The sequence below is a fragment of the Jatropha curcas genome, chromosome 8, assembly GCF_041381405.1.
Source record: "Jatropha curcas cultivar XTBG-Jc1 chromosome 8, XTBG_Jcur_1.0, whole genome shotgun sequence".
Classification (NCBI taxonomy): domain Eukaryota; kingdom Viridiplantae; phylum Streptophyta; class Magnoliopsida; order Malpighiales; family Euphorbiaceae; genus Jatropha; species Jatropha curcas.
The window spans coordinates 8,355,510-8,427,442 of record NC_143158.1 but is presented as its reverse complement, the minus strand read 5'-3'; the positions used below and the strand labels follow the sequence as shown (position 1 = coordinate 8,427,442).

The window sequence follows — 71,933 nt, the reverse complement described above, 5'->3', positions numbered from 1 at the left end:
CATCATCATATTAGACTAACCATTGGTAAGTGTAAACTCCTCTTGATCTGCATTTTGGAAGTTCTAAATATAGCAGGTTAATGGAACTTATTTGTATATGTTTTTCTCTTTTTATCTTATTGCCTACATTCTTTTATCAACTTAAAAAAAAAATTAAAAAAAAAAAAAAACAAAAGCAGAAGTAAATGCTCGTTAAATTATAGTAATACAATATGCAAAAACACAGAGTCCCCCATTCTCCAAAACAGACCCATTATTTCATACATAATGCTATGGAACATATTGAGTTATTGACAAACCGCTTAAACTATCTACTGAAACAGAAAGTTCTAAACCCCACTAAGTAAATTCACATTCTCTAGTTTTTATTTTCTTCCCACATGTTCATTGCAATCCTTATAAGTGACTCTCAAGTCAGTACTTAAGTACGTCTTCGTGTTGAAATTAAAGACAAAGGCTCAGTGTAAAAATAGCAAAATACCAGACAAAAACAGAATAGGGGATGAAAAATGGGAGACAAAGATTGTTAAGCATCAATTTCCAACTCTAACACCCAACTTGTTTGAACATGAGTTAAGCACGTCGTCTTGGGGCTATCACAAATTACAAAGGGAACTATATATATATACACACACACACACACATATATATATTGGTCAGGTTTTTCAAGTTAAATAAATCTAAATGCAGCATCTTTTCAATTAAATTGATCTCAAGAGAAGTGTTTCGGGAAATACCTGAAAATTAAGGCTAAAGGCGTTCTTAAACCCTCGTTTTGGCAAGCGGCGGCGCATTGGCGTTTGCCCACCTTCGAACCCAAACTTCATAGTCCCACGAGCCTTCTGGCCTTTGTGACCTCTGCCAGCAGTCTTTCCCTTTCCAGACCCAATCCCACGCCCTTTCCTTGTCTTCAACTTCCTAGGCACCTTATCCCTCAAATCATTTAGACTCAAAAGACTATAACCCCTGACACCTGCAAGCCAAAAAGTCGCCCCATCAAAGCTGCAATTGATGGGTTTTGGGCAGTGTAGAGACTGAAATTGTGGAATTGGAGTGGACGAGATGGATTTTGTGGTGGTTTTGGGGTTGAGAATCGAGGTCGAAGAAAGCAGCGAAGAGAGTAACCTTCTCCTGATCATTTTTTTTTTTTTTAACGATTTGGGGTTTGCCAAAGTTTTCCCTTTTTTGGTAATGGTTTCTCTAAGGGTTTAGTTAACACACATATTTATAAGGTTGCAACAAGTGTAACAATTGGTTTAGTACTGGAACGGACCAAAATCAAAATGAAAATAGTGAGTTTGTGGTTGGGTTTCGATTCTTTCTTTCTTTCTTTAGAGCTCAAGTTGACTCAGTTCCAATTTTTTTATTTAGAACTGAAATCGACTGTAACTGATAGGTTAAGAGTTTTGAATTTTAAATTTTTTTATTTGATGGCTAGAAATTGGATTCCACGGAGTTTAAACCGACGGTACAAAGTGATTTTAAAAATTATATATATATATATATATATAGCTACAAACCCAAATTAACCCTCCTTACAATTATAAAAGACTACAAAATAACTAATTTCATGAATATTGTTTATAACTTTCTTTTATTATCTATCACTTTTCTATTGAATAAACATGTCTAAATCTTTTTATGGCTTTAGATCATAATACTCGATTTTGACTAAGTAATCTTTTTTGGGAAGCAGCCATTGTCATACTTCAAGTAGGAAAGAAGTTCATTTTGAAAAACATTCTCCTTCTATTTATTAGTTTATTGTTTATTACTTAATTACAGAATGTGTAGTTGAAATTAGTTGTTCCTCCTTTTGTTCATCTCCCTAGTGTTAATTTTCTCTTTTATTTATATCGATCTATTATAAATGCAATCATTCAATCAAAAAAAACTTTCTTTTTTTGTGTTGCAAAGGAAATGTTTGGTTTCCAATTGTCATTTTGAATCCAAAAGCACAAATTTTTTATGCTATTTTTTACATTATGTGTTCACTGCTTCTTATTAATTAATTTTCTTTCTAATTCTCAATCTTTTTCCTTTTTGGTTCCTGATAGGGGTTATTTTTATAGTATTTTTAATATAGTTTTTATTAAAGTTTTTAATATTTTTTAATTATTTTAATTAATTTTTATTTAGTTTTATTTATGTTTTTGTATAAAGTTTCCTTGAATCATATTTCACTTGATCTTGAGGAATTTTTTACAGGATTTTTATAAGAAACCAGCTTATTTCCTATCTAGACGCTGGGAGAGTCATAATTGAGAAGAAATACAAAGCCTAAACAGTTTCATATCTCCAAAAGATTCCTTACTCAATAAAGATTCACTCTCCTAAACGAACGCGAAGATATTTCACAAAGTCTATATAAAGAGAAAGACTATCCATTCGAAGGGATTCCATTCATTGTATATTCCATCTCTTGTTCTATTATTTTCTACATATTTTTCTCTCTTCAAGATTTCAAGCATTCAAGTTGGTGTCAAGATTCAAGGAAGTTGTCCAAGCGTATCGTTGATTAGTTTTTATTTCTAAACTCTCTTTTTGTTTATTATTCTTTATGGGATTATTTACAAGTTTAATTGAGTTTTATTTAATTATTATATCGAACTAAACTCTCATACTAGGGATTTGATGTAGCTTAATTTCGATTTCAATTTATAATATCATATTTGCTTTTCTTTGTTAAAAGTATAATTTATTATTGAACTTAATGCTTCTAAGCAGAGTTTCTCCCCTAGATTGATTTATTTCATTAATCACTATCGGGAGAAGGGTTTTTGATACCAAAAAGGTAATAAATTACATGAGAATAATAACTTGATGCGGAAGCTATATGTTTTGACTCATGGAGGTTTTCATAAGTTAACGACCTTAGGTTATGAATTCATAAACAAACCATAAAACTTAATGATTTAATTCATGTTTGATTGCACTATTGGAAGATAGGTAATTAGAACGGATTAAAATAGCTACCAATACATCGGGAGAGCTTGTTAGTGATTTTAGGGTTGTTTCCCCTACTTGACCAATTATAATTGATTATCAAATTAATAGAATAAATTGGATATAATTAAATGAAATCAAAATCCCTAGAAATTTTTAATCATTGATTTCCTTTTCATCAAATTATCTTGCTTGATTTCTTTTTATTCTCTTTTATTTCTTTTAATTTAATATCTTAAAATAATTTTCCTTATTATCGTTTAAATAATAGTAGATTAACACAATTTTGGTACTTGGTATACAATCTTCGTGGGAATGATACTCTACTCACTCTTTATTACTTGTCGCAATTTCGTGCACTTGCGAAAAATCACTGTCAGTACCCACTGTAGAAAAGTTGTTTTCTTATTCCTAATAAAGAAAAAAAAAGAAGCAACTAATTAAACATAAAATGGAAACCGTTCTGGATCTCGTCATATGCAAAGTTACAAAACTAGTGGTTGATTGGCGTCAAATTAGGTATATATGGAACTACAATGATAACATTCAAAGTCTAGGAACTCAAGTAGAGAAGTTAATGAAAGTATATGAGAAATAAACATTGTATTATTTATTTTACCAGTGCAGCTTAGTCAATAGTATAGTTTGGCTCTAGTACAATTTATAGGTGCCAAGTCAACTTCTTTATATATAAGACGTGTATATGGAAAAGGAGACTCAGTTAGTTGCTTTTGTAATCATTCTTCTTTAATAAATAATTTCCTCTCATTATTCTCAAAGAGTTTTTTCCTCAAACATAGCTTTGTTCATGGTATCAGAGCATTGATCCAATCTTTGTCATTTGGTTGATTGCTCTTGTTGATTTCAAAGTTTTTTTACATGATCGAGTGAATACGATTGATTGATTCACTTTATTCTTCTTGGATTTTCTTAGATTGAGAAGATTGTTGATAATCATGTTTCCTTGCAAAACCCTAAATCTGGGTAATTTGTTCAGTTTACGGGAATTTTTCCAATAGTTGTTATGTAATTCCTCTCCTGAAAGTCTTAATCATGTTGGAAGTAGATGAAGTCAATCTTGGTGAAGGATTACACGGAAAGATACCTAATGCGAGAAACTTCAATCGTGTAGGAAATGCAACTAGGGATTCGATAGTTCTTCAAAACTAGATAATCCAGGTATGATACTTGTTCCATCTCTTCTTACTGGGGCCAATTATCGAACGTAGAGTAGAGCTTTGAAGATAGCGCTAGGTGCCAAACACAAGCTAGGGTTTGTTGATGGATGACTTAAGGTTCCTGATGAGAATTCCATTGAATTTGAGCAATGGTAGAGGTGTGATTTTATGGTCACATCATGGATCTTGAATTCCATATCTAAAGACCTAGTTAACGCGTTCGAGTACACTAGGAGTTCTAGGGACTTATGGACTGAATTAGCTAAGAGGTTTGGGGAAAGTAATGGGCCAATGATTTACCAACTTCAGCGTTCAATTGCTTCCATTTCACAGGCAAATGCACATATTTCAGTCTGTTATATAAAATTAAAGAAACTCTGGGATGAATTGTCTAGTATTGACCATATACAATCTTGTACTTGTGGAACTGCTTTGCATTTTGCAACATTGATTAATAGAGACAGATTAATGCAGTTTTTGATGGGTCTTGATGATAGTTATGAACAAGTTAGGAATCAATTGCTAATGATAAGGCCACTGCCTGGGGGTAAATAAAGCTTATTCTATGCTTTTAAGGGTGGAGTCACAAAGGAATGTTAGTTCCAACCTAGAACATTCAATTGAGAATGTGGCTCTAGTAGTTAAACCTCAGTTTAATCCTCATTATGATAGTAGGAGGTATAAAGGGAATTTTACAAGGTGACCTAGACATTATGACTACTGTAATAAAGATGGTCATACAAGGGATAAATGTTTCAAACTTCAATTTCTCATCCACACCAAGAGTAGCTGCTTTTGCTATATTTGGTGAAGGCACACTATCTACCCCTTTAGATATTGTTACACCAATTGGTTCTCAAATCAATAATTGGAGTTCTACTCTAGACACTATACTAGCCACCTCTTTACATAATGAGATGATGAAGTTGATGAAAGGGAAATCCATAGCTACTGAACCTACTTCTGCAGCAAACTTGGCTGCTAATTTTGTGGGTATTGACAATAACCTCACTAAATATTGTCTTACTTCCATTCTTTCCAAAGATACTTGAATTATTGACTCATATGATACAAATCACCTTTCTCCAAATTCTGATCTTATCCAATCCTTAGTTGCTTTACCTTATCTTATTCCTATATGCTTACCTGATGAAACTATTTGCCAAGTTACTAAATCTGGTTCTGTTCATCTTGATACTGCTCTTAAAATTTCAATGTTCTTTACATTCCTGCTTTTAAATTTAATTTGCTTTCTATTAGCAAATTATTGTTTGAGCATAACCTTCTTGTTATCTTTTACCGTAGGACCTCTTGACTGACACAATCATAGCAGTGGGCAAGTTAGATGGTGGGCTTTATAAATTGGACAGCTCAAGCTTCTCTTCTTCCTGTATTGTTTCTTATCTTGATAAACTTTCATCTTTAGTCTTTGTAAATACCATGTTCTCTAACATTCATTTGAATAAAGAGAACCATTCCATTTTTCATACCTTCTCACGTGATTCTTTTCCTATTTGGCATGCTAGATTGGGTCATATATCACATGATAAAATTTCTCATATTGATTCTTTGAAACTTGTTACTGATATAAATCATATTTGTCCCTTTTGTCCTCTTGCTAAGCAAACCAGGTTACCTTTTCCTCTTAGTTCCATACATGCTAAGATAACTTTTGCTTTGGTTTCTATAGACATTTGGGGACCATATCCTGTTTCTTCTATCACTAATGCAAGATATTTTCTTACTTTAATAGATGATTACACTAGGACAACTTGGACATACGCGATGCATCATAAAAGCCAAACCACTTCTCTATTGTGTATTTTTTTGAATCAAGTAGAAACTCAATTTAACAGTAAAGTTCAGGTTATTAGGACAGAAAATGGTGTTGAGTTTCTTAGTTCTTCTTATCAATCTTTACTTCACTCTAAGGTATTATTCACCATGGGTCTTGTGTTCATACTCCTCAACAGAATGGAGTTGTTAAGAGAAAGCATAGACATTTATTAGAAGTTGCTAGAGCCTTACAACATCAATCTAATCTACCAAAGTCTTTTTGATCTGAATGTATCCTCATTGCCATATACCTCATCAATAGACTACCCTTATCCACTCTAGATTGGGATACACCCTACCATAGGCTTCTAGGCAAACCACCTGATTACCTTCATTTATGAGTTTTTGGTTGTCTCTATTTTATAATAAATACATCAACTCACAGGGACAAGTTTGCTTCTAAAGCAATTAAGTCAGTTTTTGTTGGTTACTCTCCTGGTCAGAAAGGTTATAAACTCTATGATTTACAATTCAAAAGGATTTTCATTAGTAGAAATGTCAACATTTTTTAGCATTATTTTCCTTTTCACCATTATGTTCCTTCTGATTTTCCTGTTTTACCATTACCAGTTTCTTCCACATTTGATTTTTCTCCTACTGCTTCTACTCCTCCATTACTCGATATACCTCTTACTGTTCCATCTGTATCTCCTCATTCAGATTTTTCTCCTTCATCTGATTCTTCTGCTTTTCTTAATTCATCTTCTCTTGTCCCCTCTTCTATGCCTTTAAGAAGAACTTCTAGAACTATTGTTAAACCAGCTTGGCTCCAGGATTTTGTATGCCATGCAGCTTCTCCATCTAACTATACTGCTACTGTTGCTTCAGTTCAAATAGGTACTTCTTATACCTTTTTCCCTCAACATTTAGCTTTTATGTCTACCATTTTTAAGATACTTGAACCTACCACTTATGCTCAAGCTTCTAAAGATCCTAGTTGGGTCAAAGCTATGGTTGATGAATTAAAGGCTCTAGAAATAAATAGTAGATGGCAATTAACATCTTTACATAAGGGCAAAAAGGTTATTGGGTCTAAATGGGTTTTATAAAGTTAAGTATAAACCTCATGGGGTGGTTGATAGATACAAGGCTAGGTTAGTAGCCAAGGGGTATAATCAAATTGACGGCATTGATTTTAAAGAAAGATTTTCTCCTGTAGCTAATGACAAGGTTTTTCGCAAGTATACGAAATTGCAAACAAGTAATAAAGAGTGAGTAGAATATTATCCAATGAAGATTGTTTACCAGATATCAAAATTATGTTAACCTATTATTATTTAAATGACAATAAGGGGAATAATTCTAAAAATAAAAAGAATAAATTAAAGCAATGAATAAGAAATCAAGTAAGTAATTGTTGAAAAGAAATCAAGGTTTAAAGGTTATTATGGATTTGACTTCACTGAATTCTATCGAGTGTATCCTATTAGTTTGATAATCAATTTTAATTATTCAAGAATGAGAAATACCCCTAAATTCGCTAATAAGCTCTTTCGATGTTTTATTAGTTATTTTAACCCACTTCAATTACCCATCTTTCAATCGCACAACCAAATATAGATTAAATCATTAAGTTCTTGTGATTATTCAAGAATTCACAAATTAAGACCTTTAATTTTATGAAAACCCTCCCACGAGTTAAACCATCTAGCTCTCGCACCAACTTGTTATTCCCTTGAAATTTATTACCCTATTCATATCAAAAACCCTTCTCTCAGCAGTGATTAATGAAACAAATCAATACAAGGGAGAAACTCTGCTAGGAAGCATTAGGATCAATTATAAATTTTACTTGAACAAAGAAAATCAAATCTAATATTATAAATTGGAGTTAAATTTAAGCTACATCCCTAGTAAGAAGATTTAGTTCGCCATAGTAAATAAACCAAAATTAAATTTGTAAACAATCCCATAAAGAATAAGTTTAAGAATAAAAACTAGTCAACAATTGGCTTGAATGACTTCCTTGAATCTTGATCTTAAAATTGGGTACTTAAAGTCTTAAAAAGAGAGAAAAACTAAATAGACCAAAGAACAATCGAACAAGAGATGAAATATACAATGAATCCCTCTAGATTATGGCTAGTCTCTCTCTTTATATAGACTTTCTGGAATATCTTCGAATTTGTCTAGGAAAGTGAATCTCTATTGAGGAAGAAATCTTTTGGAGATAAGAAACTATATAGGTTTTGTATTTCTTCCCAATTAGGACTCTCCCAGCATCTAAATAGGACTCCAGCTTTAAGAATGCACGTCCTACAATATCTTCATGCAGATTCATATAAGCAGCATGAGCTTAATATGAAATCTCAGCCGAAGTTAAACTCTGCAGAGTAGCACAGTGGTGCTGGGTAGCACACCCTGGGTGTGCTACTTGATGGAAGTCTTTGACAATTAGTCCTCTTTTTTCATTTTTGGCTAGTTTCTTATAAAAATCCTACAAAATTTCTCAAGATCAAGTGAAATATGATTCAAGGAAGCTTTATTAAAAAACATAAATAGAACTAAATAAAAAATAATTAAAGTAATTAAAAATACTAAAAATCCTAATAAAAACTATATTAAAAATACTATAAAAATAACACCTCTCAACTAAAGTAGCAATAGTACAGATTGTGTTTGCATCAGCTATTGCTCATAAGTGGCCACTTTGTCAACTAGACATTAATAATGCCTTTTTGAATGGTTCTTTGGATGAAGAGGTTTAGATGACACCTCCTACTGGTCATGTTGTTGCTTCTCCTAGTCAAGTTTGCTAGCTTAAGAAATCACTATAAGGTCTTAAGCAAGCATCGAGACAATGGAATGTTGAATTTACCACTTTTATTCTTCAGCTGGGCTTTATTCAATCTAAACATGATCACTGTCTCTTCACTAGAAATAATGATCAAGGCTTTTTAGTTTTGTTGGTGTATGTGGATGATGTAATTCTTACGGGTACTAGTTTAGATGCTATAAATATTGTGAAGCAGGCTTTGGACTCTTAGTTCACTATTAAAGACCTAGGCTTTGCTAAATATTTTCTAGGTATTGAGATTGCAAGTTCTGAATCTAGTACTATTCTCTCTCAAAGGAAGTTTATTTGTGATTTGGTGAAAGAGGTTGGCTTTCAGGATGTTAAACCTTCCGCTGTTCCTTTGTCTAAAGGCTTGAAACTCTTTAGATGACGGAGATTTACTAGAGGAACCTAACCAATTTAGGAGATTAAAATTGGCAAATTGCTTTATATCGCTCTTACTAGACCTGATATAAGCTATTTTGGTCAACACCTTAGCAAATATATGGCTACTCCTAGAAAGCCTCATATGGCAGCAGCTCTTCAGTTAGTCAGATATCTTCATGGCTCCTCTTCTCAAGGTTTATTTTATTCTGCTTCTAATGATTTGGTTCTTCAAGGAAACTGTGATGCTGATTCGGCTTCTTACCCCTTTTCAAGGAAGTCTTTAACTGGATATTGCATTTTTCTTGGCCCTGCTTTAATATTATAATTCTAATGTGGAAAAATATTTCTCACTTTTTTTTTCATTAATAGGGACACACACATATTTATATATACACAAGATACTATAAACCTATTAGGAATCTAACTCTTAATAGAACTCTATTTATAACTAATTCTTAAAACTCCCCCTCAACTTGGAGCATAGATGTTAATCATGCCTAACTTGTTATAAAGATAGTTAACCCGATGTCCATTTAGAGCTTTTGTAAAGATATCTCCTAACTGTTCACTTGTATCTTTTCACGAATGAAATGACAATCAATCTCGATATGTTTTGTTCATCCATGGAATACTGGATTTGATGCAATGTGAAGAGCAGCTTGATTGTCACACCACAACTTTGTAGGCAAGGATGACTTGAAGCCAATTTCCTCTAACAACTGACGAATCCAAATTAATTCACAAGCAGATTGTGCCATAGCTCGATATTCTGATTCAGCACTCGATCATGAGACTACATTTTGTTTCTTGCTCCTCCACGATATCAAGTTTCCACCCACAAAGACACAAATATCATGAAATTGATCTTCTATCAACCTTAGAACCTGCCCAATCTGCCACGACCTGGATTACCTTTCAAGTAGCACAAAATATGTCCTAAAGCTTCCTAATCGATAACAGTAGGAGAAGACATAAACAGGCTTAAAACGCTCATAGAGTAAGCAATATCTGGACGTGTTACTGTAAGATAATTCAGTTTGCCCACTAACCTTCTATATATTTCATGATCATCAAATAACTCACCACCAATTGAAAGTTGCAAATCAGGAGTCATTAGAGCACTGCATGGCTTGGCACCCAACTTTCCAGTTTCCTTCAATAAGTCAAGGACATACTTCCTTTGAGATAAGAAGATGCCTCTCTTACACCTAGACACTTCAATACCTAAAAAATACTTCAAAAATCCTAAGTCTTTTGTCTGGAACTGAGTCTGGAGAAATGACTTGAGAGATATAATGCCGGCTGAATCACTCCCTATAATAACAATGTCATCAACATAAACCACAAGTAGAATCAGACCAATCTTAGTACTTCTAAAAAATACAGAATGATCAGAAGTACTCTTCTGCATGCCAAATTGATGTACAATATTGCAAAATCTACCAAACCGAGCTCGAGAACTCTATTTGAGGCCATAAAGAGACTTTTGAAGTTTACACACTTTACCTAATTCCCCCTGAGCAACAAAGCCTGGTGGTTGCTCCATGTAAACTTCCTCCTGAAGATCCCCATGAAGAAAGGCATTCTGAACATCCAACTGATGTAAGAGCCAGTCAAAAGTAGCTGCTAAAGAAATAAACAAATGGACAGAAGACAATTGGTGACAAGAGAAAAGGTATCAGAATAATCAAGGCCATAAATCTAAGAATAGCCCTTAGCAATTAATCGAGCCTTGAGACGAGCAACAGACCCATCAGGATTCACTTTAACGGTGAAAACTCACTTACAACCAATATCTTTCTCACCTGCCAGGAGAGGCACAAGATCCCAAGTACCATTAGTATCTAAGGCAGTCATCTCCTCTTTCATTGCTGCACACCAACCATGATTGGACAAAGCTTGAACAATGGTTTTAGGGGTAGAGACGGAGTCTAAGTTATTGACAAATCAATGAGATAAAGAAGAAAGATGATGATAACTGACAAAAGAAGAAATAGGATAGGTACACTTGCGTTTACCTTTTCGAAGAGCAATGGGAAGGTCAAGGTTGGACTGAGGAGTGGATGGCACAGGCTCAGGTGGAGTGGAGGGAACTGGATCTTCTGTTGAAGCGGCAAGTGGAGGAAGTGAGTCAAGAGTTCCAGGTCTCCTGGACTAAACCTGTTCAAAATGAGGGCGAGTAGATGCCGGTGCAGGAGCGGGAATAGGAGTCGCAGACGCTGTAGCAGGAGTAGGTGCAAGTTGAGGAATAGGAGCAGGAAAGCTATGAAAGTGATGGATAGTGTAGACTAAAAGCTCACCGTCCTCCCCCTCACTCTTATATATGAAGAAGGAAAAAATGAAGTATTCTCAAAAAATGTGACATCTACAGAAATAAGATAACGGTCAAGATCGGGAGAGAAACAATGATACCCCTTTTGATGCCAAGAATACCCAAGGAAAACACAACAAAGGAACTTTGGATCTAATTTGGAAACCTATGGACGAACATCACAAACAGAACAAGTATAACCAAAAATACGAGGTTCAATGGGGAATAGAAGCTTAGAAGGAAACAAGACATTATAAGGAATTGCACCATTAAGCACAGAAAAAGGCATGCGATTAATAAAAAAACATGTAGTGGAGACAACATTAGCCCAAAAATGTTTAGGGGCCTTCATTTGGAATAGAAGTGCCCCAGAAACCTTAAGAAGATGTTAATTTTTCCTTTTTGCAACCCCATTTTGAGAAGGAGTATCAACACAAGATCTTTGATGAAGAATACCATTCTGTGACATATAAGATTGGAAGGAACTAGATAGATATTCTTTAGCATTATCACTTTGCAATATGCGAACAGATGTATTAAATTGAGTTCTAATCTCAGCACAAAAGGAACAGAAAATAGAGAATATCTCAAAACGAGCTTTCATTAAAAATAACTAACACGAGAATAAGCATCCATAAAAGTTATAAAATACCGAAAGTCAGTTTTAGAAATAATAGGACATGGACCTCAAACATCAGAATGAACTAACTCAAAACGGGATGAAACCCGTTTATTGACTTAAGGAACTAAAGGCAAATGATGATGTTTGCAAATTGACAAGATTCACATTCTAAAATTGATAAAGACTGAAACTGCGGACACAAATTTAAAATAGACAATCAAGGATGACCCAAACGATAATGACCCTCAAGAGTAGATAGAGCACTAGCACAAGCCAGAGATAACGAAACTTGTTCATCCAGAAGGTAAAGGCCACCAGACTCACGTCCTCTACCAATAATCAGCTTCGTCAAAAGATCATGAAACACACAATAGGCAAGATAAAATTTAACACAACAATTCAGTATATGAGTATGTTTGCTAATAGACATAGATGAAACGAAAAATGAGGCAAACAAAAAACAGAAGACAATGGAAGAGATGTTGGCGGTGCCAATACACTTGACAGAAGAGTGTATATAATATCTAACTCAGCAATTATAATAAGCCAATTACAAATAATCCCCAAAACAATTACATAACAAACAATCAGATCCTAACTACTCACAATTCGGCCCCTTATATATATATATATATATATATCCTAACACCCCCTCTTATATTTGTGTTTTCTACCATATATATCTCTTGAACCAACTAATGGAAACATCTTCATGGTTGAATGAAATCAAGACGAAAACAACCAAGAACAAAATATTGCACTTGTTTTCCTCGTTCACTTGCTGACAATAACAATCAAGACGAAAACTCCAAAGAGCATATTTCTGCAAGCCCTACCCTAGAAACTACCTCCATTTACAAGATTTGTTGTTGATCTTTAATAAGAGGCTTGATCATATACAAGAGGTTGTAACAGTTCCCTAGTATACATTTATTTCTGGTATTGCATATTAGTAATTAGAGATTTATTTTTGTTTTTGTTTATAAATCTATTAATATGAGAAAAATAGAAGCGAGACAAAGAGAACAAACAAGAAGGGAGGAAAGACAAAGGCTATTTCACTCTTTTCCTCTAAATTTAACAGCAAAAATTGGAAAAATATTGACTAAAGGACAAAATAGTTGGAATCAATATATAGGGATAAAATAATGTATTTTGAAAAATACAGGGATAGAGTAATTAATTTTGGCATAATATATGGACACGTTTATAATTTTCCCAATGATAATACAACAATGCATAATATGAATAAATAAGCACATAAATAAGTTGAAAAAAGGGAAAAGAAAATGAAAATGAAAATGATCTTTAAAGAATTTGAAAAAGACTATGAGACTAGCATCAAATGGTTTAATACCAACTTACTTAAAAAAAAAAAAAAAAAAAAGGAAATATTATAATACCATAAAACAAATTACATTAAAATAAACTAACATAAAGTAAAATATGTTAAAATAAAAAACACAAAAAGCTCACCGCAAAAAAAAAAAAAAAAAAAAAAAAAAAAAAAAAAAAAAAACATTATAAAAAACATAGAAAATACATTAAATAAACTAACTCATAGAAAATGTAACAATAATTCAATATCGTCTTGACCTCTCTTCTGACTATTAGCTTTAAGTTCTTCCTCCTGACGTTCACAGTGTGGTTGGCCATTATCTAACTCTACCTCTCGCTGTGTATTGTTATACTATAGATATTCCAACAATTTTTTTACTGAATACAGTTCTCCGAGTACCATTATTTCTTATCAAAAATGGCTATTTTTTGAAGAAAATGTAAAACCAAGGCACCATTCACAAAAACAATAGTTGGTGCAAACTGGAGAATAGGGGTGAGGATCCTTGAAAAGAGTAAGCAATGTAATTAAGGATAATAGAAATAGACCAATAATCATGTGTTAGTGCGTGTATTATCTTGACCACTCGGAAGTGGTTTACTCAAAATGGCACAAAAGAAAGAAAGGAAAATTTGAGAACCAAGTTCAAAAATTGCTTTGAGAATAGTTGAATATATATATGTAACACTCAAAATGAAGTACACGAAAAGACTAGTGAAACTATAATGATGCCACAAAAATGAATAGTATGAATATATAAATAAGCCCCACAAATGAGTTGAAAAAAAAAAGAAAAAATATTATGAAAATGATCTTTAAAAATTTAGAAAAGATTACAAAGCAAGCTCAAAAAAGCTTTAAAAAAAAAAAGAAAACATTACAACACCATACTACAAATTACATTAAAATAAACTAACACTACGACAACAAAATATGTTATAATAAAAAATACAGAAATCATACCACAATAAAAAGTACATTAAATTAGATTAACTCATAGAAAATATAACAATCATTTAATATCATCTTGAACTTTCTCCTAACTGCTAGCTTCGAGTTCTACCTCCTGACTTTCACAACGTGGTTGGCCACAATCTAACTCCCTCTCTCGATGCATATTCTCGTACTACTCTAGATATTCCAACCAATTTGTTATACTGAATACTCTCCTCTGAATATGATCGCTTCTTGTAAAAAATGGCTATTTTTGAAGAAAATGCAAAACCAATGGCAACATTCATAAAAATATAGTTGGTGCAAACTGAAGAGTCGGGTTGAGGATCCTTGAAAATAGTAAACAACGTAAGGATAATAAAGATAGACCAACAATTATGTTAGTACTTATATCATCTTGACCACTAGGAAGTGTTTTACTCAAAGTTGCACCAAGAAAATAAAGGTGTATTGTGTTAGCCGCCTTTGTTGAAAACAAATAAAAAAAAAAAAAAGGTTTTGCTCAATCCCACATCGAGGAGATGAGCAAAAGAGGACGGTAGGTTTAGTTATAAAAGGAAGCTAATGTTTAGGTTTCTATACACACCAAAGCACACCAAAAATACTTAAATGTGTTTTATATTAGGGATTTAGAGCAAGTCTCTTGGAGTATAAAATATTTGGGGAGTTTTGAGGGTGTCGGGTAGAAAAATATTTTGTAATTGTGGTTGTAACAATTTGCCACATAGTGAATATTTTTCTTGGTTGTCGTTTGGCAACGGCCGTGGTTTTTCTCCACTTAGGGAGTTTTCCACGTTAAATTATCATGTTATTTATTCTCTTTAATTTCTCAGTCATTATTTTATTTTCTCATTTGTTCCTGCTTGAAGCCGATCCGAAGGGCGGGAAAAATAACGATTTTTCCCAACAAGTGGTATCAGAGCCTAGTTTGTTAGGCGGAGCTTTTAGTGTTAAAATAATTTCTTGTAATTTAAATTATAAGTATGCACTGTGGTTGCGGCTTAGTCTGATCTTCCACATCAGAAATACTGTTGTTAGAAATTATTTTATTTTAAAAACAGGTGGAGTTTTGGAAGTCTTGAAGCGGGTGGAGCTTTGCTTTGGTGTGCTTGAGTACCGGTGGTGAAGGTCCTGACGATAATTATTGAAGTTATTCTGGTACGAAAGTTCTGATAATATACCGTGCACGTAACTTCTGTCTAGAAGGCCGGATTTTAAGTGGGACCACTCGTGATCCCTCCGCCCAATTGAGATTTTACGTGGAATGGTAATACTGTCTAGGAGATCATTGTGGTCTTTCCTGTGTATTGCCGAATCGGTTTACTTCACTAATTATTGGCTTCACTATTATAAGCACAAGTAAGCATGTCGGCTATGAGATGTGAGATTGAGAAATTTGACGGGAGAATGAATTTTGCACTGTGGCAAGTGCAAGTCAAAGACGTGTTGATTCAGTCTGGACTGCATAAGGTTTTGCAGGGTAAACCAATCAGCGAAAAGAATTCAGGAAAAGATAGTGGCAGTAGAGACTCAGAAAAATCCAAGATTAGCGATGAAGAATGGGAGGAGCTAAATATTAAAGCGGCAAGTCAAATTCGCATGTGTCTAGCAAAAAATGTTCTTGCTAATGTGCTTGGATTGTCCACGACAAAGGAGTTGTGGGAGAAACTGGAAGAATTGTACCAGGGAAAAAATATATCCAACAGGTTATATTTGAAGGAGCAATTTCATACGTTGAAAATGGCAAAAGGTACAAAGCTGTCAGATCACCTGAGTGTTCTTAACGGCATCGTCTCTGAATTGGAAACTCTTGGAGTGCAAACCGAAGATGAAGATAAAGCTCTCCGACTCATCCTGTCACTTCCTTCGACATATGAGCATATGAAACCTGTTCTGAAATATGGTAGTAAGGAAGTGGTGTATGCGGATGTGGTTAGTAAGCTCATTATTGAGGAGAGAAAACTAAATGAAATGAAAAATAAATCATATGAGGATTCAGCTTTATTTGTCGGTACCAGGAAAAAGAATAAAAGCTCCAGAAAGAGGAAGGTTGTCTACTGGGTTTGTGGTCAAACTGGACACGTGAGGAAGGATTGCCCGAACGGTGGAGCTGATTCGGCTAGAAGCTCTAACGTTGTTGCTGCAAATGTGATCTCCTGTGGCGAAGGAGATGATGTGATCTCTCTGTAATTGAGAGATGTGTGTCCTCATGGCATGATTGCTACCCATTGAGATGCCATGGAAGAGGATGGATTATTGGTAGCTGGTCCACGGAAATGCGCACGGCATTGGTTGATAGTTGATGCAAAGTGTGTGGTGGAAAAAATATATCGATGACTAATGAACTCTCGGAAAAGTCAACAGGAGGGTTGCACCATAAACTATTAGCGGGATCTGACATGGCCGATGGAAAATTCTTGGAGTCGGTAAAGTGGTTCCAAGTGGCGATACTCTTTTATGGTGGAGTATGATAATTCTTGACGATAAGAATTATGATTGTCGGTAGCAGACAATGTTGTGTTTTTTTTTTTTTCAAAGTGGAGATTGTTAGCCACCTTTGTTGAAAACAAATAAAAAAAAAAAAAGGTTTTGCTCAATCCCACATCGGGGAGATGAGCAAAAGAGGGTGGTAGGTTTGGTTATAAAAGGAAGCTAATGCTTAGTTTTCTATACACACTAAAACACACCAAAAATACTTGAATGTGTTTTATATTAGGGATTTAGAGCAAGTCTCTTGGAGTCCCTTGGAGTATAAAATATTTGGGGAGTTTTGAGAGTGTCGGGTAGAAAAATATTTTGTAATTGTGGTTGTAACAATTTGCCACATAGCGAATATTTTTCTTGGTTGTCGTTTGGCAACGGCCGTGGTTTTTCTCCACTTGGGGAGTTTTCCACGTTAAATTATCGTGTTATTTATTCTCTTTAATTTCTCAGTCATTATTTTATTTTCTCATTTGTTCCTGCTTGAAGCCGATCCGAAGGGCGGGAAAAATAGCAATTTTTCCCAACATATTGAAAATCCAAGTTCAAAAATTGCTTTGAGAATACTTGAGTATATACACTAATAAGACTCAAAATGAAGTGCACATGAGCCGGTGAAACCATGATAATCCTACAACAACGCATAGTATGAATAAATAAGCCCTATAAATGATGTAATGCCCCAAAATCTCGAATCATAAATAGTGACATTTCTTGGGTTGTGAATAGTGTCATTGGGAGGTGAGTGGTGTTTTCTTAACTCATGTACAGTACTATTCATAATATATGTGGAAAATTAATTTGGATGTAAATTAAGTTGATTTAGATGGTATAAAACTCTTATTTGAAAATGGAACATGTACGTAAATGAAATTATTAGAAAAGATGAATTGTGTATGTGAGGGGTATTATGGTAAATATGTGTGTAGAGATGAGGAATAGTGTAATTTTTAAAAAGTTAATTTTAGGTCTAACTGCAAAGTGATGAAAAGTTTAGGCGTTATAAGTACAAATAAGAAAAAGGTTTAAGTGGAGTGATTATGGCCGTTGGACCAAATGGCATGAATGAGATCACATCATCTATCTTCTTCCTCCCCAGCTTGGCCAACCACTCTGTCTCCTCTCTCCTTCATTTTTCTTTCTTTCTTTCTTTGCTTGATTTCTCCGCTCAAAATCATTAAAGAACTAAAGTTTAAATCTGAAAGACATAATATTACCCATGGATTAAAAGTGAGACTTTGGCCTTACCTTGAAGTTTCAAAGCTTTATAATTGAGAATGAATCGTAACCATGAAATCTAGTCCTAAGGTATGTAGAAGTTGTCTTGAGAGGAAGCTTCAATCATGCATTTCATATATATTTATGGGCTATTGCATTTTATTGAGTTTATGTGATTTTTCATGGTAAAGAAAAGAGATGGAAAAATGATTGAAAAACAAATTAATAAGAATTAAACAAACGGATGATTAGATAAGTAAAACTGGATTGAATTCTAAACATAATTAATTAAATTAATAAAATGTATAATTATAAATTATCGAAATTATAGTATATACTAAATAATTTATGGATTAATTATAAAATTGGGGATAATATGTGTATAAGTCATTGGTTGGTGACTCATTTTGGAGTCCAAACTACAAAGTCTTCACACCAAATTATTAAATTAACTAATTAATTAAAATTCAGATATATAATCAATAATTAAATAAAAACATAAAATTTACTTGATATTATTCCATTATTTCTTATAAAATGTTTATAACTATATTTTTAATTTTTTATAAATAATTATAAAATAAAAATAAATATTTTAATTAAACTAAATTGATTCGGTTCAATCATAATTCAACTGTCAAACCGATTCAATACCCAATTCTATTTGTAATCTAAGAGCCTTAAAAGAAAAGAAAATACATTTGCCAGTCAATTGGTTGACTCAGAAAAAGACATCACTAAAAGAAACATGACTCAATTTTTGGGTTTTAGATGAGATATGACTGAATGATTTTTGACGTACATACAGATATGCATTCCTGACTTTAGGAGATAATTGAAGAAGATAAACCTTATCTTTTTTTTTATTTTTTTTATTCGCTTAACAGATTATATAGATCAAAATAATACTGTGAGCTACATAATAGAGATAAATACTTATAGTCGAGAGGATTCAAATTTGAAATCTCTCACTTCTCGTATAAATGAAAAGACCAATCAAATCACACACATTACCGAAATTTGTTGGTTTCTTTTTTTTCTTTTTTTAAAAGGTTTTGTTGGTTTCTTAATTACAATATTAAAATGAAAAATTAAGGTCTTGTTTGTTATAGTTACTTTTTAAAAAATTTTTATTTATTAGAAATATAAAACAATTTTTAGTTTTTGGTTATTCATTTTTTCAAAACTGTTTTTTCTCTAAAATTATTTTTTCTTTTCTTTTGGTCCACGACGTGAAAAATTCTTTTAACTATCAAATTTCTCTGTTATAAAGGCATTAAAAATTTTAATTAATAATAAAAATTCTAAAAATCTAACATTTGAGAGAAAATAATTAAAAATATTTCGTACTTTAATTTTTAAATTTCAAATTTTCAGTAATTATTGTTATTATGTATACAACCAATTGAATAAAAATAAAATATTCAAGTATTATAATAAACAAATAATAACAAACGATATTAGAAAATAACAATAAATATAAAAATAATTCTAAATAGAGAAAAGATAGAAAAAAGTAGAAAATTTTAATAGAAATAAAACTATTTGATTGTATATTTTGGATAACTGATATTAAATTTATACAGATAGAGAAATAATAATTATTATTATTATAATTATAATAATAATAACTTTACGAGGATAAATCTTATAAAAAAAAAAAGAGAAATGTAGAATTAAAAACAAAAAACAAAATGACATAAACCACTATTTGTGGTTTCATAAATTCTTTTAATTAAAAAAAAGTTTTTAAAAAAGTCAAGAAAAAAATTAAATTAGTTTTGTCTATTTTTTAAGGAAAAAATAAAAAATAAAAAATTTAATCAAAAACAGATGGCATATAAACTATTAAGCAATTGGATAAGTAAGAATATATGTCTTTCCGATGATTTTTAACTATAAAATTAGAATTTAAAACTTGAATTCGGCACTATTATAAGAGTGTTATTTGAATATTATTCTAGTCCGAATATGAAGATTGTGTGATGTAAATTAAATGGAACGAAACAATGAAAAATAATTTCTAATAAAGTTAAAATGGGAATCATTGCAACAAGTAAAAATTGGTAGAAAAATATTTAAATATTGTGGCCATAAATTTATGGCGGCCACAATAATTTTTAAACAAATAATATAACTACCAACTATTTATTTAATATATAAATTTATGCATAATTTGAAACTTACTAGTCCTTCTATATATATATATATACCTACCAAAGATGTCTCAACTAAAATTATGGATGGATAAAAATATTATTAAGAATTTTACTTTTATTGAACAAAATAAAAAATTATATTGTATGCTAAATAAGGTATATATTAAATATGGTAAGAATATAATATCTTTAAAGATTTTAATTTTATTAGTTAAAAAAATAAAGAGAATTTAATTTTGATTAGTTATATTTATATTATATAAGATACGTATTAAAATATGATAAGAATATAAAATATTTAATTAATATTTTTAGTATATATTTAATTTGATCTGTTATAATTATTTCATATAAGTAACTTATTATATTTACTATTTATACATATATTTCTTCCTTAACAAGTTATTTAATTATTAATTTTATTATTTTATAAAATATTTTTTTTTATTTTGTGAATGTCATTAGATTTGTAGTAATATAAATTATTCATAACATTATAATTTATAAAAAAATTATTATATATAAATTAATGAAAAATAATATATATTAAATTGTATTTATTTAAAATGAGAAACTGAGAAAAAATTAACAAGTGCAAACAACATGCAACACATATTTGAGAAAGCTAGTAAATTATAATATTATGAACAATTTATATTACTAAAATCTAAGAGTATTCACAAAATATAAATATTTAAATCTAAATCTATTAAATAAAATAAGAAATTATATTTTATACTAAAAAAAGATATATATTAAATATGACAAAAATATAATATCTTTAATCATTTTAGTTTTATTAGTTGAAAAAAATAAAAATAATTTAATTTTGATAGGTTATATTATATTATATAAGGTACATATTGATATGAAAAGGACATCATGTATTTAATTATTTTTAATAAGTAATTTATTCTATAAAAAATAAATATAATTTATTATTAGCAAACTATATAACACGTTAGTTGAAAGAATTTTTTTCTTCAAAAAAAGAAACCATAAAGTTAAGTATATGCTCATAGAGTTTGGCAAAACAAAAAAAGAAAATACAAAAATTATAAATGATACTTTAAAATAATGATTAATATATTTTTATGTTATTGTATTCTGAAAAATTAAGTTAATTAAATTTAAATTGAAATTGTTATAAAAAAGTAAATTTTCATGAAAATTTGATTGTTGAATTATATATTTTTATTATTATAAATATGCTCTTTTCTTAACAAGTTATTTAATCATTATTTTTTATTATTTTATAAATTTTTTTTATTTTTTAAATGATCTTAGAATTTTGATAATATAAATTATAACTTATAAAAAAATTAATAGAAAATTATATATATAAAAATTAAATTACATTTGATTGGTTATATTGGTTTCCTACGAAAAATCTAAATATTATTGACTAAAAAATTAAAAAAAATACTTCCTATGTTAATAAACATTTTGTTACCTTAAAATTACTTATACATTACTTCCTGTTTAAATAAAATACATTATTTTAATTGGCACATATTTCTCAATTAAATTAATTTTAAATTTTCTTATATATATGGTAACAAATAAATATATAGATTATTAACTATAAAGTCAATAATAAATATTTTTTTAATTTAATATATACTTCCTTATAAAGAATCTAAATTGATAAGTTTTTTTTTCTAATTTTAATTAGAAATTATAAGTTTACTTCATATTGGAAAAGAAAATTTGCCAACGTGGAAGAATTCTCTTTTTATTATTGTTAATTATTGAGGCACTAATTTTAATACAGTACCAAAAAAAGTTTTTGATAATATAATCACCGGTATCCAAAAGTCCACTGGACTCGATTACGTCTGGTTTGAGTACTGCAGGGCCCATATAGAGGGCAACTCTCCTAACGTGGCAACTTAGGGTTTATTCGGCAGTACTAGCTGTTCTAGTAGCTGTTAGCTGATTTAATAGTTTTTAGCTGTTAGCTATTTAAATAGTGGTTGAAAGTGAAAATGTTCAATAAGAACAATTATTTGATTGACAATAAATTTTAAAATGACAAAAAAGACATTGAAATATTCACCTAGAATTTTAAATTAACAATTCACTAAAAAAAATAATTTCACTGTACTTAAATTTTCAAAACTTAAGAGAGCAAAAATTGAAAAGTTCACTATTTTATAAATAAAATGGAAAATTTTTCAATATTGTAGGGATCAACATTTTTAATATTTAATATTTTTTTGAGTTTAAATACAAATATATAAATAATATTTTTTTCTTTTACTATCAAATATAAATAAGCCAAATATAAAGATAATAAAACACCTAATATGATAATATAAAGATTTTATATTAATTAAGAATAAAGATAAGATTGTAAAGAAAATTAATAAAAAAAGTGAAACCTAAAGGATAAGGATAAGGATAACATTTTAGAAAACACTTTATAAATTTCTGAAAGTTGTTCTGTATATCAAGTTACTGAATAAAGTAATTTAGAGAAACAGTGTTTTGATTAGTTCAAAATACCAAACGCTACTGCCAAACACGCTTTTAACCAAAGGTTAAAGGAGAAGGAGTCTTGACCATTTCATTCCAATCAATATTGACCTATCAAAAAATATTTTTTTGCATCCCTTTCACCATTGAATTTGGTTTTATTTTTTTCGCTACATTTTTGTACAAATTAAAAATACCCTAAAGGATCTAACTTAATTAAAAATCCTAGCCAAGTAATATATATATATATATATATATATATATATATATATATATATCTTTTTTTTATTTTATTTTAAAAAGAAAATAATTGTTGCCAATATTTTTTTTTTATTTTGAGAAAGCCTCAAAAAAATTGAAAATATTCTATGAAAAGGAAAAATAATAACTATCGAGAATAATAACTAAAAGAAGAAAAAGAAGACCAAAATAGTGGTATTAAATAAAAAATAATAGGAAATTATATATAAAATATTATATGAACGTGCAATAGTACAAATAACATGCTGTGCATGTGAATATAAATTTTAATATTAGTCTATATATATAGCTCTAATTTATGTATTTAATATATATATATATATATATATATATAACAATCTGAATTGCGAATTAACTTTTTGCTAGATTTAATTGTGGATGTATGTATTGGAAAAAGAATAATTACTGGGGTGCGCAAAATTACCACCGAACCGACTCATTTCGGTTCAATTAGGTCAAATGTCCAAAAGAGGTTTGGTTGATCAATTCATTCAGTTTGAACCAAATTTGTTGTTCGGTTTAATTTTGTTGCACAAAAATTCGGCGGTTGGGCTTAAAATCAAACCGAAATGGTATAACCAATAAAAATAGATCGAACCAATAGATTTGGTTCAATTGATTTGATTCATTTACAAACTTTGATCTGGTTCGATTTGTTGTAAAGAAATTTTGTTTATATTTTATGGCTTCGATTCGATTTAGTTTGAACCTAACCATTTGCTCGCTCAGCCATAATACTGTTAGATAAAGTTAGAGTTTATTTAGGATTCCAATATTAATATATTACTTTTTTTTATATTTTTTGTTATTATATATTATCAATATCTAATATTAAAACTATCTTGTAATTCAACGAGCACAATACAACAATCATTAATAATGCTCGATATCTTTACATATATTTATTATTTTATTATTTGATTTAATTCTTATAAAAATTATATTTACAATCAAATATATAGTATTTATTTATTTATTTTGCTAACAATAAGGAGAGAAACAAGAACTATCTAAAATAACTAATGTCACAAGCATCGGGCCAAATAATCAGAGGAATAGAAGCAGGGCAACATCTAGACATGTAGACAGGATGACAAAAAAATTTAAGTTTAAATAAGGAAGTAATATAACCAATTAAAATAAATTATATTCATTTTTCAACCAATAAAATTAATATCATTATAATAAAAAAAATTCATAAATAAGTAGACATTATATACAGGGGTAAGCAAATTTTGAAAAAAATAAAATCAAATTATTTTCGGTTTTTAGTTCGGTTATTCGGTTTCGACTTCCATAATTTTCGTTTTCGGCCATTAGATCAGTTATTCCAAAATATTTATTTTATGAGTAAAATCGAACCGTTTGACCAAATCGATACCTATCGAACCGACCAATTTGGTTCAAGTTTCGAATTTATTTCAATTTGCTTCGGTTTCAAATAATATGGTTTTTAAATTTTTGGTTCTTATAGTTCCATTCGGTTCGAAACTGAACTGTCGATTTGCAAACCCTTAATTTTATACGATTAAAATTTCTTTACATATGAAAATAATAATTTTCCCAAAAAAAAAAAATCTTTACATATATTTATTATTTTATTTTTTTAATTTAATTCTTAAATAAGAATATATTTAGAATTCAATATATAATATTTAATTATATTTTTTAGCCAATAAAATTTAAGTTTAAATAGGGAAGCAGTATAACCAATCAAAATAAAAAATTATCTTTATATTTTTTTTTTCAATCAATAAAATTAAAATAGATAGATGGTATTGAAAGTAGGTTATATATTGAGATGACGTTGCCTCGCCCACCTGGGGAAAGATGTATGGGTTTTATTGGGTTCAATGATTGGAAGCATATAAAGCAACTACTCTATATGTATACGTATATTTTGAGTAAATAAATATTTTTGCATTAAAATCATTAGTAAACTTAGTGGATTCTTAATAAGATAATATTCTCTTTTTTCGTGTACTTTTTATTGCTAGTGGTCACATTCCATATTTGCACTAATACCACTAAATGCATTATGTGCCCCAATGAAAATTTCCATATGACAATTAAAATTTTTTATTTTAGATAAATCACAAGTTCGATTGATGGTCTAAATAGAAAATATAAATTATTATTTATTTATATAATTATTTTTATCGACTGTTTGTCATTGCTTGATACTTTTTCTATTGTACTGAAATCAGTAATTGAGTTGATGATTTTAGTGCAATTCTCTTTTTTCTTAGAAAGAAAAATATTAAATTAGTAAATAGTTTTGATTTGTGATTAGATTTTTAGCAACACTATTTTTGTTCGTCAACCAGATATGTGTATATATAAGTAAAAAAAAAAAAAAAAATTATAATGCAAGATCATAACAGTGAACACTGCACACTCATTGCACATGATGTGGCGCCAACTCATCTTAGTTATTTTTCCTTATACGTTGATTTCTTTTCGGATAACTTGTGATTTAGTTTGTCGTTTTTTTTTTCTTTCCTTTTATACTTTGTCTCAAATAAAAATGAAATATATAAATAATAAATGGGTGAAATGGAAAAATCTCCATCCAGCTCTATAAATAAGCTTCTGAAACCATTCACTCTCACTCACTCCTACCATTAGCATTTTCTCCTTCTCTCTCTAATCTCTCTGCTGAAGATGAGAGGAGGCTCATGGCAGTTGCCATTGTTCATATGTATGCTTACTGTACTGTGCATGGCGGATGCAGCGGAGGTTGACGGCGGAGATTGGCGGCAACCAGAGAAGATAAAGTTTGACACCGGAGGGCTGAGTCGACAGAGCTTTCCGGCGGGATTTTTGTTTGGAACGGCGACTTCGGCTTATCAAGTTGAAGGCATGGCCGACAAGGACGGTCGTGGCCCCAGCATTTGGGATGAGTTTGTTAAAATCCCTGGTAATTTAATTTAATTTCAATTACAATTAATAGCATATAATATTACAATTATTAAGAAATTATGTTCGGTGATTGGATATTATGGTGACATATATGGCACAAGAAAAGAAACTAATCTTATCTTATCTTTTTCTAATCTAATTATAATAAATTTCATAATTACTTGAACAAAACTAATTTGAGGGTGCGTTTGGAATTTTCCACTTGAATTTGAGGGTATATTTGGAATACAATTTTATTGCCAGAAATGTATGTCGGTGTGACAAAATTTTTGTGCTGACAAAAAAAAATTGTGTTAGCTACTATGACTTGGTGCACAAATTTTTTTTAAAAATTTTTTGGTCAAAATAACACTAAATAATATATAGTTTTTTTAATTTATTGGTCGAACTAATACGGTATGAGCTATACAATTGGGCTAAGCTTTCTCTTAGTTTACTAAATTAATGAAAATTTTTAATCAAGAGAATTCAAACTTGAGATCTCCCTCGTGAAAGTATCAATTAAATCACACCTAATGGGTAGTGCACAAAATATTTTCACTCGAGCTTGAGAAAGAATTAATTTAAGCTATTTTTTCTAAAAAAAAAAAAATTTCCATGACTTGAACCAACCAGATGGGTGATTTGAAAATTATTTTGAGAATTATAGTTTAATTGTAAAAATTAAAATTATTTAATAAATTTTTGAATTTATGTAATTTAAGAATATTGCAGATGTATTTCTGTATTTTAGTAATATAATAATAATATGATATTGTATGACATGTGATTATCACGTGGGAACAGGGATTGTTGCCAATAATGCGACGGGAGAGGTTTCAGTGGACCAATATCACCGCTACAAAGTATGTACTCATCCTTGTCTCATATTCTGTTTATCATATACTAGATATGATTCTGCAATATATGGTCCTTGGTCGTCCATGGATGTTGCTTTGGATTATGTGCACACTAAAATATTATGAGCCTGTGAACTGTCTCATACACTAACTTACTAAATTAATGAGTAATTTATACTTTCTGAAAATAATTTATTATAGAGATTTTTTCCATTTTTTTATGAAAAAACTGGTGCCAATTTTTCTTCACTTCATATCATCACATTGACTGAATAAGCAAAACTTACAAAATCTCTAATCATTCGGTTGGTTCAATTCAAATCAAAATTGAATTTTTATATAGAAAAAATAAACTGAATTTTTGGTTCAATTTGTCAGGTTCGACTTATTTCTATGTTCTTCACTTTCATATAATAAATCGAGTGAAACCAAAACATTTTGATTTTTTATAAAGACTGAAAACCAAACCAAATGCGTTTAAAATCTAACCAAACCAGTAGGTTCGATTTTTTGGTTTGACCCAAATTTTGTCCACATGTTTGTCTATCTCTCAAATATTCCCTAGTTCTGCACACCAAAGTTGACTTCTCTAGTGTGCGATAAGATTAAAGACCAATCAATTTACACAGTTTAAGTGAGGCAACAACTTTTTTGCTTTTACCTGAACAAAAATGGTTATGGCAAATAATGCCAGCCAATTAAGGGATTCACCAATTAAGGAAAATAATACCATTGTGAGGCTGGTTAGCTGGCTAGGCTCAAATTCTGATTCTGGTGAAGTGAAACGAGAAAGAAACTTGCTAAAAATAAGTAGATGGTGACTGAACCAATCATTTATAATTGATTGTCTATTTTCAAAAAAAAAAAAATTATAATTGGTTGTCTGCAATACTGGAATATAAAAATACTGTATAAGGAAAATTTGGAGCAACAAGAAGGCACGTTTATCTCACAAAAGCTTACCTTTAAAAGAAGAAATTTAAATTTTGCAATTATATGCAGTTGTACTAATTAACCTTAATCTGAACAAAGAAGCATGCCCAGAACTGTAGAGAACTTTTATTTATTTATTTTTGATTAATTATTCAAATTGTAAAGATGTTTGAATCTTAGGTTTTATTTCTTTTTTTTTGGCATATATTTAGAGGTGATGTAGACTATAGGATTCCAAAATATGATCTCAGGGCAGTCACTCAGACTGCTGGGCTACTAGTCAAATGGCCTAGCTGTTGTTTCTAAATAGGCTAACCTTCAGCCATTGGCTAACTTATTTACAAGGTTACTAAATTTTAGGATTTTTTTGATTAAATGGAATGGTTTTCTATAAGCTTTGGTTGCAAGGCTGCAGATGACAAGGTGGAATGTTTCTTTGATGGGTCACACTTCTTCTCATGTTACAGGAAGATGTGGATCTCATGGCAAAATTAAACTTTGATGCTTATCGGTTCTCAATTTCATGGTCTAGAATTTTCCCAGGTAGTTAACTCTTCTTGTTTCCCTGTTCTTGCTTTAACCTTTTTAAAGCGCATGATGCTTATATATGTGAAATATTTTTGTCTTGGCCTAATCTTTGACTTGAATTTAGATGGAACTGGAAAAGTGAATTGGAAGGGTGTTGCATACTACAATCGATTAATTGACTACATGCTCAAAAAAGGTTTAGCTCCAAATGAAAATCTTAGTGATTTATATATATATGTCTCAGTAGCAATATTATATTATATACTTTTTGTTTTGCAGGCATCACTCCGTATGCAAATCTCTATCACTATGATCTTCCCCTTGCACTTGAGAAGAAGTATAAGGGACTGTTGGGTCGCCAAGTAGTGTACGTATTTTTATCTTTTTAGAGAATTGAAGGTGATTACATTGCAGCATTGAGCAAACCATCTCTAGCTTGTTTGGTATAAATGACTTCCATAAAGGTTTCTCGAATTCATTTGGAATTTCTTGTTTTTACCTTTGCGATGACTGAAACTATTCATTTTATTGATATCTTATGAAATCCAATACATCTAAATCAAATTCTACAATTTTCAAATGAAATTCAACTGCATTTATATCTCAGACAAGGGATAAGAGTTGGATTTTACAATTCTACAGGAAAGATTTTGCAGATTATGCAGACTTTTGTTTCAAGACCTTTGGTGATCGAGTAAAGAACTGGATGACATTCAATGAACCTAGAGTAGTGGCTGCACTTGGATATGATAATGGTTACTTTGCTCCTGGGAGATGCTCCAAAGCCTTTGGAAATTGTACAGCTGGAAATTCTGCAACTGAGCCTTATATTGTTGCACATAATTTGATTTTATCTCATGCAGCTGCAGTTCAGAGATATCGTGAAAAATATCAAGTTAGCACCTATTCCTTTTTGTTTTCGATTTAGATGATATTCATTTGATTTCTTGGAATCTGTTAATTTTGTGTTTATTGATAAATAAGTAAATTGCAGGAAAAGCAAAAGGGAAGGATAGGAATTCTCTTAGATTTTGTTTGGTATGAACCTCTCACCAGATCAAAAGCTGACAACTATGCTGCTCAAAGAGCAAGAGACTTTCATGTGGGATGGTAAGCCTTTTTTTTTCTTTGCCTTAATGCTTGAAACTTGAAAAAACATTTAAATAAATATTTATGAAGTTGATATGCTTCTAATGATAATTATTACCTGATTAGACACCACTAATTAAATATTGTTGCAAAAGAATAGAACTTGAAGAGCATGGTTTTAAATATCGACCATAGCTTAGCATACTGACACAGTCATCATGGTGAGTCGTCACGACAGTGATACATTGACTAGGCTGATACCGGAACTTTTCTAAACACATGCACGATAATGTCAACCGTGACTATGTAACTTTGGCGATGACCGCATTCTTGCAAGATGACTTGAAGTTGATGTATATTTTTTAATATTTTTCATGAATTTCATAAAATAGCAGGGAGAGGGAATTCCAGTTGCATTATGTAAATTCATAAAAAAAATGTCAATAACTGTATTTTCGCATAATGCTGCAGGTTTATTCATCCCATTGTTTATGGTGAGTATCCAAAAACAATGCAAAATATTGTTGGTAACAGGCTACCCAAGTTCACACAAGAAGAGATTAAGATAGTGAAGGGCTCAATAGATTATGTTGGTATCAACCAATATACTACTTACTATATGTATGATCCTCATCAATCAAAACCCAAGGACTTGGGCTACCAGCAAGACTGGAATGCTGGATTTGCTTGTAAGGAACTTTTTTTTTCTTTTCCTCTTTTTCGATAAATATAATATACATAATTAGTAATATAATTCCATGTGCATATATATATATATATATATATATATATATATGCTCCTTTGGTTGCTTAAAGTTGTTTCTTGTGAATTTTGTAGATGAAAAGAATGGAGTGCAGATTGGTCCAAGGGTAATTTATGACCATCACAAGCAATTTTTAGAATATGATTTTCATTTTAGGCCATCTTATTGATTGAATATATGCAGGCAAACTCTTATTGGCTTTACAATGTACCATGGGGCTTGTACAAGGCTTTGATTTACATAAAAGAGCGATATGGTAATCCAACGGTCTTCTTATCTGAAAATGGTATGCATCAGATACTCATGTTCCTTCTATTTATTTTTATTTTATTTTTTATTAGTTAGGCTTCAACTTGAGCTTTAGAGCAGCAAGTCTAATCTTTAAGTCATCAAGCGAGTGAACGATTTATAAAATTAAGATATAATCATACATTATGGAAGCTTAATGAAATATAATGAAATATATTTCTTGTATAAACATTAAAATTAGAAATACTTTCGAATACACTACATTACAACTTACTAAATGTAACTCCAAATTTAATGAGTGCAAAATACCTGCGTTGGAGAAGAACTCAATGCCACTAAGCGAAAGCTCAAAGACACTATTTGGTTATACTTTCACCAGGACTTGTGAGGTTTGTTTACTATGATTTTCATGCATACAGGCGTTGATGGATGGAGGGGGCCAGGGGTAGCACCCGCCCCCATCCCCGCCACCCTAACCAAAATTTTTTTAGAGAATTATCCTATAAAATATTGAAATTTTTTTATCTTATCCTTTAAAATAGTAAATCTTTTCAATTTTACCTTAACTATTGAATTTTTTTTTAACCCCTTTAACTTTAATTCTTGGTTCGTCACTGCATACAGGCATGGATGATCCTGGCAATGTCACACTTCCAAAGGGATTGCATGATACAACTAGAATCAACTACTACAGGAGCTATTTGACACAATTAAAGAAGGCAGTTGATGATGGAGCTAATGTGATCGGATATTTTGCTTGGTCATTGCTTGACAACTTTGAATGGAGATCCGGCTACACTTCAAGATTTGGCATTGTTTATGTTGATTACACCAACCTAAAGAGGTATCCGAAAATGTCTGCGTACTGGTTCAAGCAACTCATGGAGCGAAAGAAGCATTAGTCTCGATGAATTTCAGTTTTCCAGAGGATAATGGTTTTGTAGTGCTAATGTTTTATGATCTTCCATGCCCAATTATAAGGCTATGAATAGCTAATCTATTAAATAAAAGTAATCCATGTTTACAAGAACCTGTTTTATCTTTGGCCTAGTCACAAAATAACTTGCCGATGATGTATACTACTAGACCATGAAACTAAATTTTAAACTCAACTCCAGTCTCTAACTCCAAATTCAATAGCTATACCTTTCAAATTTTCACATTTTAATGTTTCTTTTCCATTCATTCGGACCTCGATGAAAAGATAACTTACAGAATGATAAACAATCATTGAAAGAAAAGGGGCTAATTATTAATAACTAAAAGATGGGAAAATTATTATTACCGCTCTAGGGATGAGGTGGGTACGAGGATAATTGCTAAGGATGTATTTAATATAAAATTTTAATTTGTATCCTTTGACCATCATTTTTGAGTTCCTCCATTCCATTCCATATATATAGGTCTAGTTTGCTTTCACATAGATAGACTAATTAATATAATTAAATTAATATTTTTTATTTAGTTTTTTTTTCAAAATATAATATTAAATAATAGATATCAATTGAGAATGTGAATGTACATTAAATAGAAATATATTAAGAAATTAAATAATAAATGATATTTTAAAAAAGAAAAGAAGCTAAGTTAATAATTTTTCCCTCAAGGAAAGAAAAATTACACGCGAGAAAAGAAATTCAAGATTGTATTCTGCTTATTATCTGCAGTCTTACAATCACATTTCTTTGGTTTTTCAAATTTGCTTCTAACTTTCCTATTGGAAATCTTTCTAGGCCTAGAATTCACACTTTCTTGAGATTCTTTAGTAACATACATTTCTACATCAATCACCTCTGATGCTTGTTCATCAGTGCTCTCTTTCTGATGCAAGTCTATTTCGATTTGTTTTCTTTTCTTGGAAGGACTATTGCCAGAATCATTTGATGGATCCCTATCAGGAGTTGAACATAATAAATTTGAGTTGTCATTCTCCAAAACAACTGAACGTGCTTCAGTAGTACTTTTTATTGCAAATGGGTTGTTAGGAATCTTTAGTGGAGCTTCATCAGGAAGCACAACTTTTTCTGTACTCGAAAGAATTTCTTGTGGCATAATTAGTTTCTGTAGTGTTATAGCTTCATTGATGTACTTCCTTTCGGTAACAACTGGATCCTCATTCATTGCCATACCTACAATCATGAAGTCATTAATGTAAAATATGCCAATCTCATCTCAGATATGAACCATTTTGTAATAGGTATAATGGATAAACAACTTGCCTGTAGTATCTTTTTCTCTGGCCTTACGTGAAGAAATGCTTATAAAGCAGCCTTTTCGCCTGGAAACCACAGTGGATTCATCTTTTTGGAGCATACAAGGATTTTGGATGACAATGGGATCTGGCTGACATTCAGAACTTGGAAAATAATCAAAGGCCTCCATGTTTGATGGATTCAAGTTTCCTTCAGCGATCGCAGTTGCTACTGAAGGGGGAAGCTCTCTGATATTATTGACAATGAGTCAAGGCAAGAACAATACACACCAGATACACACTGAATGAAATGCAGTTTTATAGCACAATAATCAAATACCATAAAATGCCCAAAATTTAGATTCTAAAGCCTAAAACTAGGAGTTACTTCTAATAATACCTTTGTAGATGTTACAAAATTTTTGAAACAGAATTAACTAAATAGAAATAGGATACGGTCCAAGGAAATCTAGCTGTCCATCCAAAGAATCCAGAAGATTTTGTGGAAGTGGTTTCATGTGTCTGAGTTTCTTCGTTTCGGCATCATATCTGTATAAATAAATAAATCAGAAACATAAGGTCAGGAATATTAAATTAGTCAATTTTGCAGTTGACTTACATTCTAGCATGCTGGAAAACTGCAAGCGCTTCTTTGAAAGATTTGGAGTAATCTTCAGGCATTTGACTGCCTTTCTCCAACTTCAGAACTGATAAAACCTGCAGACATTTGATCTTCAGACATAATTCTTCATAGTTGATTTATAAATGTTTCCAATAGAATAATCAATTGGCCACTTATTTTTCTAATAAACTAGCACATGTTGATGTTATGTTCAGCATTTGCATTTAGTCTCAAGCCACTCCGGTAGAGATACTAAAATAAACATGCCACTGCTTGTTAGAGAACAAGTATGCTAAACTTGATGAGCAAATAGACAAGAATTAAACCAAAAAAATTAAAGACTATTTGTATTGTTTTGTTATATTATATAGACATTGAAGAGAAGATCAAACTACTAGAGAATATATATGTATTAAAAAGCCATTACTCAGTTATATATCCCAGAAAGCTTGAAGGATGTTTTCATATATTTGCTCTTTATGAAATGTGATTAATTATATGGACATCTCAAAAGCCAGGAGTAAACTTACACGATCCAAGTTTCGATACTTAGAAACGTAGGAATGAGCCTTAACAATCCCAATCCCAGGAACAGATGGAAGGAAATCACAACCAGCTAAGACACACATACCTGTAAATATGACAAAACATGAGCCAATTTACAATCCAAACTTACTCGTACAACAGTGTTATCGTCTTCCCGTTTTCTTCCTTTCTTTGGTTCTTTTCTTCTTAGTTCAATTGCTTCTTTGTTTCTAAATGCACTATCTGCTTCTAGTTTGTAATATAAATTTCTAATAACATAATTGTTTTGAAAAATTTTTACAGAACCATCACCTATAAATAATTCCTTGTTGAAATATTTGAATGAAGGTTTGCAAGCCCCAGCATCAAAAACCTTGTCTAGAACCATCTCTTCACCATTACCATATCGATCCATCTTGAAAATGATCTGTTAGCAAGCAAAAAAAATCAAGACAAGACAATACCAATAGTTTCAATAATGAATTAGAACAACCGAGTGATCAGGAGAGCAATAAACCTCCATCTCCAACAAATCAAAGTTTCGTGGAAGTTCTTACAGCTTGGCAACCATATGCCAATAGATCACTATCCTCTGTGATAACTGCTGCTATGCCACCCTTTTCTGCTTCAAGACTTGATAAATATGCTAACTGTGCATCAGCCTCATATGGAGCTACCACAAATTCCACATTTTCTGATCTCAAGATCTGAAAGGCGACAATAAGACATAACTAAACATATCATAGGATATAAAGATCTGATTTCAAAATGTGAAAAGTAAGCATAGAGCAGAACTTAGCATATCATGTCATGAAATGTAATGTACAACAAATGGATGTTACAACAATTATGTACCTGAATTAGTTTGCGTGCCATGAGTGGGGTGATACTCACTGCTCTCTGAAAGTTACAACAAAAGAGTAAACGTGAATTGATGATTGTTAAGATTGTTGGGAAAGTAGCCAAACGTTCATCCAGATCATATGAATGTAAAATTTAAACAGAATAGATAAAGATTGAACGAGAACTTTGTGATGGCTAAACCTTGCTTTTGTAATTTCCAGAACAAAATCAAACAGGAAACAAAATTCACAATAAAATTTAGAAGACATGAAATAAGAAGAAATGTAGAAATTCTGGACTCAGTAAACCTAGGGTAAATTACCAAAACCTTTGAAGAGACCATTTAGTACAAAAACTTGGTTCAATAAAAAAACCAAAATAAAAATTCCATCAATTTGCTCGGAAAGCTGAAATGAAACGGTTTTAAATAAAATCCATAAACAAGCTAAGAATTAGTATTAAACATTAAAAAAATATAAAAAGATAAAATACCCACTCCTATACCTGAAAGAAATCACTAGCAGCATTAACATTCCCTTCCTTAAGTTTCTCCATAGCCAACTTATGATTAGCTTCTCTCCTTCTAACAAAAACCAAAGATAAATCCACAAACAAAAATCAAATGCCGAAATACCATTTCTAAAAATCCCAAATGGGTAATCTATAAAAATAAACATAGTACGCTACCTGTGTCTTTCATTTTCAGTTGCAGCTTTGCAAGGAACGCTAGCACCATCAAAAACAACAACTGGGGTTATCTTGTAGTGTCTAAGAAGATTGATTCTGTGCATAAAATACTCCAAATATCGCAGCCTTTTATCGCCTTTTAGATCCAGACATATCTCCATACTACATGAGTAAGCTGTAACAAGTTTCACCAACACAAAAATTATCAAATTTAAAAAATATATATATTTACTTTTCATTTTTCACCGAAAAAATATAATTAATTATACTCGAAGATTAAGGAAGTTACCTCCTTTATGAAGCCATGAATACGCATCAATACCCACCTGAAAATATTTAAAAATTGAGTAACAAAAAAAGAAAAAAAAAATTATAGAAGAAAAGGTTAGATTTTTACTCTCTTGCCAGAGTATTTCTTGATGTGAACTGGTTCAATATAGGTTTTCATGAATCTGAGAAGATCTTTGATACCCATTTGCTTATTTTGGCTGTTGGCTGTTGCAGTTGCTGCTCTATTTCTTTTCTTTATCAGATAATTAGGATTTTGATTTTTACCTAATTTTATTAAGGCAGAGAAAATGGCGGGAAGATTAGCAAATGTCAAAATTTGGAGCCAAAGCGTAAAATAGTGTTGTTTAAAGTTACAGTACTGTCATATTATCATTTTGTACGGACCAATAACAGAGATGACCCACCACCCAATAGTTTACGTCAAATTTGGACGATAAGGTAGGTCCGGCCTTTTAAAGCGAATGGGCCAGCTCAAAGTCATAGAACATCTTAGGCCCATTACAATCAGCCCAAGTTTATATGGGTTTAGTATTTTTTTTGTTTATTAAGCCGTTAAAGGAGATTAATATCTTTTCCATCATTTTCAGTTTCAAGTCATTTTATGAAACGGCAATGGCAGCTCAGCTGGCATTGAAATCAGTTCTTCTTTTCAAACTTGCAGGCAGAAACACAAGTTATGGCGGCACTGTGTCAAATTACTGCTATAGTTTCTACAACAAAGCAATTGTGACAACGACGACAAGAAAGCCAGAATTTCAACAGGGACAATTGCGGTGCTTTACTACTAGCAATGAACAAGGAAAGAGATATTTGGAATTATCAGATGAGGAACTAATGAGACAGTGCGAGATGGACACTTTCAAGGCCTCAGGCCCTGGCGGTCAGCACCGGAACAAGCGCGAGTCTGCCGTCCGTATTAAGCACCTCCCTACCGGTGTTATTTCTCAGGTCAGGATTCTTTTTTTTTTTTTTTTTTGGGTCTGTGGATTGCACAATTTGTTATCTTGAATGCATGTTACATGTTTGTTCATTTGTTTAAATGACATAATATAGGCAGTTGAGGACCGTTCACAGCACAAGAATCGTGCTTCAGCCTTAAGGCGCCTGCGCACTCATTTAGCTCTCAAAGGTATTTTTGGCTTCCCCGCCGGCGCCCCCCCCCCCCCCCCCCTTTTTTGAACTATAACAACATAAACGAAGTACTAATTGTGAGCTAGTCAGGAACAATGTGGATCTCAATTCGTATTTGCCTCCTCCTGAGCTTCTTCAAATTCTTCCTCTTAAGTCAACTATTAGAGGTCCAGAATGCGGTCCACAAATTGGACCTAATAATCCTAAATTTGTTTTGGTATTGCTTCTTTTCTTCCTTTTTTGTTCTCTCTCTCTCTCTCTCTCCCCCCCCCCCCCCCCAACAACAAAAAAAAAAAAAAAAATTGGTAATACTTTTTTTTTTATCGACTGAGCAAAGGAAGATTATAGAACTCTTTAATGCAGGGGATGCAAGCTCTTCTGGATCTAATCTTTGCTGTTGAGGGTTCTGTATCAGAAGCAGCAAAATTGCTTGGGTACATGATCTTGAACTTTCTATCCTGCCAGTAGCTAGGCTCTTTGGGCTAGATAGATATATTAACTAGGTGTTCCTGGATATCATAAAACATTATCGACAAGAACTTCTCTTTGTTGGCATTAAATTCAGAGTTACATCTAATTTTGCTCTTATACAAACTCTCGTTTGTAAGCAAATAAGAATGAAGTATCAAGTTTTCCTTTCAAAGTTTGCTTGATTAGGAAAGAAATCTCTCTTCCTATTTAGGCTTAAAACTCGTTTGTTGACTAAGCACGATTGATGACTTGATTCTATTAATCTCACTCCTGCAGGTTAAGCACAGGGGCACTATCGAGGTTGCTACTATCGGATGACTCTCTTCGCATGGCTGTGAATGATTTGAGGACTTCCAAGGTACAAACACTGATGATTTATGGTACAAGCTATTGTAATGGTTCACATGTTTTGCTATTACTATTTAGTTGTGGTAGAAGACACAATCATCTTCATTTAAGAATGCTTACATACTTTGGTAGCACCCAGGAACAGTGGGTTGCTTCAAACAATCAAGTTGCAAAAATCTAATTAAACTTGGGTTTGATGATGTCTAAAACATCTATAATCCATTGTAAATGACATTCTAGGGCAATCTCTTATAGGAATTTCATTTGAAAGTAATCAAAATTCTAGTCTTCTTCAATATGATGTAATGTTTGTACTTGTTCACCTTTTTCTTAGTCAAACGCAGGCTCTTTTTGTTTTGTATTCCATAATTGCTCTAGTCAAGTCTACTTATCATCCCATTAAGAGTAGTTTCTTTATCTTTCTACTGTCTAGTACCAAACGCATATTTTAAACAACTGACAGTGTCGTGACCATGCAAATAATGCATCACACGAGCCTTTTCTAAGGTAGTAAATGACAAGTTGATTGGCTTGGGTTTGAAGTGTAAATCTTACTTAACAAAACAAAAGGCAAAAGTTTTTTGAGTTGAAAGCATATGATATTTTTTTTGAAGACAAGATACACTCAGACTAGAAAATCCCCTGCTTAAAACCTTGTCCCTTCTGCCTTGTGTTATGCAGATGATTTTGCTTTTATTAGCCTGGATCACTTCAGGGTAGCGATGAAAATGTGATTAATTATGACACTTAGAAGTAGCAAATGTATTGTAGCAAATGAGAAAAAAGTGCTATGGACTTAAAGAAGAGCATTTTCGTAAGTTATCTTTCAATTGATCCATCAATCATATGCAGCTGAAGGATAATCAATAAAAAGCAGTAGAAAGAAACTAAGGTTCATTTTATGAGAAATGATTTATTTTTTGTTCAGTCTGCATAATGAAAATTAATTGGAAAAATATTTTATACTGGTCAAATTATATTGGAAAATATCAAGTACTTTTTAGAATATTTTACATATAGCTTAAAAATTCATTTTTCATTTTTTTTTTTTTTTTTTTTTTTTTTTTTTTTTTTTTTTTTTTTTTTTTTTTTTTTGCAATCAAGTCGGGATTCAATTAGTTGCATTTATGAGTTTATATTTTGGTCGTTCAATATTCATTTCTTTGAAAATTCATGTTTCAAAATTTTTTTTGGCAATAAAGTCAGGATTCAATTAATTATTTTTATTAGTTTATAGTTGGTCACTCATTTCTTTGAAATGTTTGATGATGGCTAAACACCCTCCCTTCCCTGCACCAAAAAGAGAGAGAGAGAGAGAGAGAGATAAAGAGAATAAATAAACTGGCTATACACCTGTGCAGTGTAAAAGTTGGCTCTATCATATTTTGTATATTCTTTCTTTTTGACAAAATCGACATTCTCGATTCATGTTAAAAATCTTAAAAAAAGGATTTTGACATTGAGTTCTGATGCACTTTATACTGTCTAAGAATGAACATTATTTAAATGGCATTTATGTTCCTACATTGTTTATCCAACTAGAAAGAGTTACTGTGCTTGGACCAAGATTTCCCATCAAATATTTTCCATGATTTGGTTTCTGAAACTCTTCTATTGCACCTCTTTCTTTCCTTTGTTTCATGTTATTGTGCTTGTCTTCAAGTTTCTTTGTCCGTCATGAGTCTTTTTTCTTCTCCATTTCATGGTAGTATCAGAGGAGAATGAAAAAGGCTGAAAGATGTTTAGTTTATAGGATGAAATTTATGTTTTACATTTCATCATCTGTCTATTACACCATTATGCATTTGCTTGACGACAATCCAATATCTGTAAGTCAATAAAATTTTGATTCCCTCATGCTGTAAAGCAGTTCTTTACTGTGCATTCTAAAATATTTTCAAGTTCTTATTGATTATATACTGTCATGTTTTCCACCTTTCTTTTGAAGGCAGAAAAGAATCATTATCATGAGCTTTTTGCAGGGTTTGAAGCCTCTGAAGTAGGATGATGGAATTTCAGGTATTGCACTTCCTCTTTTTTCCTTCTATATTTGATACAATGATCCAAATATTTCATAATGACTGCACAGAAACTGGCATTTATCTTCTATTTGCGTATTGAGTATTGCATGTCATTAACCAAGACTATCACAGAATTAGCTCGAGTTATATTATAGTTTAACAGTGATTGATGGGAAATCTTTAAAACATTAGAGCTAATATTTACATGTTGTCGTAATACTTCCATTTAGTGGTCAGGCTTCCAAATTTATTCTGATGTTTGTTTAATACTTTATCTTTATGATATGGTAACCTGTTCTGAATTGGCTAGTGTTGTTCCTTCAAAGTTCATGACCTTAGAATTTTAAATTTGTGGCCATATACTGATCTGAAGTTATTATAACATCCTTTTGATGTGAAGGTAAAAAGTGGCTTAGTGACACGGGGAGAATTTATGGCAATTAATTCTCAATAACTAGGCTAGAATAGGGTGATTGTAGTTGGAACAAAATAACATCATTGTTTCTAAATAAAATCTTAGAATAAAAATTCTGAACTAATAGAGAAAAATACAATACATAAACTAACTAGTTTTGTCCTATTTATACTAGTTAAGACAAATCTAATTCTATACTGAAAAGTAATTCTAATTAGTTAGTATTCTATTAATAGAAATCCTAAATAAAGAAGGAAACTTATAATATTCCTAATTAATTAATATACTATATCAGAATCCTAAATAAAAAAGGAAAACTAAAAAAAAAAAAAATTCTAATTTTTGGATGCTCCTGCACACTTAGATTGGACATGCATCATTCTTTTGCTTTGCGGAATGTCTTTCTAATAGTTGGATGAAATACTGATATTTATCCTACTGCTCTATGTTCTTCTAGTAATCATGTGATCTTGAGGTTCTTCTGATGCTTCTTTGGATATCTCAAATATCCTTATGAAACATGTGCATATACAAACTCTTTGTGCATGCATACGTATAGCATCAATGCATGCTACCATTACCTGAGCTTGTAAGCCAGACTTGAGTTTTACCATTGAAGGTAATAGGAATCATCTTATCTTTTACCCACCAAACTGGTAAAAGTACTTTTTTATTTTTTACACTTCATTTTTGGAAAAACTTTCCCAGAATCTCTTTCTGAATGGCAAGGAACATAGCAAAGAAACAAAAGACGAGAGATCTATCAATTCTATAACCAAACTCCAATTCTTTCCATCAGGAAAACCCACCAGCCTTCTTCTAGACACTGGTTCACCTTTGCTAATCCATTGCTTATCTTGAAGACTACAATAAATGGAATTGAAAGTTCAGATGGCCAATGTAGAATTCTAAGTTCTCACAGTAAATTAATAGTTCAACAAAAAACCAGATATGTCTATAGAGGCTATGACTTTAAATGGAGAAAACTGAAGTATGAAATTGTTGAAGTTAGTCTTATTAGACCCTACTAAAACATAAATTACTTATTAATTAGTCTGCTACTAAAAGAAGCAATTCCTTTGCCTAGATGGATTAAAAACGCTATTTGGATTAGGGTTAAGTTTATGGGGATGAATATAAATTATATCAAAGTTTCACTTTGATTAAACATCGTAATGTCATTTTCAAACTTCCAGTCATTTTAAACGTCAAGGGGAGTCTTCCTGATATCCATAGATTCTTTGGAAGCCTTTTTTTGACATCCAATTTGACACAAAACCGGAGGGGGAGATTGAAAACTTCAAAAAAATGTAGATTAAATGCTTATTAATTTACTAGATACTACATTTTCAAGTGTAGCATGACGAGGTGTGAGATTATTATAAAAAAGAGAAGTTAAGGGTGTCACAAGGTCGATTTTAAAGTTCAGGGTGTCACATGATTTTTTTTTTTTTTTTTTTTTTGTTAAACTGTAGGGGTTAAATTATATATTCAGCCTTTGATTTATGCCATGTTACATTAACATAGCCAAGGGATGTGCATATATCATTGTGAATTGTTTCTTATAGCCGGGTTATTTTTTATTTATTTTCAGAGGGCTGAATATTGATTTAGAGTCATTGTGAACCAGGGAGACATGTTTTGGCAGCTAATTTATTCGGATTTGAACTGCAACCTCTGAAGCATCTGAAGGTGAGGACAGTTTACTGAAGAGCAGTCTTTAAAAATGTGAATTAATGAGCTATTTAGCATTATATTGACATGTATAGTCTGTATATGCCTTAACGTATATTATTTGGTACAATCTAAAATGAAAAACAAAGAATAGGACTTAGAAAACAAATCTGGTTGGCCTGTAAAGAGCACTTTACTATGATAAAAAGCCTGATTGGGCACTAAAATGCTAGAGTCCCAATATTTAATTTAGATATAACTCATTTCCATACTAGTTAATCCCCTCCTCAGGCAAGTTCCTCCTCCTCAGCCACTGGCTACTTTCTTCTTTTCTTTTTTTAATCTATTCCAAATTCCCACGATTCCATGAAAACCGAGAAGATGATGATAACAATTAAACTAAACTAGTTAGAGTCAACTATATGAATCCTTTGTGATGTGCTCGAAAACATTATTTTGCACACTCATTTGTATATATACATATTCTCTCATGTGCAGCTGAGGTCCCTGTTTGATGTTTTCTTTGTGCAACATTATCCATATTTCTACAATTTTGTGCTTAAAACTATTTCAACTAATACAACGTATTATTTTGCCTCAAAAAAAAAAAAAAGGTAAAAAAAAAGAAAGAGGGAATTACAAGTATTATTCTGCAAAAAGACTAGTTCCTATCATAGGAAGATAGCATTTCAAGGGGCAGGTCTCAAATACAAGGGTATGTAGTTCACTTGATCTGGTTTTGAGTCCCAAACTGAAAATGCACTTGAACACTTCATCCATTTCTTCGTCATTTCAGGGAAATGGCGATTGATTACATCTTTCAACGTCTCTGTCTTGTTAACCCACTCTAACCCTTCATTTGTGTAGGTTTGACAGTTGAAATTGGTTGTGAAGAAACGATCAGCCTCTAGCCTCCTGGAAATGTAATCAAATTTAAAAAATTCATTGCATTACATACAATTTTATAGTATCAAATTACATTATGTAATGGAGGGTAACATGTACAAAGGAATGACATTTATCCCTTATTTGGTATAAATGATTTTTAAAACATAAAATTCATTGATAAATAATAGAATTTTGTTTAATTATATTGAAGTTCATAAAATTAAACTTGGAGAATTTTCATTCATACAAAAAAATAAATAAATAAAAGTTTGAAATTAATATAGTTCTAGATTTAAATTTTATATGTACGATCATAAAAATACAAATTCTAAATTATTTGAAATGACTAACTAGCCCTTTGAACTTGTTAGCAATATATAATTTATTCAAAATTTGGCCTATTTTTCGACTAGTCAATACACGTGTGCGACAAATGGTAAGAAGAACTAGTGATTTGGTTCTCTCTCTCAATTTAAATTTGTCAATGCACTTGTTCCACTAAAAAATGAGTCCAACTACTATTTAGGTTGTAAGTTTCTATTGAAATCCATAAAAAAAACTCAATGTTGGATAAAATATGCAAAGCAAGCAAGTTCATAGGGCAAATCAATCAATCATACCAAGTAGAGCATCAATTATTTGCATTCAAAAGCATTCTAACAAACATGCAAAAGAGTAAAATTATTCAAATTGACATAACGGGTTCAATGAAATTTACCTTGATGCGATGAGTAAGAAGATAAAGAAAGCAGTCTCACTAATAGCAAAGCCTTTGATTTTCTTTTCAGCATGTAGGCCAACTAGCAAATCAAGCTTTTCAATCTCATCTCCATACACTTGATGAAGAGCTTCTATAACCTCCTTATCATCTGTCAAATCTTCCCACTTGCTTATTGGAATCATCAATAATTTCCTTCTAAATTCATTATACCTAGCAACTCCCCTCTCTCTATCTCTGTAGACTAATCAAACCAAAATCCATAGTTATGTTTCAATCACGAGGAAAGCACAATATGAATTTATGCCTTAAATATATAAATTTACTTCTGAACTTTACAACTTTAACCTTGTGGTCTCTGAATTTTGCAAATGGCCTATTATACGCTTAAATTTGTAAATTTTGGTAATATTATATACATTTTGACACTAATATAAATAATTTTTAGGGTTTTTGGTTTTTTTATCAGCTAAATATCGACTTGATACGTAATTAGCATACTTTTGGAATAATAGTTTTATAAATTTGAAATGTTTAATAGTAGTAATTTTACAAGTTAAAGTGTTTGATGAGTCAATAAAAATTGAGAGTGCCACAAAGTTAAAGTAATAAAATCAAAGGTAAATTTATGTATTCGGTCATTTTTATCGCAGTAAGTAAAAATCAAGTGTAAGGGAATTACTTTCCATAGCAGCCATATCAACAGGATCTGGTCTATCTTCTCCATTAATATCATGAGCAACAAGGTTTCTCATCCATGATGGATAGTTCCACAATGTAAGAGCTCCACTTGCTTGATAACCCATTGAGACCAACATTTTCTCCATTCCAATTTTTGACAATCTTTTCTCTCCTTCCTTTCCTGACATTTCTCTCATAGGCACCCTATATATAGCATATATCATTATAAATACTATTTAGTCATAATCCAAAATGCTTTCTTGTTTAATGCAATTGACACAAAACTAATGAATCAATATATTAGACAAGGAAACAAGAAACTGAAAGGATTGGTCCTATTTCATGCTAAAATATGAATTTTCAAATCTTTTAACCTAACACAATTATTCGGAATTGATCATCGTGTAGGAAGTAAAATTAGCAGGTAAGTATTCAGTCGGTTCAGTTTATTTTTACAAAAGAAACCAAGGATTGGTTATGTGTTAGATCTAGGCACTCTTGAACCATAATTGGACTACCTAAAGTAGATTTTGTTTTGGTGGATTCATTTGGTTTTGCTCAGGTAGCAATCATTTTTTCACTAGTTTCAACTAGTTTTTGGTGGTTATAAGCATTGATTTCTTCAAGGAATTAGGATTTAGGCTTGATAGTTCTGGTCCAATTCCGAAATTAAACCTAATTCTATTTAATTTTAAAAATGAATTCTATTGAAATAATTAAAATTTTTCAGTTTGATTTAAAACCAAACCAACCCAAGCTTATAGTTGAAATTCTAACATCTCTTTCCCATTCATTGAAAAAGAAAAAAGATAAAGAAAAAAGCTAAATATGCAAAGCAAGAAAGGGGAAAGGGAAGTACTCTTCAAGAACTGGAGGGCATTCAAGTTCTGAAGATGTGGATTTGATGTCCCTTAAAATGAGTTTATCAGGCAAAAGTGAGTGCATTCTATACACACTCGCAAACTCTTCAGTCAGTGAATAGGGAACTCCATGATCTCTTGGCCTTCTAAGACCAACCAATCCACTAAACAAAGGTCCTCCAAAGTGTCCAAATATGTCCTTAATCCTCTTCCCTAAGAATCCATACCTGCACCCAAATACCAACCACAGCACATCAAATTCCCATCTAGAAAACCAAACCATAGTACATTAACTAAAACTATGTTTGATATAACTAAATATGAAATATAATTTAATGTAATCGAATGCATTTCTAATATAATATTTATACTAAAAATATATCTGCATATATTTTATCGTATTTCATTACAGTTTATCAAATATATCCTAAATTCACTGTCAGTGTAATAAATATTATATATTTTGTCAATCAAGTGTTGTCTGGTTGGTCTTCTCACTTATGTGAGGAGTGAGATCTCTTGACCACAAGTGTTTTCACTAATTTGGCGAGTCCAGAGAAGGGCTACCCCTATTGTGTAGCTCTAGTGTTATTTCGGCCATCCAGTCTCCCGATGAATCAAAAACATATATATATATATATATATATATATATATATATGTTTCAGCTTTAAATTAAAATGAACTTGAGAGTTACTAATAAGATTCTTACCAATTGATCCTCATTCCAGCAAGGATAGTGTCAGTTTTTAGGAGCTCCACGGTCCAATCAATGGTGTGAATTTTAGCGATAACAGCTGAAGTAACCAATCTTGCGTATCGATAGAGTTCTTCGTCATCAAATTCAGGGTATTTTTCCTAATAACAGAAGGAAATTCACAAAATTATCACCAAAGAATAGAAAAAGATCAAGTAGTAAAGAGAAATAGAAAGAAATATTTACTTACTTTAAGCATATCACATACAGCATTATGTTCTTTGACAAATAAGGCTTGTAATAGGGAAAACCCTGCCCAGCAATTCCTAACATCACCAGAAATTGGAATTCCTTTCTCATCATGTTCAAGTAGTCCATCTTCTCCAATCTTTAATTTCCCATCTTTGAATGTCCTTACTCTTCTCACTCCATCCTCATTGTTCCCATAAACAACACTCCCATCCCTACATATATTGGAAAAACAAACTAAATGCAACTGTCATTTGATAAGACTTCACATCTATGTTGCCCAGAAACAAAAACGAGGAAACGCGGAAACGATACGGAGAAACGAAATTTAAAAAATAATTTTACACGAAAACAGTATTTTATACAAGAAAACGAATACACAGAAACATTTCGAAAATGCAGAAACGCCCATGGCTAAAAGTTTCTGTGCACCATAGCTTCCCATGCACCCAAAGTAGCATTTAATTATAAGGCTTACCACCAAGGAGTTCTTGTATTCAGGCATCCAGTCTTTAAATAAGGTGAATGTGTGGAAATTTTCTTGGTCTTAAAGAATTTGAAGGACTTCAATGGACACCCATCTGCAACTTCATCAGGTGCTCTAATTTCCACCTGGTCAAAAAATCATATATATATATATATATATATATATATATATATATATTTGAAAAATAGATGTTTTATAGACAGAAACTCGATCATTGAACTAATAACTTCAATTAATTAGCGTTAATTAGTGATTAATAAAGTACCTGTTGGGTATCTTCCATATGATCAATCCAATCATGAATCATGAATTGGATCCATGAGCAAGCTATCATGTTGAATTGCTTTTCATTGTCTATCAACTTTTTTCTTGCCAAAAGCTTGTTGGCTACAACTGTTGGGTGAGGATCCATCAACTGCATGCATGCACACACCCAAACATATTAGAAATAAAAAATAAAATTTATCCTAACAAATAATCAAATAAAATTTATTTCTCAAAAAATATATATATTTTAACAAAAAGGCTTACAAAGAAATGTTTAGGATCCAATACTTGCATGTTGTATTTAAAAGGGTTTCATAAAAAACTGCTTTTGGGCTATAATTTGATTCTTGGAATCAGAACAAAATTTAATCTCTAATATACAATAATCTATTAAATTTGATTGAGGAGAGAAATTAATTTGGAAAAAAAAACCCTAAAAAAATTCATAAGTAAGTCCATATTCCTACCTCTTTGTTTGGATGAGAGAAATAGTTTTATAAAAATAAATGACAATGATGAAACCTTATTTGGAAACAATGAAATACTTTTTACTACTAAAACATCTAATTTTGCCGAAAAACACTAAATTGTAATTGTATGTCTTCAAAATTGGAGATATAATGAAGAAAAATTCAAAAACTTAATGTTTTTTTATTAATTAATTTACATGATTTAAAAAGGAAAGCCCAAAAATCAACTATCTTTGGCCTAATATATAGTAAAGATAGACTATTACTAAAGTCCTAAGACTAAAAGATCTTAATTTTAAACTTCATCCTTCCTATATTAATCAATTTAGGGCTAACCAGAGTTTGATTTAGATGGTTGAATCTATCTAACCAAATTGTTTGTTTTGATTCAATTCAATTTTGTTTTAACCGAAAATTTAAATAAAAAAAAAATCAACTTGGTTCGACTTTTATTAGAAAAGAATTTTAATTTGATTTAATTTTTATTAAAAAATTAATTTAGTCTGATTTTTATTAATACAAAATTAACAAAGTCAAAAGTCAACAAGGAATACTATTGTAGTTAGTAATTATACGAAGAGTTGATGTCCCACGTTGAAAAGTTACCACGGTAAACTAGTCTTTATAAGTAAATTATGGAAGGAAACCAAAATTTAACTATAGAAATTTAAGTTGTGAATTTGTGGGGATATTTGAGTAATTTAATGAAATAGGAAGTAGTAATATATTTCATCCCCATGCTTTATTTTCTTACCAATTTGGAAACATTATATTTTTGTGGACCCAGAGCATGTTTTTTTTTCTTCCTTCACTTTTTCTTCATTGTTCCTAAACAAGGAAAGGTTATTCTTCTTGTATTTTCCATCCTTTCCAAACATAGTGTTAGTCATTAGCTGTCTAACAAATGGATCATTTGTTATTATATTATTATTTTTGGCTAAATGCATAATTTACCCGTACTTTACGTAAAAAAAAATTGTGACTCCTTATAATTTGTGAATAGCCTATAATAATTTTGTAGTTTTCTATTTTGAATTTAATAGATACCTCACTAGAACTATCATTATGTGTGAGTTATACTCGCCTTGAGTTAGCAAAAAGGCTCTGACACGACAATTCTAATATCTTTTTTCTTTAATAATAACATAGATTATTTAATATAAAAATATATAACATATAATATAAATTACCTAATTCAAAAAAAGCCTAAGGAAAAAGTGCACCCAGTTCTTCATCTTGGTGGAATATCACCACCACAAAAATAAATATGGCACCTAAGAGAAAAATATAAACACTACACGGTGGCTCCTCCACCGAAATCTTATATCAAATAACCATCATCCTTCTCAAGTCAAGTCATACTCTTATGCTTTCAAAACGGTTTTGCAAATCCTCCTCAAGAGATTTGAATCGCAGTTGAAATTTGAAAAATTATCTGCTCATGTTGTAGAAAAATTTCAATCCCCCTATTTTTGCTTTTTGGTGCTTATGTGTTTTGGAGAAACTTAATAAGAAATAAATTCAAGAAAATTGAAAGAGTAGAGTTTGAATAGTCGTATTAATTGCAGCCTCAAAAGGGTAGAGATTGAGATCAATAGTGCAAAGCATTTGTTTCCTCTCTCCTACTCTCTTTCTCTCCAACCCTCATTGTATATTGCTTATTTCTTATTATTAGAGAGAGAGAAAAACACAGAAAATAAAAAATATATATATATATATATAAAGCAAAACAAAACTCAAAACCTACAGAAAGAAAAAGATGTTCTTACAAAAAGAAAGAGTTATCACGTGTTAAATAATAGAAATAAAATTTTCTGGGTTTTCTTCTTCAAACCAAAAAGCAGAATTTTCTGGGTTTATTTAATTTTTAAAAAAAAAATAGAAAAAAAATTGTTAGGTTGGATGTTTATAAGACACTCTCTCTTTTTCTTAAAAGAGCTTTTTTTTTTTTTTTTTTACTTTCACACTTAAACATAGCGAGTTATTTAAACGATAAAAAATAAAAAACTACTCAAAGCAAGGGGCAAATTATGCATTTTTTGGCTTATTATTATTTGCACATTTAGCTTTTTTACTATACAAATTATTATGTGGTCAATGGTCAGCCTATGCAGATAATGTGGGGACCATACAAAGAAGACCTATATAAACAACGAAATATCTTTCTCAGCTATCATTTTCTAAGGGCCACATTGGTGGTCCATTTATAAATTTATTCATAACCCCATCTGGAATTGAAAATGACAACAAAACCAAAAATCTCATTATTTTCATCCGTTGAACTCTTTAATTTATAAAATTAGATTATTTCAATATTTATTAAATAGTTAAAAATATAAAAATTATATTAATTATATAATAAATCAACATTTTACATATAAAAACTAAAAAATCTTAAATATTATTATTGCTAATGTGAGGATGTGTGAAATTATAGCAAAAAAGTAAAATTTAAATTACTACAAGATCGATTTTAAAGTTTAGGTGAAACAAGATTTTTTTTTTTTTCATTAAAATTCAGGTGTTAAAATTATACATTCTGTATAGGCATTTTCAAAACTGCAATATTATAAATTTAATTAATGTCAAATTAACAAAAAAAAAAAACTACCAGAAAAAAATATACTAGAAAATGGAAAAAGATTTAAGTAGGAAAATGAAAATATGTTTCTATATAAAACTATATAGAATTTAGTTTAGGTCAATCAGTTTTTTTTTATTACTTAAACTGAACTCAGATAATTGAAATTTAATAAAATTTAAAAATCAAATCGAGCAAAAATAATCAGAATTAAATCTAGAGTGAGCATTCGGTTCGGCCAATTCAATTAATTCGGTCAAAATGTTTCGATGAATAAATATTAAGTTAAAAGTTCAGTTAAAAAAAATTAAAAGTTTGGCCATCGATTAAAAATTTGATTGAAAGTTAATTTAACTGAATTAATCAAATTAATCGACTCTCAAAATTATGTCGTTTTGATTAAATAGATAATAAAATTAAAAATATTTTAATTTTTACTTTGATTAAAATAGCGATTAATATTTTCAGTTAATCATAAATTTTGATTAACTTCGATCGGTTAATTAAATTTTAATTTTCTTTAACTTCATTCGGTTAATGATGAAAATTAATTCGGTCAAACGGTTTGATTAAGTTCAGTTACAAAATTAATTTGGTTAAGTCAAAAAAATTTTTAGTTTAATTTATTTTGATTAAGTCAAAAAATTTTTAGTTTATTTTATTTCGGTTAAAAACTTTATTCAAATAGACCGAATCGGTGAAATGTTCCCTCTTAATTAAATCAATTTAAAAAAAAAAATACCGTATATGGAGAAGAGGAAGGAAGCATGTTGCGACCGAAGAAAGTTCCTTGGCTCCCAATCATATTATCAGTTGGATGGTTGCATTTTCCATCACTCGTACGATAAGAAAATTCCTTGGTGTCATATTTATGACCGTTGATTCCTCCAACATGAAACAGATTATAACGTTGGTGCAGGTGCCTTCTGATTGCCAGGTAAATGAGTCCCAATATCACTGGCAGTCTGTGCCATATTCTCAGTTTGTCTACAAAATGTACAACCTGCGTACATACATACACACGTCATACCCAAATCGAAATGCTATTATTAGTTAAATAATCAATAATAAAAAAATATAATATTAAATAAATTTGATTCCCAAAAATATTCATATCTTAAATATTTCTCCGTCTTGATTATTTTGTTCTAAAATATAAATCGTTTTGAGTGTTTTAAACAGTAATAGTATTACTTTATTTGTATTAGAAATAATAATCATCTTCAAAAGTTATTATTTGCTTTGATTTTAAGATAAAATAGCAATTTAGTCCAATTGCCATTTATTTTATTATAATTTGGTAGAATTAATTACTTCATTAATTCTCGTATAAAAATTTGAAGCAATACAATAAGGCACGCTTGAATTCAGTGCACTACCTTTCCAAGGTTAGAGATTCAGACTATATTCAACAATAACTTTTTAAATATGTTTTAGCGTTTTAACTGGTTAAAATGCTAAACGTTAAATGATACTTAAAGAGTTGTTCGATAACATAGCATTTAGACTAGCTTTTAGGATTTAGGGTAGCATTTTGTAAAAAATTAACTAATATAACATTTAACTTTCAGTGTTACATAAAAAGCTACTAAAACAGCTCACAACAAAACGCGGCTAAAACAGCTAACAGCTACTAAAACAGTTAATTTTACCGAACAAACACACAATTTATAGAAAAATATTTATAAACTATAAAATGAAATTAATCTTAATTAGATTTTTTTTAAAAAAAAATTTGATATTTCAACTGAATTTAAAATTCATAATCTCACAAACATAAAAGTAATTGTAATATATTATTAAATTAAAACTCGTATTAAACTCAGAAAACTACCTACCTTATTTGATGAATAAATTTACTAACTTATCTTAGAAAGCAGAATCAAATTGACACCTTACCACTAAAAAAAAATTTGATTTTTATAACTAATTATACTTTAATCATCCTAATTTTAAGAATTTTCTGTAAATTAATTCACACATATTGTTCAGTTCTGAAATCAGAAAACTTTTATATATGGTGCTCATAAATCATAACTGCAATTCATACCCACATGCAATTTCAAAGCACAATTGCAGAAATGAGCAAGCAAAGGAGAATGGAAAAGAGAGAGAGAGAGAGAGAGAGAGAGAGACTCACATAGAACAAGATAGCGTCAAGAAGAGTCATTTTGGCAATGGAAGTTGTTAGTTGAGGATGAATGAAAGAGGAAGACAGAACAGAGAAAGCCATGGTTATGTAACTGTGAGAGAGATTTTTGGAATGAAGAGATAGAAAGCTTCTTTTGCTAATTTTATTTATGCAAATTGCAATCATATGATATAGATACTTATTAAGAAATGCTTTGCTTTCCTTTCCTTTTACATTCATTCCACGTGTAAAGTTATTTCACAATCTAGATATGTAATAAAATTTGTTTTTTCTAAATACATAATTTTTTTTTAATTTTGTGGTATTTTAAATCTTGTAAGATCCTCGTGTGCGCTTAAAGTTATGAATTTTGAAAATATTGTACAATTTCTCTGTAATAGTAACAACAGTTTTTACAGTTTTTAATTTTTATAAAATATCGATTTAATATATGGTCCACGTAATTTTAAAATAACAAATTTTATATTTTTCAACTATATAATAAGTAGATCTAATTTTATAAATTGAAGTTTTTTGATAAAATGATTTTGTAAATTGAATTGTCTAATAGCTGCAATTTTATAAGTTTTTTTTTTTTTTTTTTTATGTTGCACGTGCTTTTTATATACTATTTTTTTTGTACTTTTTTAATTTTTTTATTTATATAATATTAAAATATAAGTTTTTGTTTAAATTAAAATAAATATAAGTAGTCAATTTCTAGTACACTTTACCATACAGGTTACTTATAATGATAATTCTTATGCACTTAAGTCTACCAGTGTTAGAACCCGCGCGATGCGCAGAGCAATATTTAAGGATAAAATAATTTTTTATAATTTCGATACAAAAACAACACGAAAATTAGACGGTTGACATGAACACGATATGTTTAACTCGCTTAACATTATAAACAGGTTAAGTGGGTCATGTTGACTCATGTACAATTCATGTAACCCGTTTAATATCATAAATAGGTTAAGTGGATGTGTTGACTTATATACGACCAACTTAACCTACTTATAGTATTTTTAACTTTTAACTTATTTAACTCCAATCATATTTAAAAATAAATTTTCACACGTTAAATGCATAAATTTTTCAAGATTTATAATTAAAATAAAAGTAATACAACAATAAAATTTAAATAAGTTTTAGTTGGAGTATTTATATCTAATACTAAAATGACCTCTTTACTTTTAAATAAACGGGTCACTTATCTAACTCGCGTGTCAATCAGCGACACAACACGTTTATATTCGTGTCATAAATGGGCGACTCGTTTCGCGTATTAGGTGAATTGTGTTTGTTTGACACCCCTAGTATAACCTGCATAAAAAAATGCACACACACGATTAATATATTTTTTAATAGTGATAATAATTTTGAGAATTTAACTAATTATATTGAAATAAGAAATTAAGTATTTTTATTTTATGTTTATGATTTATTATAAATGATTGTTTATTTATTTGAAATATTAATGTATTATACTTATTTGGTGTAGTGTGTTTTAAGCGTGTGGATCTCCTACTTTTTTAAAATTATCGTAACCCATACGCTCCTTTATTGCGCGATGAAGTGTTTTTTAATTTACTTTTGTATCTTTTTTTTATTAATGAATAATCAAAAAAAAAAAAAGAAGGGAGTAAATTCTTTTTTGGAAAAACTTTTATTATTTATTTGTTTGGAAATAAAAGAAAAATAAAATTAATTTTTCTCTATAAATTTATTTTTATAGTTTTTTATTTTCCTTCTAATTTGAAGAGAAAATTATCAGAATTCTTTTCTCTTATATTCCTTTTTTTATTTCCAAATAAAATAGTTTTTTCTTATTAATATTAATTTAGTTTTTTTTCCTCATATATGATATTATCTAAAAATATAATTGCTTTGTTTTTCCTTTATAATTTGCACGATGCGCATGATAATATTAAAATATGAAATAGTATTTTATTGCATCATTCAAAAATAGTAAAATTATATAATAAAATGATAAATTGTATCTTATTGAAATATGCTGAAAAGTTACGAGATTAAGATATATCTTCTTAAGTATTATACAAAGCTTTTCATAAGGTATGCAATAGCAAAAGTCATACATTGTATGACTTACATAAAAAAATGCATACACACTATTAATATATTTTTCAATAGTGATAATAATTTTGAGAATTAAACTATTGAAATAAGAAATTAAGTGTTTTTTATTTTATGTTTATGATTTATTATAAATGATTGTTTATTTATTTAAAATATTAATGTATTACTTATTTAGTGTAGTGTGTCTTAAGCATATGGATGTCCTACTTTTTAAAAATTGTCGTATTCATACGATCATGTATCTCGTGTCCAGAGTCTGTGAAACTTAACTCCTGGTATATGAGACTATCCTTACACGAATCTAATCAACCATGGTTTTTTTTTATGACCAATAAAAATAAAGTGTTTTTTTTTTGTTTGCTTTTGTGTCATTGAAAATATGATTTATTATAAATGATTATTTATTTATTTGAAATATTAATGTTTTACTTTTTTTTTGTATGAAATGTATTAATTATTTAGTGTACTATGTCCTAAGCGTGTAGATGTCCTACTTTTTTTAAAAATTGTCACATCCGTATGTTCTCATATCTTATGTCTCATGTTCGTGCAACTTAACTCCTGGTATATGAGACTACTTTTTACACCAAGCTAATCAACCGATATTTTTCTTATTACCAATAAAAATAAAGTGCTCTTTTTAGGTTGCTTTTGTGTCATTGAAATAAGAAATTAAGTATTTTTTATTTTATATTTATATGATTTATTATAAATGATTGTTTATTTATTTAAAATATTAATATATTACTTATTTAGTGTACTGTATCCTAAGCGTATGGATGTCCTACCTTTTTTAAAAATTATCGTATCTCCTACATTCTTGTATCACGTATCCTGTGTTTATGCAACCTAGCTCCTGGTTTATGACACTACTCCATATACCAAGCTACTCAACTAAGATTTTTTTTTTATTACCAATAAAAATGAAGTGTTTTTTTTTTTAAATTTGCTTTTGTATCATTAAAATAAGAAATTTAGTTTTTTTTTATTTTATGTTTATTATAAATGATTGTTTATTTATTTGAAATATTAATGTATTACTTATTTAGTGTTGATAGCTTTTAGGGTTAAAAAGAATTCTTTTTCATACCTTTCAATCTGTGAATTACAGAGTTTATATACACAACATATAATTATTATAGAATATTTACAATAATTGCGTCTGATCCTTTCCTTATTTGCTTGATCCAATTTCCTTATTTTTCTGATTCTGATCTTTTCCTTATTTACTTGATTCTGATCCTTTCTTTATTTGCTTGATCCGATCCTTTCCTTATTTGCTTGATCACATTTCCTTATTTTTCTGATTCTGATTGATTTTCTTATTCTTACACTCCCCCTCAAGTTGGGTCGTAGGGTCTCCGACACCCAACTTGACTAATGCTTGATTGAAGATCTTTCATGGAACTGCTTTGGTGAGTATATTTGCCAACTACTCCTCAGACCGAACAAATGGCAAACAAATGCTTCCATCTTCAAGTTTCTCCTTGATAAAGTGTCTATCAACTTCCACATGTTTAGTCCTATCATGTTGTACTGGTTTTTAGAAATGCTTATAGCTACTCTATTATCACACAGCAGTTTGCAGGGCCTTCCTGGAAGGAAACCTAACTCTATCAATAACTTCTTCAACTAGAGAACTTCAGCTAAACCTCGTGCAATCCTTCGAAACTCTACCTCAGCACTGGAGAGAGCTACCACCTTCTGCTTTTTACTTCTCCAGGTGACTAAGTTACCGCCAACAAGAGTGAAGTACCTTGATGTCGATCTCCTGTCGATCGGATTCCCCGCCCAATCAGCATTAGTGTAGGCTTGTATTTCTAAGTAACCATGCTTCTGGAATAACACTCCTCGTCCCGGTGTTCCTTTCAGATATTTGACAATCCTGAGTGTTGCTTCCATGTGGGCAACCTGTGGCTTGTGCATGAATTGACTAACTACCCCAACTGCATAAGCAATGTCAGGTCTAGTATGTGAGAGATAAATTAGCTTCCCAACTAGCCTTTGATACTGGCCATGATCAGCTAACTCAGCTCCTTCAGTGATCTTGAGCCCATGATTGACTATCATTGGGGTTTCAACCGGCTTGCAATCCACTAATCCTGCCTTTGTGAGAAGGTCAAATATATATTTTCTTTGTGAGATGAAAATTCCCCTTTTTGACCTCAAGACTTCGATGCCCAGAAAATATTTTAGTCTCCCAAGATCTTTCATTTCAAATTCTTCGAAGAGCCTCTCTCTCAATGATGCTATTTCCTTTGTGTCATCTCTTGTGATAATCATATCATCCACATATATAATGAGGTAAGTTAATAGCTCTCCTTTCTTCTTGATAAAGAGTGTATGGTCAGAATTACTTTGACATTATCCATATCTTTTCATGGCCATAGTAAATCTCCCAAACCAGGCCCTTGGAGACTGTTTGAGCCCATATAATGCCTTTTTCAGTTTACATCCTTCCCCAGCTTTGAACCCCTTTGTAAAACCTAGAGGAGCTTCCATATAGACTTCTTCTTCTAGGTCACCATGTAAGAAGCCATTTTTCACCTCAAACTGATGTAGTGGCCAATCAAGATTTGCAGCTAATGAGAACAGAATAGGTATTGTATCTATCTTGGCCACAAGAGAGAATGTCTCTAAGTAATCTATGCCTTATACCTTTGGCAACAAGAGAGAATGTCTCTAAGTCTGTGTGTACTCTTTGGCAACAAGTCTAGCCTTATAGCTTTCAATGGTTCCATATGCACGATGCTTTATTGTAAAGACCCATTTGCAACTAACTGGCCTTTTTCCTTCTGGTAACCTGCATTTATCCCAAGTACCATTTTTCTCTAGTGCATCCATTTTAACTTGCATAGCTTGTCTCCACTGTTGGCTATTCTGGGCTTCTTCAACAGTTCTTGGAATATCCTCCGAATATATTGACATTTCAAAGGCCTTTGCAGATTCAGATAAGCTCCCCCAGACTAAGTTTGCCATTGGATGTCTTGAATTTCGAGGCTCATAATCAGGTCATACCTCTTTGTTGGCACTCCCCGATTGCTTCTTGGTGGAAGAACATACCTCTCAATTCTTGGTACCTCTTGGGCTGTCAAATTAGTCATTTCACTAGTAGGTATATCTAAAGGAGCCTCACGAGTAAAGTCACTAACCTCAGGAATATCGGTTGGAGAGGATTCAACATGATCTGATGTAATGGACTGTTCCACATTATCAGAAGCAGATCCGGTGATCTCGCCTACTTGCTCTGTTGGGATAGTTTCAGGCAGTATTGGACTATGTAACCAACTTAGTGGATCATTTCTAGAACTCTTCCCCTGATCACTAGGTTGGTTGTGAAAATAGTAATCAGTTTCGAGAAAGTCATAGTCCATTGTGGTATACATATGACCAGATTGAGAACCAAAACACCGATATCCTTTTGTATGAATCCCATAGCCAACAAAAACACACTTAACAGCACATGGGTCAAGCTTGGTGCGAGTAACTTTTGGGAGATGAACATAGACTGTACTACCAAAAAATCTTGGAGGTAGAGTTAGGACAAGAGGTATGTTGGTGTATTGAGCCAAGGTGGATATGAGTGTTTTCATATGGAGAATTTTGGTAGGTAAACGGTTCATAAGATAAGTTGCCGTAGAAATAGCTTCAGGCCAATAATACCTAGGTAGTTTGGATTCAATCATGAGGGCTTGGGTGATTTCCAAGAGTATCCGATTTTTTCTTTCTGCCACTCCGTTTTGCTGTGGTGTGTGTGGGTAAGAGGTTTGGTGTATAAGTCCATTGTTCCGGAAAAATGTTTGCATTTTTTGGTTTACATATTCACCCCCATTGTCAGAACGGAGGATTTTTATTTGTTTCTGAAATTGGGTGTGAATTAAGTTGTAAAAAACAACAAACTTATCAAAAAACTTCAGACTTATGTTTCAAAAAGAAAACCCAAGTCATTCTTGTGCAATCATCAATAAATAGAAGGCAATACGAAAAACCATTTTTGCAAGTAACAGGGCCTAGACCCCATACATCAGAATGTACTAATGAAAAAGGGATATCAGTTCTAGTGTCACTAGGCTAGAAAACTTGTCTATGACTCTTTCCTAAGATGCATGTATCATAAGACAACTGATTGAGGAAATAAGTGTTTGAGGTACCCTAAGGAAGGGTGACCCAATCGTCGATGCCACAGCCAAGCCTGTCTATCCACCATCCCATGAGCAAGCATTGTGGTACCTTGTTGGTTCACTTTATTAACATAGTAAAGTCCATGTCTTTCAGTACCACGCCCAATGATCCTCCCCGTCCGAATATCCTGCAAAATGCAAAAAGTAGGATACATCAGAACCACACAATTTAGCTCTTTGGTTACATGACTGACTGACAATAGTTTATGTGATAGGGCAGGAACATATAGACAGTTTTCTAATTTAAGTGTTGGTGGAAAATCAATATTGCCTGCTCCCTCAACCGCTACAAGACCACCATCAGCTTTTTGAATTTGTTTTTTTAGGGTTTAGTAGGAGTATGGAAATCTGAAGCATCTGGTGACATAGTGTCAGTAGCTCCACGGTCAAATATCCATTATGTCTCCTTTGAGGGTTTATTTTTAGCAATTAGGCCCATGCTAGGTACCTCTTTGCAATTTTTTGTAGCCAAGGGTACAGAATGAATGTTCTCAAAAAGCTCAGGGTAAATCTGTAAATTTTCCATGCTTCCATATCCAATTGCAACATTATTATGGGTTCTGTGGTCAGTGTCCAAAGAAACAAAGTGTGCAGGGTTAGTTTGTAAAATTTCAAAATTCTGAGTCCCTTTCTTAAATTTACCAGGTGTCTCCACATTAAGAACCCTAGGGTTCCCTTTTTGTGTCTCAGTCGCGTCTCTGCCTCCTCCTTTCTGTGATGCTCCACATGCCATTCCACCAAATTCAAGAGGCTGGCTGTCTCCCTTAGTGCCGGTGGTCCCAAGATCTCCCACCGTGGCGGCGATAACTCCCTTGGTCCTCTTCTTGCTATATGGCCACCACTCAGGGTACCCAATTAGTTTGAAACACCCCTCTCGGTTGTGCCTTGAACCTTCGCAGTGCGAGCATTTCAGACCACTCTTATCATCCTCCCGCCGGAGTGAAGATTTGGCCCCTATCTTGGCCGTGTCTAACCGGCTTCTGGTGAAGAGGCCGCTCCTTATTCCTGAGAGTTTAACCCCGATGATGGCTCCCCTTTCATGATCTCTCTCCGGGCTATTTCTCTTCTGATCATCGCATGCGCTTCTTCCACCATTGGTAGAGGATCTCGATTCAGGAGATCTCTTATGTCCTTGTCATACCCATCATTTATCCCTACAAGGAATTGATACGATCTATTCCTTTGCATTAGCCCATTGTAGATCGAGATATCCTTAGAGCATTTTATAGGATTTGGCGTTCTTCTGTCAATTTCCTTCCAGATAGCCAGGAGCTTGCTGTAAAAATTCTCGATTGGATCTGAACCTTGCTTCATATTGGCTTTCACAGTCAGATCGAAGATCTGTAGACCATCCTAACCACTACTGTCCATTGCCCCTATTCCCTTCCACAGATCTCTTGCAGTTGGGTAATCAAGATACTGGTTCGCCAAGTGGGATTCTATATTCTCTATGATCCATGTGATTACATTGGAATCTGACTGTGCCCATTTGGGATATTCTGGATCAGTTGTTAGTGGTGGAGGGGCTATAATGTGTCTTAGCCTACCTCTCCCACTGATTGCCAAATACATCAGTCTGGACCATTTGGTATAATTTTGGTTGTTTATTTTTTCTGAAATACTCAATGTTTGACTTGTTGTATTTTCTATGATAGGTTTGGTGTTGTTGATTTGCTGAAACAGTTCCAGTAATTGGCTCACTAGAATAGATTGTTCCATTGATTTTGTTGTAGACGAGCTAACTTTGTCTGATATTTCAGGTAAGTTTCAATGGTAGGTGATGAGCTTAGACAGAAACTGGGTCTAATGACCGAAAGATTGGCTCTGATACCATGATAGCTTTTAGGGTTAAAAAGAATTCTTTTTCATACCTATCAATCTGTGAATTACAGAGTTTATATACACAACATATAATTATTATAGAATATTTACCATAATTGCGTTTGATCCTTTCCTTATTTGCTTGATCCAATTTCCTTATTTTTCTGATTATGATCCTTTCCTTATTTGCTTGATCTGATCCTTTCCTTATTTGCCTAATCCAATTTTCTTATTTCTAATTCTGATTGATTTCCTTATTCTTACAAGTATAATGTGTTTTAAGCAAGTGAATGTCTTACTTTTTTTAAAAATTATCATATTCCGTACGTTCCATATCTCATGTCCCGTTTCCGTGCAACTCAGCTCCTAATATGTGATACTACTCTATACACCAAGCTAATCAACCAAGGTTTTTTTTATTACAAATAAAAATTGAAGTATTTTTAAATATATTTTTGTGTCATTGAAATAAGAAATTAAGTTTTTTATTTTATGTTTATAATTTATTATAAATTATTGTTTATTTATTTAAAATATTAATGTATTACTTATTTAGTGTAGTGAGTCCTAAGCATGTGGATGTCTTACTTTTTTAAAAATTATCGTATCTCATACATTCCAATTTATATTTTTTAAATTGCTTATGTATTATTTATTTAATAGTAATATATTATTTATTCACACTCTTTTTAAGCGTATGGATTACTTATTAATTATTTTGTAAGAAGAAATAAATTTATATTAATATGTTAAATAAAATGCTAGAGACAATCTTTTTATAAATATTATCTTGATAGAGAGATTGTTTGAAAATATAAAACAACTGATCTTTTTACAATTTTTACAATTGTACTAAATTGTTGAATTTTAACATTCGTCATTCTATAATCCAAAATAATGCTAAGTGGCAAGCTATGCTATTTATACTTGGCTTCCATATAAAGCAAACTACTATGCTTTTATATATTATATACATAGATATAGATTTTTGAATAGTGATAATAATTTTGAGAATTTAACTAATTATATTGAAATAAGAAACTAAATATTTTTTATTTTATGTTTATTATTTATTATAAGTGATTGTTTATTTATTATCATACATTCATATGTTCTATATTTCGTGTCATGTGTTCGTGCAATCTAGTTCCATGTATAAATTAAGTGTTTTTTTTTTTTTTTGTTATGGTTTGGGTTATTTGTATTTAATTAAATTTTAATTTAATGCAATATCTTGATGGGATGTAATTAATAAATATTATCATAATAAAAACATTATCTAAAAATATAAAATAGCTTATCGTCTTACAGATGTTGTAATTACACCTTATCTTCTTACAACCATGTTAAATAATATTGTCCTCCTTATACTTGGTAATTTCAAAGGTTTATATTTGGCTTCCATATAATGCAAACTGCTCTGCTTTTATATATATATATATATAGATTTTTATATAATGAATGATCTCAAAATAAAGTTCAACCCAATCCTAGATCTAATCTATCAATCCCTAATTTATAAATGCATATTCTTAAAATCCTAATAGGTGCCCAAAAAGAAAATCAAATCATCACTCAATTCTCAACCCTTGCCCTCAACCCTAAATCAATATTTACAAATATAATGAAAAATAATAATAAATTGTTTTTTACTATTAGGTAAAAGAAAAAAAAATGAGAAAATGATTTGAATTAATAATGATAATCACTTTGCCCGCAGTGACAATATTACTTATGAGTGCATTAGAGAAAGAAATATATGCATATATACAAATTCTTGAAATTCCAAAAGTGACCAAAAACAGAAATATATAGTTCTAGTTTTTCTCTAATTTCCTAAACACTATTTTTTTTCAAGTCATACAGATTTAGAATATAAGAAAAAAATATCAAAAAAATTACAAATTCTTAATCATCAAGAAACCATCTATTTATTGCAAGGAAAATATAAATCTCTTACTAAATTAAAATGATAGTAGTTACAAATTATTCAATAACGAAAAAGAAAGTAAAAAATTATTATTATTAAGAATAAAACTTGTTTCAAAATTTACCTAACAAAAAACGTTTCAATGTTATAGATATATAAATATATCAATAAAATATTATATGTATTTTTTAAATTAAAATTTTCAATTGTTTGTTATCAAGATTTAATTATGTGAATTCTATTTGAAAATTTATTTTTTAAAAAAATATATCCAATCCAATCATAAAAAATATAAAGAAAAAATATTAATAAAAATAATATATTTTTCCTTTTTTTTATTTCTCTCCTAAATAAAATATTATGTATATTCTATTTGAAAATTTATTTTTTAAAAAATATCTAATCAAATCATATAAACATGGAAAAAGAATATTAATAGAACAAATATACTTTTTTTTTCTTTTTTTATCTCTCCTAAATCAAATATTTTAAATTACAATCAAAATAGAATCAAATATTTAATAATTAAAATATAAAAATTTTCAAATGTCTCATTATCATATATATTTATTAAAAAATAAATTTAGAAAAGATAAAATTTAAAATTTGAAATGCTTAATTATCTATATGTACTTATTTAAAAAATAATTTTTATACATATATCTAATCAACTGATAAAATGTAATTTTTTATTGGCTATGACAATATTATTTTAGATCATTCCAAAATTCTAGTCTTTTATGACGTGCATTGCACTTTGATTATACTCGTTATTCATATTCGTTCCATTTTTTATGTCATTGCTCACTTTTACTTATTATTTATACTCATTTTTTATTTTTTAATATTAAATATTGATTATAAATTTTGTCTTATATTATTTAGATGTTTATAATGTTAAAATGAGATTTCATTTTGAGATTAATGTGAATATAACGGTTAATTAATAATATAGCAATGTGCATACAGACACACCGTTCAATTGACATCGTCATTTATCTAAAATGCTGCAATATCAACTAATAACTGTATTTTTATAATTGGTCATGCCTAAAGTTACTTTAAGATATTCAAATTTCATTAAGGGTTTTATCTAAAATCCCATTATCCCTCCCCTCAATTTCTCACATTTATATATAGTATAGAAAGTATTTAATGACTCAGAGTAAAAGTTGAGTGACAAAAAGTTTCCGCAAAAAATATAAGAGTGAGTTTAAGCATTTAGCTTTTTTTTTTTTTTTTTTTTTTTTTTTTTTTTTCTTATAGTATCAATTTTTAGGGGTGTCAAAACGTATTTACTGTTAGGTTCGACACAAATTCACCTAATGCGTAACACAAATTAGGGTCAACACGAATATGACCTATTTAATGGTTATGTCAAATATTTAAAAACAAACACAATCCAAAATTAAATAGGTAACAAACATGATGCATATAGCCTGTTTAATTGAATGGGGCAAAACATAATCCATTTAAGTAACTGAATTATATGTTTGTCGCATACAGTGTAAAAAAAACAAAATGTATATTAGGTATAAATATTATATATGAAATTTAATTTTTACCTTTAATTGACTAAGTTAGATGAGTTCCGTAAAGCAACCCGTAACACAATTTGTTTAAATTCGTAGTATATACATCTCACCGGTTTATGACATAAACTTACTGATTCAATTTTAACCCGTTTAATTTATGTATCAAGTAAATCATGTTCCAGAATTATGATTCATTTTGACAACCCTATCGATTTTATATAAAAATAAGTTAATAAGTTATTAAATTTTAAAATTATATTAAAGTAAATCAAATACATCAACAATGACTAATGTTATCCACTTTTTTTTTTTTGTTAAAAAACAGAAATATAAGAAATATAAGAAATGCGTCTCCCTCCCCATCTTCTTCATGCGTCTCCCTCGCCATCTTCTTCAATTAAATGCTTGAAGCAAGCTGTTGGCCAAAATTAATTGTTTAGTCAATCCCATACGGCTCTTTATAGTTTGAATGATGAATATTTTGCAGCATTTAGTTCTAATCAAATTGTCCAAATCAATTTCCTTATTTCAAAGAACAACAACCAGCAAGTGCTTATTTATTAAGGTTAATTATAGCAGTAATTTTTTTTAGAAGAAAACAAATTAGAAATTTTATTAAAAGTAAATTGTATACAGTATGAGATACAGATCAATATGTTTCTAAATTTTTGTATGAGAAGTTTAATAATAAACCACTTATACAAAGAATAAATAAAATACAATCTTGATTTGAAGTATCTGATCGAGTTGAGCATAATATTTGTACCATCGGCGATCGCTGGCTCCACTTGGTGATTTTTCGTGGCTACTGTTCGACTCTATGGACTTTCTACAAGGTCGATCTGATTACCTTCAAATATCTTCCGGAGATCTACACCTATTTCTGCATAACTATCCAAATAATAAAAGATGTTAGACAAAATCATCATAATGGTGACAACAATAACTCAAAATTAGATATGAGAACAAAATTTCAATATATGGCAACGACAAATCCCAATGGTTAGACTACAATAACTCAAATCTGTATACAGGTCCGAGGATTATTTAAAAAAAAAAAAAAAAAAAATGGAAAAGGGGTGACCACCAGTGAGAGCTCACCGATGGTCGCCCGTGGAAGAAGAAAAAAGAACTTTTAAATTTTAGGTTTGGGAGAGAGAGAGAGAGCGGCTAATTATAACAGTAGTTGATAAGTGACTACATGAGTTAATTATAGCTCTAATTAATGATTGTAATTATATAAATTGATAAACTGTTACGATCTATCTATTTACGTATATAATAAATAAAAACATAGCCTTCAAAGCTAACATGACACAAAACTAGAGCTTTGAAGTGCTGATTTTTTTTTTCTTTTTTTCTTTTTGTATTTTTAATTTATTGTTTATTATATAACTATTAATTATTATCAGTTATCAATACCAAATGGGGAGTTTATATTTGTAATGATCCTCTATTTGTACCCTTGGTAATCAATTAGCCGTACCCTTTGCCTTAAATGTGAATGAATAGAATAAACTAAAATAGTATAACATAAAGATTGACCATAAAAATAAATAATTCCTCTATTTTCTCTTTTTGAGAGAAGAAGCCACCGGAAATCAATAACAACACTGAAGGTTTTGAACACGCCACAATATTTATAGTTGCACCAAATTTGGTGATCTTTTTAATTTACAAAAGCTACACAAGAAATCCAGTGATAAGATCTCTTTTCTTTTTTTTTTATAATTAATTATTATATTTGCGAATTTGTTGCTTTCTATTAATTTCTCTTAAACCTTATTCTTTTTACAAATAATGAAAGATCTTTCAAAATTATTGATTTAATTTTTATTTAATTAGTTTTGAGTTTTTATCTATTTTATTTACTATGTTTGTCTATGAATTGAACCTTTGGCATGGTTAAATTTTAGTTGTCAACCTTTTTTTAACTTTTTATTTAGTTTTCTTCTAAAATATTTAAATTTCCAAAAATAATGCACCAGTTTTTCATCATCATTTATCTCATTTAGTAGAATTGATGCCCTTCATATATTACTCAGATTTAGACTCAAAGAACAAATAATTAGCAAATATTCCTTATGCTTTATAATGGGGAGCGCTAGACCTATGGTTACAAATAAATATGAATTTTTTTTTTTTAATTCAAGACAAAACATAATGAAATTTAGACACTTTATTTCTCTTTTTTTTTTTTTATTAATTACTTAGGTAAGTATCGGAGAAAAAAATTCTATTTAAAATGGAATTGAAAGTTTAATTGGATTAATAACAAAAATATTACAATCAGTGCACGTGACTAGTTATAATAACAATAATGGGATTTTTTTGACAAAATTTGACACATTTATTTTTTTACATTTCAAATTGGTAAATTGTTATCATACATGGTAGCAAATTGTTAATTTAAATATTTTTATTATAAGGCATAATTATAATGTTAGTGTCTGAATTCTGTCAATTTTTTATTTTAATATTTCACTTTATTCTTTTATTATTCAAATATCGAAATTGATAAATTTTTTATAATTAAATGTATTTAGCTAAAATTTCTTATTGAAATATGAAAATTAACTATTATTCTCAATCTTTTATTTTATTCATTTTTTTATATTGTTAAAAGTTTAGGATTTAGAATTTTTAAACTTTTTTTAGCTAATTACATAATTTTCAAAAGCCATGAAAGAATAGCACACATAGTCTAGCAGTAAGTGCATATACGACTAAGTACATATACGACTTGATAATAGATCCATTTCGAATCCTTTTTCTCCAAATACTTAAAAAAAAAAAAAAAAAAAAAACCACCAAGAAATATTTTATAAATTTTTTAAGTTTCTACAGATGCTACACGGGCACCTGACACCTGACAACACATGATTGGTCCACATGGTAGCGGCTTCACAGCTGATTTCTCGTGAACTTCATTGTGTTCAATATTCACTGGACAGTGATTTGAGATTTCTTAAATTTTGAACTTGAAATAGCTCTTGAACCGCTAGTTCCTAGTTGGTTTTGCTTCTAGTGTGATTCCAATGGATCGACTGTTTTAGTTCCTAGTTGGTTTTGGTTCTAGTGTGATTCCAATCAATCGACTGTTTTAGCTATGGTTCCGGCATTATGTGTATTTTAAAAAAAAAAAATTGCTGAGAATTCACTTTCGAAGTTATGCGAATCTTTTTATTTCTTTCGGGGAAAAAAAATTAGTGCAAATTTCAGAAAGTAGGGCCATAATGTTTGCTATCTGAACCTAGTGAGTAATAAATTTCTCAAATTTCAAAGGTTTGTGTTGTGCTTGCCCAGTTACGACTAAAAAAGAGCTGAAAAACAAAAAAAGTTTTCAAAAGAATTTTTTAGTTATACATATAATGAACTGGACTAGACCGAACCGCAGATTCAACATTCAATTTCAGACCGATTAAATTAATTTTTAATAGCAACAAAATCTTAATTGACAAGTGCATCACCGGTTTCAATTTGCATTGTTCAACTATTTCAGGCAATTTTCAATTGCCAAATTTGGTTGTGGTTCGGTTCTAACTGGCTCGTTGGACTGCAATCGATGAGCTGATGTTTTAACTCGCCTCCTTTAAAGATTTGACTAGCATGGTACACGGGGAACTGCTCTCCATTACCCTCTCCTATAAGCACTGAGCTAACTGTTTCCTTAGTTACAACTGGGTACAAGTATAGTGTTCCCATTGGTCTTGGAACATCTGACATCTACCGGCCAATTCACACCAGGTAACCGTATCATAAAGGTAAAGCATTAAACAAATTTGGAAGCTCAACCACTAAATGGGATGTATTACGAGAACATGTAAATATTATAACTCAACCTGTGCTATTCTTAGCTAATGACATGCAAAACTCAAAATGCAAATAAGAGAGAAAAATCATTTTCCATGCAGTCATTATAAAACACTTCAATTGTTGTATCAAATATAGAAAGGGAAAAAGGACAGTGCAATACCTGAAATTCCCTCCTACTTCAGAGGCTTCAGACCCTGCAAGAGTAGCATAATAATGATCCTTTTCTGCCTTCAGAGGGGGGAAGAGATGATAGTATATAGTCAATAAATTCCTTAAAATATTTTAGAATGAACATTAAAGAACTGCATAACAGCATGAAGGAATCAAAATTCTTTGACATATAGATATTGGATTCTTGTCAAGCAAATGAATAATAGTATAATAGACAAATGGTGAAATATAAACATATATTTTATCCCAAAAACCAAACATCTTTCAGCCTTTTTCATTGTTCTCTTCTGACACTATCATGACTTGGAAAAAAAAGGACTTGTGAAGGATAAAGCTACTTGAAGATGAGCTCAATAACATGAAACAAGGGAAAAAAGAAGTGCAGTAGAACATTTTCAGAAGCCAAATCATGGAAAAAATAGTTTTGAATCCTGAATTTATTACGAAAAAAATTGAAACATGAATTTTTAAGCTATACGTAAAATATCCTAAAAAGTAATTAATATTTTTATGTTGCCACTAAGTTAAATGATTATATTCAAAAAGAAAAGTGATCAAATATGATATGCGTTCAACTTTTGTTAGAAAAATTCTAAAGATTAATGAAATAAAATGTCATTAAGTTTCTCTGAATTTTTAATAACTTACTTGAAATTATATGCAAAATGTATATAAAAAATTGCGCACTTAAACTATTAATTGAACACTAATCTTGGAATTGGAAGTTTTAAATTATAAAGAAACTTTTGATCAAATTGTAGGATTTTGGGGTGGGGAAGGGGGTAGGAAGGCCTCCTCTTTCCCCTCTATAGCTCCACCATTGCACCTGCCACCCAACTGTCTCCTTGACTCTCTCTTCTGATTTTCTTCCTATACTTAAAGTTGGATTATTTATTCAATACGCATGCTCTAAAACTTTGTACCACTATCATGTCTAGGTTCATCTTTTTGAAATTAGGGTCATCATGACCAATGCAAATAACATTCATGTTCTTGCTAGTTCAAACCTCAGGCATTGTTCACCCATATGTAAAGGCACAAGTACTAAAATACACACAGGCAAAATAACAAGCATTTTATTTACCATTTTATGTAATTCTCTTTTATATTCAACCGCAAATAGCAAAATATGAATTCTTGTAGGTTCAAACACTTTCATAGTTTTATATATTGAAAGAAAACTAATATTTTCCAATAAATTTGACCACTAGAAAATATTTTTCAATTGATTTACATTAGTGCAGCCTAACAACATAAAATAAATCACTTCTCATAAAATGAACCCTTAGTTTCTTGCTACTACTTTTTATTGATTATACCCTTCAACCGCATTCTGCATATGGTTGATGGATCAATTGAAAGATAATTTAAGAAATGTTCTTTAAGCCCATAGCACTTTTTTCTCATTTGCTACTTCTAAATGTCATTATTAATCACATTTTGATTACTAACCCCAAGTGATCCAGGCTAATACAAGCAAAATTATGCAATGCATTCATCTGCATAACATAAGGCAGAGGGAAAAAGGTTCCAAGGGAGTTTTACATCACTAAAAAAGAATGATCTCAGGGAGAAATTCTTTTGTTGGTAATTTTTCTTTCATCTCTCCCTGCAGGCCCGGAGCCCAGGGATCATCACATATGCCCTCAAAATAAAGAGCCTTGAGTACTAGATGAAAAGCACCTCTATATGATTTTTTTTCTTTTTCGAGCAGGAATTTTTCTAGTCAAAGTCAATAAATATCATCTGCTCTTAACTCCAAAACTCTTTTGCCTTTTGTTTTGATAAGTAAGATTTACACTTCAAAACTAAGCCAATCAACTTGTCATTTACCACCTGATAAAAGGTTCTAGCGATGCTTGATTTGGATGATCATGTTATGCAACTGTCAATAGTTCAAAATATGCATTTGGTACTAGACAGTAAAAAGATAAAGAAACTACTCTTCATGGGATGATGATAAGTAGACTTGACTACAGCAATTATGAAATACAAAACAAAAAGAGCCTGTGCTGGACTAAGAAAAGGTTGAAGAAGTAAATCTTACATCATATTGAAGAAAACTAGACTTTTGATTACTTTCAAAATGAAATTCCAGTAAGGGAATTGCCCTAGAAGGTCACTTAGAATGGATAATAGATTTTCTAAATAACATCAAAGCCAAGTTTAATTAGACTTTGCAACTTGATTTGTTTGAAGCAATCCACTTTTCCTGGGTGCTACCAAAATATGTAAAGCATTCTTAAATGGAGATGATTTTGTCTTCTACTGCAACAAAATAGTAATAGCACAACATGTAAACCATTGCAATAATCCTACCATAAATCATCACTATTTCTACCTTGGAAATCCTCAAGTCATTCACAGGCATGCGAAGAGAGTCATCTGCCAGTATCAACCTTGATAGTGCCCCTGTGCTTAACCTGCAGGAGCGAGATTAATAAAATCAAGTCATCCATCGTGCTTAGTGAACAATCTAGTTTTAAGCCTAAATAGGAAAAAAGATTTCTTTTCTAATCAAGCAAAATTTGAAAGGATAATTTGATAAATTATTCTTATTTACACATGCGAGTTTGTATAAGAGCAAAAAAAAAAAAAAAAAAAAAAATGTAACTCTGAATTTAATGCCAACAAAGAATGTTGATAATGTTTTAGGATATCCAGGAAACAACCCAGTTAATATATCCATCTAGCCCAGAAAGCCTAGTTACAGGCAGGATAAAAAATTCAAGATCATGTATCCAAGCAATTTTGCTGCTTCTGATATAGAACACTCAGCAGCAAAGATTAGGTTCAGCAGAGCTTGCATTGCCTACGTTAAAAAGTTGTATAACCTCCTCGTGCTCAGTCAATTAGAAAAAAAAGGTATTCCCAATGAAAGCGAAAAAAAAAAAAAAAAGGAAGAAAAGAAACAATATCAAAACAAATTTAGGATTATTAGGTCCAATTTGTGGACCGCTTTCTGATACTCTAGTAGTTGACTCAAGAGGAAATTGTTCCTGACTAGCTCACAATTAGCACAACTCCTGTTTATATTGTTATGTAGCCAAAAGAAAACAAAAATGAGTACCTTTTAGAGCTAAAAGAGTGCGCAGGCGCCTTAAGGCTGGAGCGCGATTCTTGTGCTGTGAGCTGTCCTCAATATATTATATCATTTAAACAGAAGAACAAACATGTAACACGCATTCAAGATGATAGATTGTGAAATCCACCAAAAAAAAAAAATGAAAATCCTGACCTGAGAATAACACCGGTAGGAAGGTGCTTGAGACGGACGGCAGACTCGCGCTTGTTGCGGTACTGACTGCCAGGGCCTGGGGCCTTGAAAGTATCCATGTCGCACTGTCTCATTAGTTCCTCGTCTGCTAATTCCAGGTATCTCTTTCCTTGTTCATTGCCAGTAGTGAAGCAGTGCTTGTCCCTGTTCAAATTCTGGCTTTCTTATTTTTGCTGTTATAATTGCTTTGTTGTAGAAACTGTATTTGTAATTTGGTGCAGTGCCCCCATAACTTGTGTTTCTGCCAGCAAGTTTGAAAAGAAGAACAAATTTCAACACCAGCTAAACTGCCATTAATGATGGAAAAAGACAATTGCCAAACGGATTAATAAAAAGGGCAAATAATTAAAGCATAGGAAATGAAGTTCAAAAGAAAAAAAATTAAAAATAAAGCATAGGAAACGGCGTAGTTCTATGGGAGTCCAGACAATTTTAAACTTTCAAAACCGAATCGGACCGGCCGGTCGAATCGAATACCGGGTAAGACCGGAAGAACCCCGACAGACCCGAAAATCGGCCAAACGATATGAACCGGGTTTTACCTACACAGCGTCATTTCGTACTGAAAAAAAAAAATACTGAATCCCTAAAAGCTATCGATTTTGCTTGCGACTTCCTTTCTTCTCTCTCGCAAATCCGAAATCTCTCCCTCATATCTTATTGCCTCTTCTACAAATCGAATATACAAAGGTAGAAATTGGACATTCACTTGGGGCTGTTCATGCTTAAGTATTTATGGAAGGTGAGTTTTTATTCCAGTAACAGTAGAATTTGTTTTGCTTATTGAAGATAACAGGTATTTGTGAAATTTGATTGAATATGAGCATAATTTGGTATTAATCGTTAGAGTAACGATATGATCGATGGGCTTCTTTTAATCCCATTATCATGTGATTATAGATGTTTCATGGATTTTTTTTTTTCCATGAAAATTGGGCGACTGAATGAATAGCTCATATTATATTTAAGTTCTGCTATGCACATAAGGTGCTTGAAGAAATGTCCGGGTCAAATTTGGCTATTCCTGGTCTTAGGAAACAGACTAAAAAGAGAGAAAAAAAAATCATTTGCTTTTGCTTTTTTTTTCGATATAGTAATCTTCTCTGTTGAATAATGGACTTTGAAAATGCATTTAACCAACTATATAGTTGATCATGAGTTTTAATTTCCAGTAATATTAACCGCTGTAGAACTAATTATGATTTAATTTAAACATTATTTAGTTTAATTTTCCTTTTTATTTTAATTTGCTAGGTTATCTTCAAATTAAATATAAACAAAAATGGCAAAATTCATTTTTTTTCCATTATTAGATTGATTAGAAGGACTCTTTCTCCCAAGATCTCTCTGTACGAACCCTAAGGAAGAAATATAGATGCAATTGATTTGGGGCTTCATCACATTCCTCACTCTACCGCTGGTATTATCAAGTTCCAAGAGCCAATTCAACTGACTTTCATCGTCTTCAGTACCTAACAGAAAAAGGGTTCCAAATTGGTAAGTGTTCTTTGTCTTAAAGTTCTGTCTTTAAATTGATCTGTTAGTATAGTTAGAATACAAACATAGATATGCTACTAACGGTA

The 71,933-nt window shown here is 30.8% G+C and overlaps 6 protein-coding genes and 1 long non-coding RNA gene across 19 annotated transcripts in view; 3 read left to right on the top strand and 4 right to left on the bottom strand.

Annotated features, from left to right (window-relative positions):
- Nucleotides 1-1,310, bottom strand: part of LOC105631047 (Ribosomal protein L18e/L15 superfamily protein) — a 3,564-nt gene extending 2,254 nt beyond the window's left edge. Inside the window, exon 1 of the mRNA XM_012213040.4 lies at nt 738-1,310. Within this exon, the coding sequence (XP_012068430.1) occupies nt 738-1,139 (402 nt within the window). The 5' untranslated portion in view covers nt 1,140-1,310. The remainder of the gene's footprint in view (nt 1-737) is intronic.
- A 24,183-nt stretch (nt 1,311-25,493) lies between these two features.
- On the top strand, nt 25,494-31,300 carry LOC105631046 (beta-glucosidase 44). Its single transcript, XM_012213039.4, has 11 exons — nt 25,494-25,866; nt 26,655-26,713; nt 28,108-28,183; nt 28,293-28,364; nt 28,448-28,535; nt 28,811-29,063; nt 29,163-29,278; nt 29,729-29,946; nt 30,096-30,127; nt 30,205-30,307; nt 30,895-31,300. Exons 1-11 carry the CDS (start codon nt 25,611-25,613, stop codon nt 31,170-31,172), a joined length of 1,551 nt encoding a protein of 516 aa, XP_012068429.1. The 5' UTR covers nt 25,494-25,610; the 3' UTR covers nt 31,173-31,300.
- A 474-nt stretch (nt 31,301-31,774) lies between these two features.
- Nucleotides 31,775-35,691, bottom strand: LOC105631068 (5'-3' exonuclease family protein). Of its 2 annotated transcripts, none has more exons than XM_037635863.2 (12): nt 35,536-35,691; nt 35,428-35,464; nt 35,139-35,313; nt 34,956-35,031; nt 34,464-34,508; nt 34,166-34,315; nt 33,921-34,035; nt 33,614-33,714; nt 33,081-33,178; nt 32,918-33,010; nt 32,490-32,710; nt 31,775-32,399 (listed from the first exon to the last, which is right to left on the bottom strand). In XM_037635863.2, the coding sequence occupies exons 1-12, from the start codon at nt 35,611-35,613 to the stop codon at nt 31,888-31,890; spliced, it is 1,701 nt and encodes a 566-aa protein (XP_037491791.1). In that variant the 5' UTR covers nt 35,614-35,691; the 3' UTR covers nt 31,775-31,887. The 2 variants fall into 2 exon arrangements, with proteins under 2 accessions (XP_037491791.1, XP_020533793.1); XM_020678134.3 differs by having other exon boundaries at nt 34,956-35,034; nt 35,536-35,690.
- A 300-nt stretch (nt 35,692-35,991) lies between these two features.
- LOC105631043 (Class I peptide chain release factor) lies at nt 35,992-42,580 on the top strand. 8 transcript variants are annotated; one of them, XR_005177201.2, is made up of 8 exons: nt 35,992-36,377; nt 36,483-36,558; nt 36,647-36,777; nt 36,924-36,994; nt 37,308-37,389; nt 39,362-39,398; nt 41,446-41,507; nt 42,357-42,580. XR_005177201.2 is itself a non-coding variant. In XM_089725038.1 (7 exons), the coding sequence occupies exons 1-6, from the start codon at nt 36,042-36,044 to the stop codon at nt 39,380-39,382; spliced, it is 717 nt and encodes a 238-aa protein (XP_089581164.1). In that variant the 5' UTR covers nt 35,992-36,041; the 3' UTR covers nt 39,383-39,398; nt 41,446-41,509. The 8 variants fall into 8 exon arrangements, 4 of the variants coding, with proteins under 4 accessions (XP_089581164.1, XP_037492201.1, XP_037492200.1 ...); XR_005177200.2 differs by having other exon boundaries at nt 41,410-41,507; XR_005177199.2 differs by having other exon boundaries at nt 39,328-39,398.
- Nucleotides 41,884-51,687, bottom strand: LOC105631044 (alpha dioxygenase). The gene is made up of 10 exons (XM_012213038.4): nt 51,526-51,687; nt 50,128-50,388; nt 46,333-46,482; nt 46,059-46,192; nt 45,582-45,795; nt 45,347-45,492; nt 44,636-44,863; nt 43,778-43,980; nt 43,096-43,339; nt 41,884-42,404 (listed from the first exon to the last, which is right to left on the bottom strand). Exons 1-10 carry the CDS (start codon nt 51,616-51,618, stop codon nt 42,179-42,181), a joined length of 1,899 nt encoding a protein of 632 aa, XP_012068428.1. The 5' UTR covers nt 51,619-51,687; the 3' UTR covers nt 41,884-42,178.
- Nucleotides 51,688-66,484: 14,797 nt separating this feature from the next.
- Nucleotides 66,485-70,801, bottom strand: LOC105631066 (uncharacterized). Of its 2 annotated transcripts, XR_002284053.3 has the most exons (5): nt 70,312-70,801; nt 70,144-70,205; nt 69,415-69,496; nt 67,063-67,096; nt 66,485-66,812 (listed from the first exon to the last, which is right to left on the bottom strand). It is a non-coding gene; the product is annotated as an uncharacterized LOC105631066 (long non-coding RNA). The 2 variants fall into 2 exon arrangements; XR_016322113.1 differs by having other exon boundaries at nt 66,485-67,096; nt 70,312-70,797.
- A 100-nt stretch (nt 70,802-70,901) lies between these two features.
- Nucleotides 70,902-71,933, top strand: part of COX10 (cytochrome c oxidase 10) — a 6,872-nt gene continuing 5,840 nt past the window's right edge. For 3 of the 4 annotated variants that reach the window (XM_012213034.4, XM_012213035.4, XM_089724960.1), the window contains exons 1-2: nt 70,902-71,092; nt 71,664-71,847. The gene's annotated coding sequence lies outside the window, so the exon portion shown is untranslated. Of the gene's footprint in view, nt 71,093-71,604; nt 71,848-71,933 lie in introns of all 4 variants that reach the window. The other variant, XM_037636105.2, reaches the window with a different exon arrangement.

Bases quoted from the DNA above. Each gene is read 5' to 3' on its own strand.
- LOC105631043 (XM_037636272.2), top strand. From the start codon at position 36,042: ATGGCAGCTCAGCTGGCATTGAAATCAGTTCTTCTTTTCAAACTTGCA. The intron at 36,378-36,482 runs GTCAGGATTCTT...GACATAATATAG, and splicing joins CTACCGGTGTTATTTCTCAG to GCAGTTGAGGACCGTTCACA. The intron at 36,995-37,307 runs GTACATGATCTT...TCACTCCTGCAG, and splicing joins GAAGCAGCAAAATTGCTTGG to GTTAAGCACAGGGGCACTAT.
- LOC105631046 (XM_012213039.4), top strand. From the start codon at position 25,611: ATGAGAGGAGGCTCATGGCAGTTGCCATTGTTCATATGTATGCTTACT. The intron at 25,867-26,654 runs GTAATTTAATTT...ACGTGGGAACAG, and splicing joins TGAGTTTGTTAAAATCCCTG to GGATTGTTGCCAATAATGCG. The intron at 26,714-28,107 runs GTATGTACTCAT...CTCATGTTACAG, and splicing joins ACCAATATCACCGCTACAAA to GAAGATGTGGATCTCATGGC.
- LOC105631068 (XM_020678134.3), bottom strand. From the start codon at position 35,613: ATGGGTATCAAAGATCTTCTCAGATTCATGAAAACCTATATTGAACCA. The intron at 35,035-35,138 runs GTAGCGTACTAT...GGTTTTTGTTAG, and splicing joins ACTGAAAATGAAAGACACAG to AAGGAGAGAAGCTAATCATA. The intron at 32,400-32,489 runs GCAAGTTGTTTA...TCATGATTGTAG, and splicing joins CAGAGAAAAAGATACTACAG to GTATGGCAATGAATGAGGAT.
- LOC105631044 (XM_012213038.4), bottom strand. From the start codon at position 51,618: ATGGCTTTCTCTGTTCTGTCTTCCTCTTTCATTCATCCTCAACTAACA. The intron at 45,493-45,581 runs GTAAGTAAATAT...TTCTGTTATTAG, and splicing joins CTGTATGTGATATGCTTAAA to GAAAAATACCCTGAATTTGA. The intron at 43,981-44,635 runs GTACTTCCCTTT...TGCTATATATAG, and splicing joins TGCCCTCCAGTTCTTGAAGA to GGTGCCTATGAGAGAAATGT.